General features: G+C 42.5%; 1 protein-coding gene across 5 annotated transcripts; it reads left to right on the top strand.

Annotated features, from left to right (window-relative positions):
• The first annotated feature begins 12,011 nt into the window (after nucleotides 1-12,011).
• Nucleotides 12,012-67,782, top strand: TFAP2D (transcription factor AP-2 delta). Of its 5 annotated transcripts, none has more exons than XM_074947449.1 (8): nucleotides 12,012-12,263; nucleotides 13,098-13,595; nucleotides 16,854-16,914; nucleotides 28,285-28,450; nucleotides 30,372-30,490; nucleotides 40,540-40,681; nucleotides 50,216-50,329; nucleotides 65,425-67,782. In XM_074947449.1, the coding sequence occupies exons 1-8, from the start codon at nucleotides 12,225-12,227 to the stop codon at nucleotides 65,642-65,644; spliced, it is 1,359 nt and encodes a 452-aa protein (XP_074803550.1). In that variant the 5' UTR covers nucleotides 12,012-12,224; the 3' UTR covers nucleotides 65,645-67,782. The 5 variants fall into 5 exon arrangements, with proteins under 5 accessions (XP_074803550.1, XP_074803553.1, XP_074803552.1 ...); XM_074947452.1 differs by lacking the exon at nucleotides 12,012-12,263 and adding an exon at nucleotides 12,542-12,677; XM_074947451.1 differs by lacking the exon at nucleotides 12,012-12,263 and adding an exon at nucleotides 12,609-12,750.
• The last annotated feature ends 4,307 nt before the right edge of the window (nucleotides 67,783-72,089 follow it).

The raw sequence follows: 72,089 nt of genomic DNA, 5'->3' as shown, positions 1-72,089 counted from the left end.
CCTCCATGGATCAGTACATATAATGCACACTGACCCCTCCCAATTGCCCTTCATTTCAGCCAACTCAGCAAAGTACACCTTGCTTCTAGAGTGCAAATAGTCCCATTGAATTTGAAGGGACTCCTTACATACCTTGTTGAACCAGGGTCTCTCAAAGATATTTAGGAGCCTGACTCATATGAAAATCAATGAGAGTTATGAACCTAACTACTTCTGAGTACATGGGCCTCAGTGCCTTGCCAGATCAAGCCTATATGGTGCTTTTCTTCTATGCATTGCTAAGTGTTTCACAGAGGAGATGCAGATGTGTTATATGGGGAAACTGAGTCAGAGAGAAAAGTTACTTGCCTCCGATCACATAGCAGAGATGGGAACAGAACCCAGCTCTCCCAATTCAGTGCCTAATCCACAGATCCACACTGCCTTCCTGGGAAATGAGCTACTTACAACATCATCATCAGAAGCATCAATAAGCACCAGGCTGCAAAAGGGAACACCAGACTCCCATTCATGCTTCTTTTTTTGTTTTACCTTAAAAGGCCCTTTGATATATTTTTTATACCATCAGACAGCAACCAGCTCAGTTTTTTTAACCTCCTCCCTCTGGGCACGTGGGATATTAATATGAGCCCTGGAACAAGCAGCAGAGGAAATAAAACATCTAGGTAAATACTGCAGATGAGATTAAAACTCTTAGCTTTCTGATGTAACCCTGTGACATAGAGTTTCTAGCGAATTAAACCAAATGTACAAGTATTTAATGACTAATCCTTTTAAGTATTCTAATGCCCAAATGAAGATTTCTTGGGGGGGAGAGGGAAAGCAGATGTGGTTTCCGTTAGAGCCTGCCTGCAGGCGGAGGATTGAGCAGATTGGCTTTTCCTTTTCTTTTTTAAATTAATTAATATTTCCCCTCTTTTGTTTTTTTGGCGGGCAGACACCACGTGGCCGACTGGTTCTGAATGGACAGCTCCTTTCGACAAGAGGCTCTACTTGCCTACTACAAGCCAGCATCCAGCTCTGCTGCTCGAGAAATCAACCTGCTGATCCTTCAGGAGGGGGAAAGGGTGGGGGAGACCCGTCCCAATAGCAGCCTGCAAGAAAGGAGAGGAATGCCAGACAAGCGTTCTTCCTCCCTTGGGTTACTACAAACAAACAACCTAGTTGAGGGGTTCTTTCTAGACAGTAAAAGAAGAGAAACTTTTCGTTTTAGGAACCCACCCTGCAGGACAGCAGGTATCAAGCTGATGATTAAAAAAAAAACCTACCTACCTACCTAATCTGGTTTCTTTTTATGTTACCCATCTTTCTAACTTCGAGGAATAATATTTTCCCCTCTTTTAATAGCAAGGCTTACGGCTTGCAATGGATGAAATTCAATTTTCCTATTTAATCTTTAAGGATCAGGTTTGGTTCCAAATTTAGGGTCAAATTCCAGGTGAGGGTCATATCATAGAATATTAGGGTTGGAAGTAGGGTGACCAGATGTCCCGATTTTATAGGGACAGTTCGAATTTTGGGGTCTTTTTCTTACATGGGCTCCTATTAGCCCCCACCCCCATCCTGATTTTTCACATTTGCTGTCTGGTCACCCTAGTTAGAAGAGACCTCAGGAGGTCATCTAGTCCAACCCCCTGCTCAAAGCAGGACCAATCCCCAACTAAATCATCCCAGCCCACTAATGTCCAGCTAATGTTGATATGTCCAATATAGAGAAATATATCTTCTTTGTGTGCACTTGTGTTGCACAGTGATATCAACAGGCACTGCACTGTACACACACCGTGCATAGATATAATGTATACATTACACACTTGCACAAATTCAGAGAGTTGATATACATCACGACATACATGCAGATCCCATTGGCCTTATTGGGAATTACAAGTGCAAATTAAGATCTATTTCTCTATATTCAAAATATGGGACCAGGTACTCAGCAGGTGTAAATTGACTTCAGAAATTATACTCCATAAAAATTAACTGCACACCTAACACAATCCTAACTCAGTTTCACCCAAAACCTAATGATCTTTCTGTGTATAGTGTATGTGTGGCACACATATCTATAACACACTATAACACTATAATTTGTGTACATAAATACACTATATTATAAATGTTATAACTATAGCCATCACATATAAACACGCTGTAAAATTACATAGTTGTCTTTAATACTCTGCTAACTAGACCTAATTTTCACTCTGTATGTTGCTGTATGGTATTAAAACCATGGACTTGCACTTTTTGTTCTATGTAAGAAAATAAATGTTAAGCACGTGCTTAAATTCTGGTCTGAGCAACTTGTATGTTCAAGCCCACTGCCATTAAACAGGTGAAGACATTCTATGTCAATTTCCATCATTTAATTTTGTAATGTAGAATTGTTGACGGTCAATATTTCACTTTCCTGGCCCGGAATAGTCAGCTTGAAATGTTCAGTTTCTATGAATGGATAAAGGTTACCACTGAAAATCTTAAATGGGGCTACAAATGTGTTGGTTATGTTCTCCATAGTTGCTATGAAAAGAAAATAATATTTTTCAAATTTTCTTAATATTTAGTGACTTTCAGCTTTCAGTCTATGAAACCAACATTTCTAAAAGACATACAATGGAAAATAGATTTTGTTTAAAAAGTAAGAATATTACTTTCCTACTGTCTCCTTCATTTTTGTATTTTAAGCACAGTAGAAACTCAAAGACTTGTTCAAGATCTGATCCAAAGCCCATTAACATCACTGGAAAGAAGCCGATTACCTTAAAATGGCCATTGGAGCAAGGCCCTTCATTCAAGTCAACCTAGGGCCTCACCCTTTCCCCTGAACTAAAATCATCAGTCCCATGGAGGTCAGCAAGACAACTGTCTTAAGTATGGATTACCAGCATGAGTAGAAGTTGCAGAATGGATCTCATAGTTAGCACTGTCAACACGTTCATTATAAATCTAGCTATTGTCAGGAGGTTATGAATAGCTCCTCCTCCAACCAAAAAGATCACTCCAGAAATTTCCAACTTTTCAGGCAAGATACCATTGCTGAAAACATTTTTTTCCCTTTTGCCAAATAAATGTTAATGGCCAATTTTTAAGTAAGAGAAAATGGAAAAAAATTGAATTTATGCATGAGCCATTATGATCAATCGGGAAATTAAAATATGTTTTAAAGACATAAATATATATTCCCCGATGGACTCAACTGTCTCTGAAGTAGCAGGCTTCAGTTTTGGGGACCCAGCATGTGCATTTTAATAGCAAATACCTGAATATGGAATCAACCTGAAGAAAAATGTAGAATGGTTCCCCTGCAACTATCCTGGATTCTTGGGTCAATAAAATCCCATATTCAAATACATGAATAAATAAATATATAAATAAATAACTTAACCTAAATACTGATTTATACAAGCTATTCAGAGCAATCCCGGGCTCCTGAGGAAAGAATGTCTTAAAAATAATAATAATATTACACCTAAGTGTAAAGAGTGTTAGGGCTATAAATGAAGATGCGGGGGGGGGGGGGGCAGATTTAAAATGAATATCCATAAATCGATGCATTATACACACGGAGAAAAGCCATCAAGCCACGCCTCATGAGCAAGGACAGGGATGTCAGCCTTACCTTTGAATTTACTCTTTTAAGTTTGTGTCACAACCTTAAGGTTATTTAAACATACCGTAGTGCTCTGTGTTTAATTAGGTAAGGAAACGTGCTCGCTATTACTGCCAGCGCATAAATATATGAGTACAGTAGATTATGCTCAATAATCCAAAGAACCTGGCACTGTATTATTTATTGGAATGTCTGCATTAATTATGGATGATTCTAATATAAGGTACATCTTTAATACATCACAGTCTACAGATGTTTTCATTCTCCACTACCAGAGAGAAGTTTAATGATAAGATTCTGCTTCAAATATTGAAATGCATCCTGAAAATAATGTGGATAGTGTCATCTTGGTTTAAATTAGCTCGTCAGTTTCTCTGATTAGGGGCATTTCCAAGGGCCTCTTTGACTTGATGGGGTGAACTATACAGAGTGCATGGTTCAAAACTGTCCTGAAACCGGGATTGGCTTGAGGGTTGTTTTAATTGGGTTCAATGGTTAATTTTTAAGGTTTGTGCTTTATCATCACTGCTTGCTTCTAGATACCACAGGTATCATGGTTTATGTACCCACTGAGAAATGGTGAACTCCAAGCGCCTGATCCAAAGTTCCTTGATGCTAATGGGAATCTTTCTATTGACTTTAATGGGCTTTGGATCAACATCCAGAATTATTCTTGCTTTTATTGCATTTGTTGCAGAGGTGGACTTTGGGATATTCGTGCTAGAGCTAGTGAGAAAAATGTTGATGACTTTATTTCTATTGAAGAAATGCTATTTTTAAAAAAACCACCACCACCACCATAATGTTAGAGAAATGTATCAGTTTCAGTGTGAAGACTTCGGTTCAGGATGGAATAAGAGAGAATAACTGGTTAATTAGAGCACTCACCTGGAATTTGGAAGTCCAAGGTACAAGGCTGCTACTGAACGATGCAGAACAAGGATTTGAACCCCGGTCTCCCTATACCAGCTGAGGGTGCTAACCATTGGTAAATCTGGGGACTCGTCTTCATGGTGTGTTTATCCCACAAGCCCATTGGAAAGCTCTCATTTGTTTGTGCCACATCAGAATGAAAATAAACCTGGAAACCTCAATTTTTTTCAGAAACAAAATTGTTGTTCTCCACCCAGTCCTAATTCCTACTACTAATGTACTCCCTTATTAATTACAGGGGAGTGGACTGGCAGTAGAAATTATATACAGAAGGAGCAATAGGGTGTGGGGTGAGGATAAATGCAAACATCATTTGTACAGATACAAATACAAAGGACACACCTGGAGAAAGCTTAGTTTGCTAATTGGACATAAACATGAGATATCTGTGACCACCTCCCTTCTTCAAACATAAAAGAACTTGAAAGACATCAATGGTTAATTAGCAAAACAAGATATGACTGGAGATCTAGTGATATGAAGATAGACACTGATCCCGCACACACGCATAATTATAGCCTAGTTGGGTTTGTAATTAGAACATAACTTTACTTCCCAGCAGAACAAATTAGATAGCCGGCAACTGGGGGTGACATTTAAGGTGACAAAGCAATAGCTAAACAGGAGTAGGGTTGAAAAGATCCAAAATAAATTAGCGTGGTCCTATGAGCCCTCTGTTACACTCAGCAGCAAATAGACTGTGAGTAAAGAAAAGTTGATTTGGATGGACAAAAAGTATTCAAGGGTAAGAAAGGTGAAATAAGTGAAGGAAAGAGACCAGGTAAAGAAAGAAGAGGTCTGGGAAGATTATCTAATGAAGGGAAGAAAGTGTAAGAAATGTGAGAACCACCAAGATGAGGAATGAAAGGAGGATTGCACAGGAGATTAGAATAAATAAAGTAATAAGACTTTCTTCAGGTACAGAAAAAAACAACGAGGAGTCCTTGTGACACCTTAGAGACTAACAAATTTATTTGGGCATAAGCTTTCCTGGGCTACAACCCACTTCATCAGATTCATGGAATGAAAAATACAGTAAGCAGTGTGTGTGTGTGTGTGTGTGTGTGTGTGTGTGTGTGTGTGTGTGTGTGTGTATGTGTATATATATATATATATATTATACACACACAGAGAGACAGAGAGAGAGAGAGAGCACATGAAAAGATGGGAGTTGCCTTACCAAGTGGGGAGGGGGTCAGTGCTAACGAGGCCAACTCAGTTAAAGTGGAAGGGGCCTATTCTCAAGAGTTGACAAGAAGGGGTGAATATCAAGAGAGGCAAATTACTTTTGTAGTGCTAAGGAAGCCAGTGAAATCAAGGTGGACATCACCCATTTCCAACAGTTGAAAAGAAGGTGTGAGTATTAGCAGAGGGAGAATTACTTTTTGTAGTGATCCATGGAAAATAAAAACGGCCTCTAAGAGATCGCAAACGTTACGGACAGAAGAGGTAGCTCTGGCTGTTTAGATAGGGAGAATCCTTCACACAGGTGGATGGAGGCCAGATGCCACCACTAGTGACCATGTTCCTTCTAAGGGATGCAGTAGAAATACTGAAGGAAATTAAGATCGCTCAACAAAAGAAAAGGGTGGAACTACAAATGTCCCAAGGAGGATAGTAGAGTCCGCCTGATGAATGGAGCTAGCTAAAGAATAGAGAAAGAGCTAGTATAACTATTTAAAATGTCTTCGGAAAGGTAGAACCAATACATAGATTTGAGAGAAGCGCAGTTACACCTCTAAGAAGGAATATATAAAATACTCAGGAAACTACAGATTTGTGGCACCGAGGAAGTAGCAAAATGGTGTTGATGAGGCAATGGGGTCATCGTTATTCTTGATCATCCTTTAAGAAAGATTCCTATGCAACCCTTCACACTAGGTTCTGCAGTCTCTCCTCAGCCCTCAGGCAAAGCTCCCATTGAAGACATTGGGAAGTTCACTTGAGCAAGGACAGAAGGGATTTGACACACGGTAGTTAAGTACTGAAGAGAGCAAAATGTTTGCAAGAATAGGAAGCTGGTTTGGAGAGACAAAGATTGTGGGGAGCGAACAGCAAGGCGCCCAGAAGAACCAAATTAGGGCCAGCCCGGTCTAGTGCATGATGTGGAATAAGCGACATCAGTTAAGAAGAGAAAATTAGCTAATGACACAAGTCAAAGGAATGGCAGCCAGGGGGAAGGAGGACAACACCAGAGTCTGTGCAAACATTAAGGTCGCCATAGTAAATAAAGAACAGAAAGAGAAGGCTGGAACAAAGAGGTCGTCCAGTGGGTGACGCCGGGCATAATGAAAGAGAGAGGTTCCTTTCTTTGTGCTTTCAAACAGAATCTGTTCTGAGGGAGGAGTCTTGATTTCAAACCCAGGGGAGTAATTTGCCACCTGTCCTGGACAGTTTAAGAGCGGGGTGTATGCAAGGAATGTTTGAAAACCTTGATGATTGGATAGCAGGTCGAGCCGCCAAGCTCAGGAGTCCATTCTAAAATGTTGCACTGGATGGTGCAGGCTGCATTCAGTCCCATCCTTCTTTTTGCACGAAAGCATTGATCAAGTCCACATTTAAACCGTGCTCTGCTAGATGTTTAATGATGGCAGGCACCCGTCTTTGAAGAGCTGCCCTTGAGTCGGAGTCGAAATCTCAGCGAGAAGAATTTTCGCTGTTATCAAAGAAACTACTTGGAGACACTAGTTATACCCTTTAATTTCAGACTAATATATTCACAGAGTTTTAATGGCTTGCAGATGCATTTTTCTCTGCCCCCTTATGTTGCCTCTCCGCTGCTGTGTTGAAGCAGAATACAGATGCACACAGGTGAAGGAGTGTTGTGGCGGGAAAAGTTGTTTGTTAGTGTTAAAAAGGAAAGAGGGGGAGGGTATCCATGACAAATTTCAATCTACTAGGGCGGAAAATTCTTCCGGAAATGCTAACTTGGCCACAGCAACCCAAAACTTCGCAAAAGGATATTTACCTTGTTTCCTCGAGCAATGTTAGGTGAAATCGGGGGGTTACGGTTTATTCACACACACACACACACACACACAGAGAATAATAATAAGAAACAAGGATGTCGTATGGATTAGGGTCTTAAAATAAGGATCTTTAATAGTAAAAAATCGAATATTCAAAAGTAACAAAGTAATACCATTTTCAGCATATTTACAAGGTTTATCTACCTCTCTATCGTCTTGTTGTGTGGATAGATAGATCTACCCTTCAGCGTTTTACCTAAGGTAGGGTGTTCTGAATTTATCCCAAAAGACATATAATGGAATACAGCAGCATCTAACCTTCTGATATTGACCACCTGGATGTCTTTTGATAAGCCATATGCATGCAGGGACCAACCCTGAAGTCTCTTCTTCAAGAAGTCTAGTCAATGGAAGTTTTGCCGGGGTACGGCCTGCAGAGTGGAGCTCGTAGTCTGGATTTACCCTTCTGCGTCCAGTTTTCACGCTGTAAGGAGTCAAAATTATTGGCAACAGCCTTGCGGCCGATAAGAGAAAGCATCACAAGCAATCGGACTCCCGAAAGCAGGGGGTTACGAGGTTGAAAGAAGGGTGGACAAAGAAATGTCTTATTCGAAGGGATGCCTTTTCTTTTAAGGCAAAAGGAGGTTCATAGACTCATAGAATATTCGGGTTGGAAGGGACCTCAGGAGGTTATCTAGTCCAACCCCCTGCTCAAAGGAGGGCCAATCCCCAATTTTTGCCCCAGATCCCACAATGGCCTCCTCAAGGATTGAACTCACAACCCCGGCTTTAGCACGTCAATGCTCAAACCACTGAGCTATCCTTCCCCCAGAGGTTCCCCGAAGCTCACACCCTTCCAACTTTAGAAAAGCACAAAAAGCCACAGGGAAAGGCAAACATACACTTTCGTAAACAGCCTTTGCCGGCCAATGAAGGAGAGAGACAATTCTTCTGGAAGCGCGTGGCTACAACGCTCACAAAAGGCCTTAAAGTGAATCCCTGCTGTCGAGCCTTTCATCACATTGTTCATTCAAGCTCCCTTTGAAAAGAGAATTGGTCCTAGGACTTTGGCAAGACTCCCATTCAAGTCTCTTGGAGGTTTGCGCCAGTAAAGACTCTTAAGAGCAGGCTCGTGATTAGTAATAAAAAGCAACACTCGTTTGTGCAGGTAGCCTGCCTCGGAACCAGGGACTCTAGACAGGGCCACGGGGGAGGGAAGGGAAAGGCAAAGGGAAATGTAACTCCCGGCTAGTCTCCAACTACGTGAGAACACGTTTAGGTCAAACACCAAGTCACTCGGCTCGACAGTTCCGGGCAGTCGATAGGGCACAACCGCCAGACATCCGGGCCAAGTTTTCTGTCACTCCAGCAGCTGCGGCTTTCTACAGTTCAGGGAGCTACCCGATGAAGTCAGGTGAGCGCACCCGCAAGGAGCGATTTTCCAGAAGTCCAGTCTGTCTTGCCCAGAGTTCCTGTCGACATTCACCACCCCTCATGGCAGACGAGGTTCTCCTCAGAGAAGAAACCCTTGCAAGCCCGTCAACGGGAGATCACGCTCTATTAAATCATTTACCCAGTTAATTCAATTAAGCCTCACGTTAAAGTCTGTTGTAGTCATTAGCTTATGGCGATGATAGGAAAACAGAAAGATACCAATTAACTTTCCTGAAAGAATTCCTTTTGGAGTAATTAATAAGTGATCTGCAGCTCGCTTCAGCCTCTTAATTGGGTTTGGGGGGAGGTTAAAAACAAACCGTGTGACGTGCCTTAGAACAGCATAGGGGACATAATGAAACATAACAGATGGAATTGACCAGTACGTGCATATGGCCCGTTGATTTCTTAATCTTTTCCTCCAGACAGGAACATTTTGTTGTTGTTTGGTTAACTGATCAAAACTCCCCAGTTAGGTTCGTCTTTCGGTTTATTTGCGACGGTTGCATCTTTGTGCGTGGTGGGGGAAGGGAGCAGTTACTCTCTTTGTTAAGTGGGTACTGAAGGAATCAGTCCTTGTTCACTAAACTTGCGTCCCACTTAACTCATTATGATGTGCGCCTAAAATGTAAGAGTTACCTCCTGTTTGGGTGCAGAAAGTAATTGCAGCCAATGAGACTAGCAAAACTCAAACTAAAATAACTCCCCCTTCCCATATGGAAGTTTTCCAAATAAATAAATAGAAGGCTAATATGTTCTGTGGAGAAACAGCTCATGAAAAACATTGATCTGAGGAATGGATTTACTCACAGATGATAATAGGAGAGAAAATACTGTATAATCCTATCAGAAAATTAACTCACATCCGCGCTTTTCGTAACTCATTGTCCCCACGCACAGCCTAGTCTATCGCGCTTTCAGTTATGCCTTGTTTTTAATTTGTTGTAGTTCTTTGTCGTTCAGCCCTTTTCATATGAATGACGACGAAAGAGAAACAATAATCAAAACAAACGTATGCGACAAAAAATAACATCCTTAGGCATTAATGATGAGATAAACAATCGTTTTCAGAACAATCTTTATCTTTAAAGGGTGTTGAGAGATTGTTTTCTAACTGAGTGCTATAGAAGAAGAAGAAGAAGAAGACACAAAGTCATGCATATGTCAGAAGTATTAATTCACGGGGTCTTAACTTTTTTAGGTATATGCCCTATTGTTTGTGTGTTTACTGTACACACACACATATTTCATTCATTGGGAGTGGGCCAATAATTTAAAGGAGTCTAGCTTGTTTATTTACTCCACATTATTTCACCATCTTTTCTACCAGACTCTTGAGAAGTCCAGCTCTTGCTAGCATTTGGAATCGTTCCTGGAATATCAGACATGGGGAAAGAAAGGGGATCTTTGATATCTCAGTAATTACGTTAGAATAATCAGTGTCGAAATTTCCTATTAAAAAGAAAAAAAGTAAATAAAATGTCCTTCCTTCCTCTTATCCTCCTCCTTCTCCATTAAGGAGAATGGGGGAGAAAAGGGGGGGGGCAACTCTGCCAAGATGAACCCTCTCATAATATGTAGGAGTGCTAAAAAGTGTTTGCTGCTGACCCCTGTGCACGCCTGGATAATCGCACTTTTCCATCTCAGACAATGCATTTCAATTCTAGTCGTGTGCCTTTGTCCATTTGTATAAAGAAAAGAGGGCTGAATGACAGGTCCTGTTAGCCTGCATGAACAGATACCAGTAAACCCTCCCCAAAACTAGACCTTAAAAAAAAAAAGCCACATGCCTATTTGCCTGCGGCTTATTATTAAGACACCTTTGCAGCTAAAACACTTAAAAGCAAACCAAATTAAATGGCAATTAAAAGCGAGTTATACCCTCTTTTAACTCCAGGCTTCTAATTTGTGGAAACTAGCCATCAGCAGACACACATCGGCAGGAAATGCCATTTGGCTAAGAATCTTTCTCGGAACATTTACTTCCCAGTACTGTGCTCGATTTAGAACGTTCGTTTATATTTTGCAAAATATAAACCATTTATATTTTGATACTTCCCGTTCTAAATAGAACGTTTCTTTCTTTCTTTCTTTCTTTCTTTCTTTCTTTCTTTCTTTCTTTCTTTCTTTCTTTCTTTCTCCAAGTGTGTTTAAGACCCAACCTACCACTACTGTCAATAAATAAATATATAAATACATTTGTAAAACCTTCATATGTGCAATACGGTGCTATCCAACCTCAATTAATTTTCCAAGAATAAAATGTGTCAGCACGTCTTTAAAAAATTAAAATTAATTTAAATGGAAAAAAGTCCACCTTCCTCTCACACAGTCCCATCTTTTCCCATATATATAATTCACTGCAATTATACTTTATGGTCTCAGGCTAGCTATTTATTTGAAAAGCTAGTAAAAAAAAAAACCCCTAAGATTGTCTGCTAGGTAGCCTTTATTAAAAGAAAAGAAAAGAAAAGAAAAGAAAAGAAAAGAAAAGAAAAGAAAAGAAAAGAAAAGTTGGGATGTGGGGTGGACTTGAATTCGATGTAAACGTAAGGAAAAAAAAATCAAGCCCAGCAACGTTGTTTTAATTTAGAAAAATACAGCTAAAGACACACACCACAAATGTGCAATCTTTTCTTTGGGTCTATATTTAAAAGCAGTAGAACCAGCAGGAAGGATCACACTTACCTATTTAAAATGACGATTTAATTAATATAGATTACTATATCTATTAGATCTATAGCCTCCCGATAAAATGTGTTCAAAATGCCCCCTTCGATCAGATTAGCTCCCATATTAGCCTGTGTGAGAAAAAAGCATTCTAAAGAGTGGAGGAAAAACTGTATAAAAATGTTGAAAGAACCTACAGTTCCTTATTAGGCGAAGATACAATATTTATTCCTTGTCTCCTGGGATGAAGCTCCTCTATCTATTGTCCTCCCAGTTCTCAGTGCTGATGCTTAATTTTCAAAACTTCTATATTACCAAGGGACCTACGACATCAGCCAAAGAAATACCCAGCAAGTACAAAATCTGATCCAGGGAGCTGCTTTTGTGCAGAGGGAAAATTTTGTTCCTACAGGTTTTTAAGGTGGTGCATGGAAAAGGAAAGCGATCTGATCTATGCAGATACATTGCAAATTCTCTCGTAGATACAGATTTTTTAAAAAAACGGGTGGGGATACAAGGAGTTTGGATGTTTTAAATTTATTTTGTTTTGATTTGATTTTTTTGAGAGGGAATTTTATCCTGAGCCTTTTTTCGGAGAACCCAAAATGTCAACTACGTTTCCAGGACTAGTCCACGAAGCAGAGGTATTGTGTGTGTGTGTGTGTGCGCGTGTTCGTGTGTGTGTGTGCATGGGTGTGAGCGTGTGTGCCTCTGTGGTTGTTTCCATTTTTTTTAATCCGTATTGGACCGTTACATTTAATGATAATCCGGCTTCAGAGATAATTTAAAGAAGTATAGGGAGAAAATTCGTTATGACATCTGTCACCAGCCAGAGCAACTCATTACCACGTTAAAACAGTCCCAGCACGAAAACAGAATAAGACCCCTAAAAATATAATGAAGTTGGGGGGGAAATAATCAAATCGAGAGAAACGGGAAGATGTGGCAAGGCTGGAACATCGCCTTCCTCTAGGAACATTTGAGGGGGACAATGTGACGGGATTCCTTAGAAACCAGGGTCCCAAACACAAGAAGGCGGCAGCTATCTATCGAGATATGTAATGCTCTATAACACAATGGCGAGCTTTTCCCCCCCGCTTCTGGGTGTTCCCGTGGAGTTAAAGCGCTTCGGTGTGATGACTTTTTGTTTCACTCCCAGATAGCAGAGACCGTGATCAGTATTTTTGGTTGTCGTTCCTTTTCTTTTTCTTTTCTTTTCTTGTTGTTGTTGTATTTCTGTGCGGTGGATTCGTTTTGCTCGGCTGTACTCAGGCAGGTTTGGGTGTTTATTTATTATTTTGAACAGACCTGCATGACACCCGCCCAAGGTGTTGGGGAAGCGACCTTGGGGCGGCTTGGAGTTGGGCACCTTGAATGGGGGGAAGCGATGCAGGGTAGGGTGCTTGGCAGAGTGGCCCACGGTGTTTTAAATGACAAACCTCCCGTTTTGGGGTCTCCTTTTCCCTTCTTCCTTTCAGATACGTCATGACGGATCAAACAGCTATCGTTTGATGCAGCTTGGATGTCTGGAGTCTGTGGCCAACTCAACTGTCGCCTATTCGTCCTCTTCGCCTCTAACTTACTCCACCACCGGCACTGAGTTTGCTTCCCCGTATTTCTCCACTAATCACCAGTACACACCACTTCATCACCAGTCCTTCCACTACGAGTTCCAGCACGGCCACCCGGCAGTCAACCCTGACGCTTACTCCTTGAATTCCCTCCACCACTCTCAGCAATATTACCAGCAGATCCACCATGGGGAACCCACCGATTTTATTAACCTGCACAACGCCCGGGCTCTCAAATCCTCTTGCTTGGACGAGCAGAGGAGAGAGCTGGGGTGTTTAGATGCTTACCGGCGCCACGACCTGTCTCTTATGAGCCATGGGTCCCAATATGGGATGCATCCCGATCAAAGACTCCTGCCAGGACCAAGCCTCGGGCTTGCAGCCTCGGGGACAGACGATTTGCAGGTAAATAGCATGCAGTATACTTTCGATGATACATCCTCATAGCTTCTTCTCTTCAGCATCGCTCTCACACGATCACATACATAGGGTGGAGTCATAAGAACCATTACTAGGGTCCAAAACTAAAAGCATGTAGTCCCCTTGCCGGACAAAATAACCTCGCATCTGGATTAACATTTTAGGTGGTGGATGACTTGAAACAGGTCAGTTAATCAGGAGATCTCTCTCTCTCTCTCTCTCTCTGTGTATCCCCTCCAAACCAAAGGCACTCCAAATGGCTACAAAATAATCCATCTAAATCCGCTTTTCTCCCTTTCCTCACTTGTGTGGCAAATCTGTATATTTAAATAACACGCGGACACATATAAAAATCCAAATAGACACAGGGAGGAGGAAGGAGAAACGACAGGAAAAAATATCTCTGCTATAAAATACTTTTAAAAAAAAAAAATTCTCATGCCCTGCAGATATCCCTTAGTTTAGCTGCGATAGATGAAATGTTAAAGCAAAAGTAAATGATAAAAGAAATGTTTGACAGTAAAATAATGAAGGTCTTGAGATATATAGATATGGATGCAGATCTATCTATCTATCTATCTATCTATCTATCTATCTATCTATCTATCTATCTATCTATCTATCTAATCTCCTGTTTGTCAACTCACCATATATCTCTACCTATGTAGATAACCTAGTTTATATTCAATTATGAATCCGTTACCACCAACTGAGAATTCATATCCAGCAGTCTCTCTGTCCCAAGTTAAAATGTATTTTTAAAACTGTCATTTATAACAATACACATTTTTTTAAAAGTCAAATACAAATACTTTCCCTTACAACAAGCTAAGGAGCCGGGTTCACTCCAGAGGTAGCCAGGCTGAGACGGATTTAACCGTATTTACTGTACTTACTTCCCCTCAGTCCTTGCTTCCATTCCCACAAAGCTCGCTATGTTGTCCTTTCCCCCATACATAGAGGTCAGCTGCTCTAAAAAACCCAGAAGTTTGGAGAACTAAAAAGAGCCCCATTAGAAAGATTTTTCTCCCTACTTACCCCGGAGCAAGGGATTATTTAGGGAGGGAATAGCACCAACCAAAGAATATTATCTGTTCGGTCCCTTTGGAGGAGAAATTCTATAAATCTTGATTTTTCGACATTTAAATTCACTAAATAATTGTATATTCTCTGGGCATTTTTTTTTTATATTTTCCATAAGGCACCCCTTATGTCCACCCCCCCCACACACACACACACCCACCCAAATCTGCCATTCACTTCTTAGCCCAACTAAAACCTATTTACTCCTTTTTATAACCACGTCTGCTGCTGATCTTTTTGTATCTGTACAAATTTTTTCCCTTTGCCAGGCACAAAGCCTGGTATCTTTCAAAAGAGGGGATTAAGAACGTTTGCAAGGCAGCGGACAATGCCTAAATCCTGTGCAAAAGAGCACCATAGTTTATCCAATTTTCGACTTAGTGCCATTCAACGGGTCATTTATGCAATGTCATCCGACCAAACTACACGTTTCCCTTGCATATCATAATAATATAGAAACAATAAACGTTGGTTAAGCTGTCAGATCCACGTTCATTTTTGTTAAAAAAAATAGAATTAAATAGCTTTGAAAAAATAGGGGGACAGGTTCATCATTTGATCAAAATTCATTAAAAAAATAACCCTGATTCCCCCCCCCCCTTTGCATCTTGGCACTCTCCCTTTCACTTATTTTTCACCCCCTCTCTGTCCAGACAGAACAAGGAAATATATGAAGGTCTAGAAAAGACTCATCGTGGAGAAATTCAATGTATGTATTTAGTTGCTTCAAAACACACTTTCAGGCTTGTTAATTTCACCTTGCGTTCAGTGGGAGGTGTTTTGGTGGTAAACTGAAGTGGAGCGGGCAGGCGAACTATAGACCCAAACTGTGGTCTCACCACTCTCCCCTTCTCCTCCGTCTTTCTTTTTGAGACGTTCATCAGCATAGACCTCATTTCCAATGCAACAAATGTAAATATACTTTCCCCTGCACAGAATGTTAAGTGAAAGTCCAATCGTTTAGAGGGCGGTTTAAGTCAGCCGAACAGATGCAAACAGTCTTGGGGCTGGAGTGGCATCTTTCAGTCCCCTAAAAAGATTTTCCATGGACAACAAAGGAACCTGTCACACCTTTTCCCGTCACCGCTTTAATTTATGCTCAGTCGCCAAGTTTTTTTTCATATTGATTTCATAATCACTTTAAAGCAGAACACTTAAAATAAGAAAGAGCCTTGAAAAGGAGGGTCTTACAGGCCGGCGCCAATATGGTGAAACTGGGGGAGAGCGCCAGGACTGTGAAGGTTGTTTTGTAAAGTAGGGTTTTTATTATGCACCGACTCTCCCTCCGCATTTACTTGACTGTTCACGGGCTGTTGAGTAGGTTAACACCCTTAAAGGACTCTTTCATGTCGAATATCTCGTTTGTTTGTAAAGGAAAATGCGTCTTTACCACATTTCCACTATGTTCCCCCCCAGCCCCCGTATATAAAAGAAAACCGGTTAAACCTTTCATGATCCTTATCAAAAAATATGTATAAAAGAAGAATTGGATCTAAAAATAAAAGAGTAAGAGTTAGAGTAAGTATAAGTAAGAGATGTGTAGAAATACAAACCTCTTCGTATATATGCCAAGACACACATACACACACAAACATATATTCTCTTGAGCATAGTGCATGAGTGGCTATGTTATATATATACGGTGTGTATATGTGTGTACACTCACTCACACACACAAACATACACACACATAGATAGATAGATAGATAGATATCTCGTAGAATTATTGACAGCTGCATTGTTACTTAGATTTTATTTGTTTAGATCAACAGATATTTGGGAGAATTTCTTTGTGTATACACTGTCTATACACACACACACTGTATGCATGTACACACAGAGAAAGAGTATTTGTATACATACACATAAACTTCTCAAATCTAATCTATCTATCTAGGCAAAAATGATATCTAAATAGAAATGAACCCGACACTTATTCTGTGAAAAATACATTTCCTAGGATAGTGGAAGATTAAGTAATTAGACTGAGATATTGTATGGAGTTGTCAGGTAATTTGAATCCCCTTTTAGAAATGTGTTGCTGAAATATTGTCTTTACTGTCGTTATTGACCGAGCTCTGTATTAAAAAAAAAAAAAAAGCTGCTTGATTTAAAGAGTTTTGGTATCTGACTGATTTTGTTTATTTTTCATAATTTAAGGGGTCGGTGGAGGCCCAATGTGGGCTAGTACTGAACAGCCAAGGTGGGGTGATAAGGAGAGGTAAGCAGGTTAAAAAAATATTTTCCTATATTTTACTTCTTTAAAAAAACACACACCTGTCTCTCTCTCTATCTGTTGTTGTGTAGCATATTACAGATATATCGAAAAACTGTTGATAATTTCAATGGAAAGAGAAGCACATTAAAACTAATGTAGTGTCTTGATGGCTCAGTAACTTACAAATACCCCACTTCGTGGCAGCTAGACGAAATGAAAGGTGAATCGAGGTTTCTGTTTGTGTCATTATTTCACCCTTTCTCGGGTAGATTTCTCGTTTTGATTTAAAAATATTCGTGCTCAATAGCGCTTGTCTGTTGCATTTGCAGTCTGATCTCTTATGCAAAGGGCGAGAGGTTTGGCAATATGAGCGTACTAAATAACTCACTGTTACAGACTGGTAGATAAACCGGTGATTGACAAAGTAGTTAACTGTCTGGGTAAAGCCGCCCTGGATTCCATCTGCTCCTGAAAAGATCTGAAGTCTAAGTTAGCAGGAAGATTCTGTTCTCCGTCCGGAATACCTTGCTCATGACTATTTGTGAGAGAAAAAAATCTGTTTTGTCTAGAGGCCCATATATTCAACGCCAATATAGAGACATACTGTATCCCAAAATAATGCTTATCATAAATATATGTATTCAGAATAAAACGAATATAAGGGATTTGTCAAAGATCCATTCTACGTCTTGGAAAATAATATTTCCCTTAATTATTCACTTTCCCGTTTAATAAAGTCCCGTCTTATTCATTATACTATGTGGTGCAGTGTTATTTAAGTAGAATAAACCCGATTTTATTATTCAGATCCCGGGACAAACTGTAGGTTTAAATAAAAAAATAAAATATACCGGGAACGAATTGCCATTGAAATTGCATTGAAAAAAAATTTCTAGTATTAAGCATAGATTACGATCCCGACACAAATGGTGAGCCATTCCGAATTTTTTCGTCTGGTTTTAAAATCCGATGTACCGATTGAAATCCCCAGTTCTGTGGCAAGGGCATTGTAAATCTTGACCCAGTGGACGTGGGATGGGAGAATTAGCCTAAAATAAAAGGCTAATTCTTTTATTTAACAGGCTAATTTCTTTTTATGGGTGGGGTGGATAACAACTTATATTTTAAGCAAGTGATTTGCTTAAAAATATATATTTTTGCACTAGTATAAAGTTCAGCAACGAAACCCGACAACACAAACACGCCGGGGCCTGTTAGTGGCAACGTGGCAGCTGAAAGAACAAAAAGCCAGGTGAGAGGCCACTATTCAAAGCAATCTGGCCGGTAGATGGAAGGTAGGGCGGTCATTCAGAAGGCCGGGGCCGCTACATCTGGTGCTGAAAGAACAGCTCCGCTAATTACAAGCTTTCCCGGCCCTCCTGAGGGCTACCTCTTCCTTCCAACCCGGGGTGCTCTTTGGAGTCTGTCCTGTATGACACTGTACATTTCCCCTCTTTTAAAATGTAGTCCCCGCCAAAAGGCTCGGAGACAAAGTTAGGTTGAATTCTTATTTCACAAAGGAATGAACCAAAGCAGGAAAAAAAAAAACACCCCAGACACAAAGTGGGGGGGAACAGGGAAGTTGTGGGTAACATTCCTCCGACATTTCTATCTGCAGTGGTACCGGAGAATGACGGTGGGTTGAAATTTCAGGGCGTTGCGGGGATTGTTTGTACATGGATGTGTGTTAGCAGTTCCTATCTGTTGCAATCTGTCCATTAAAAGGGTGTAACCGCGCCTGTGTGTTTCCCCTTGATTCTTTCTCCTTGGAATTCAGTCGATATTAATTATATCTTAGAAAGTGTTTTCGTTTCTGAACCAAAATATGACCTCTAGGAAGCTGAATCCTCATCAAAGAGAGACGGGGAGTGAATGAATTCTCATAAATTGGGGTTTATGTCTGTACTACTTGACTGGATTCTAATCTTCCTTGTGAAAGAAGATCTGGATATCCTGCTCGCATCCAGTTTATTCAATTTCTCCAGCTGTGCTAAGGAGCTTCCAATTACTGTACCTGTGTGGCTGATTGTAGTCAAGGGTCTTTTTTTTTTTTTTTTTTTTTTAAGCGATCAAGTTGCTCAAGGATTTAAAGATTGATAGTAAAGGAAATCCAGCATGGAAATGTAAGGTTTTTTCCTCCACTGATCTAATGCCGAAGTGCAGCCGAATAAGAGCTCTCTCTTGGAGAAGTCGGTGGAGATATCAAAGACAACTCTATCGGTTTCAGATGTATATTAAAAATACATAATAAATATTTTGTCCGACTTAAAAAAAAAAGATAGGTGTTAGTAACAATCAAAACATCCTACGCCGAAACGCGGTCCAGTATCCCATATAAATAAATCAGACTTCTTTTCTAGCGATACATCAATACGAATATATTAATTCTGGGCTTCTCTAATATTTTAAACATCTAGTGTCAGATTTTTTTTCTCGTTAATACATACATATATTTTTTAAAAGGAGGTTGGCTGGGGGTTTTTTGACTGAAAGAAAGAAAGAAAGAAAGAAAGAAAGAAAGAAAGAAAGAAAGAAAGATTTTAAAACATAACTCCTCATGTAATTTCCCCTTGAATAGAAGTCATTCTTTTGTTCTGGGGAGGGGGGGAGTGTCTTAAAGGCCATGTGGTCTTCTTTATCAACCCGAATAATAATTATAATAAATACAAATAACTCAAAAAACCGCATCCACAAACCCGTCTCAGCCTCCGAACACAGGTCTGACATTACACATCCTGGCTGGCTGCGACATGGTTTAGTGCCATGATTTTGAGTTTTCCTTTAATGAGGCTCGGAAAGTAAAAGACTTTTTGCAGGACTTAGGTGGTGGCGAGATAATTACCAGCTAGATAAAATATTTGCCACCGATTCTGAGGCAGAGATCCCCATACTATCACTTTCATTTAATGGTGTGCAGGATATAGCCCGGAGCTCCACTACTCCGACCATCAGAACCAATAATCTTTACTTTCCCTACTGCGCGTGTATCGATAGCTTCTCTAGCCTCAGGCTGCTGCTTTGATATGTTAATATTTCGGAGTACCAAATTCTGCAGAGATCATATTAATGTTGTACATACAGAGTGGAGATTTGCCTTAAAGTTGAATATTCAGATCCCCTGTTTCAAAAGAAATCACTTGAAGAAACGAAGCTTCTATTTACAGGAGTCGTCTGTGGTTTTGGATCATTAAAACAAAACAAAACAATCCCCCCCCACTTTCCCAGTAAATGTCTCAGGCTTTTATTATGATCGACTCCTTCCCTTTTAGGTTGCAATTTTAAAGCCAAGAGCCGTTTGATGGGGGGGGGGGGGGGGAGAGTGGCTTGTTTGCTAACCACCCCATTCCCAAAGCCCCCCTTGCATAAGAAGCATACACCGCTTGGGTGTCCTCACCTCCGAATATTTGGATTTAAAAAGACAACACGGTGACTTTCGGCCTCAGTCGTTTTATGAAATCGAGATGGCAAACTCCAAAAAAAAAAAAACAAAAAAAAAAAACAAAAAAAAAAAACCCAACCCTCTCGTTTCGCTTTGTGATCATCCATCGTTCCTGCCCCAGGCTAATTTCAAGAAGCTTAAATACCGCTATCGCCTCTGGGCCATGACGAGAGAGGGGCCAGGCTATCGGCAATAGCTGTTTTTCGATTGCCCTTGGCAACATAAAATACAAACTACTTTGAATCAAAACATTTTTGGGGAATTAATATGATCTGAACTCTGCACGTTTTCAGAGATCTGGAGTTTGTCAGATCGCTTAGAGGTGACTGACATGCGAATGCTCAGGCATTAATGCCGAGCCAGGAACACTGTCAGATCTTATTTGATTAAAAACACAAATTCTTAAAAGCTCAAGCATCAGTCACCCAAAAGTCTGCCAATAAAATCACGGGAAAGACGCTTCCCCTTCTCTCTTCTGCCTTTTATGTGTTTACTTATGGCGCTGCCTGCAGTGTGAAAGGGATTCGATGTGGCTTGATCGTTTTCTCTGATCTTCAATTTTAATTTGAGACGCTTAAGGGAAAAACTGCAGCCTTCTGTCGCACTCTTTAAGGGCGAGAGTTTAAGCCCTTAAAGGCAATGTTAACACAGAACAAACAACAAAATAAAGCGCCCCAATACGTTTCCCTTTATGATACCTCGGGTAATACATGGAAGGGGAGCTAGGCTGGATCTTGGTGTAAAAGGTGTTTTCCAGATACTATCTGGGCTGGGATGATTTAATTGGGGATTGGTCCTGCTTTGAGCAGGGGGTTGGACTAGATGACCTCCTGAGGTCTCTTCCAACCCTCATCTTCTATGATTCTATGATTTCTGTAATCTACGCAATAGTGGTACTGAAAATTGGGGAGATACAGGAATGGTAATCTCTTTTGTTGCTTTTATTTCATTTAAGTTGTAAACACCTGTTTGGCAGGAAAGTTAACAGGGAATTTATTTTGCTTGCTTGCTAAATATTCTCTATGTCAGAATAGATTATCCTATTCTCCCCCCCTCCCCCATTGGACATATCTATTCCTATATTTCTCCAGTACTAAGAAGTACTATTCTGTATCCAAAATAAAATATATATGTAGGAAACCGAAAAAGCAGAATTCAGTTTGACATAACAAAGGATAAATGCAGCGTTCTACAACGATATTGTGAAACTTTACACTAAAAGGAAACTTATTTTCCCAGGTAATTAAGGACAAAGGATAAGATATGGGTCTATAGGCGTAGCCTGTACTGTTGGCTAATATAGCACATAACGGCAATTTAATCTTTCAATTAATTGCATTTTCCTCCTTTTGTTGTTCTCAGGCCCCACCTCCTTTCCACCACCAGCTCCTAGCTGTTGAAGAACCTTACAATAGTCTTGATAATCCGGTAATACCTATAATTGTGTCCCGAGTCCTAATGCACTGTAATTAACACGGCTGTCTCTTTTCAAGGCCAAGTTTGAATGGCATTAAACCCTAATAACTTGTCTAATTAATCGGTTTCGCGGTCCCAGCCCAGATAATCTCAAACCGACAACAACAAAACCGGGGCGAGGAGTTAGGCTAGAAGGCAGGGTCTGGACTCCGCGCTGCGTTAGGCGTTGGTGTTTATTAGGGGTCCAGTAAACCCCCCCATTCCTGCAGCTCGCTGCTCTCCACACGGGAACGGCGAGCGCCTGGTGAGGTTGGGAGGGGGTCGATTTTGTTTGCCTGCAAAATCGTCCCCCGTGGCGTCAAGCAAGTGCCACCCCTGGCCGCTGATGTTTGCAAGATCAGGCGCCCTGCGAAACTTGGGGAAGGAAACCAAGGCCCCGTTTCCATCAGAGCTGCATGGAAATGTGGCTTCTTTTTGGCCGTGTCCCTGCTCAGCTGCCGAGTTTCGATGGGGGCAGCGAAGGAGTTATTGGTGGGCGGGGGGGGGGGTGCTCTGTGCTGACCTTCTGCTGTTTTCTCCACCTTCTGCTCCATGTCAAGGCTGGGGGCTTTTGTGCTTCGTAACGCGAGGCAACAGCTCCAGCCCGGCCTGCCTGTGGATGGCTGAAACACGCGGTCGCTTCACACACACACACACACACACACACACACACACACACACCGGCGCACAATGCAAGTAACACAAACAGAACTTCCATAGCATACACACACACACATACTCACGCACACACCGGCGCACAATGCAAGTAACACAAACAGAACTTCCATAGCACACACACACACACATACTCACGCACACACCGGCGCACAATGCAAGCAACACAAACTGAACTCCCACAGCGTAGCCTGGGACAGGGCGCAAACCACAATGCACACGTCGCCCAGCGCACAGAACACCACACGCACCCGAGCGACACCACAAGCAGATCTGCGCACAAGGGCAGAACGCACACATCGGTGCAACACACCAGCAGCACACAAAGCAAGCAGCCCCACACACAACCTCAGCAGAAGAGGGTCGCACATCCCGCGCCACGCACACACACACAGCGAGAACAGCACACACACATACAATCTGTCAAATACAACGCCTCCCACCCACACGCACACACACACACACACCAACAGAGAGAGCACACCGACTAGCACAACGCCCAGCAGCACTCAGTCTAAACGAGACGCACAGCGTGCAGAAGACAACACAAGGCAAGACAAAAGTACATAGTACAACACAGGGAACACAAAACACACCACACAGCGTGCCAAAGTCTCATCAGCGCAACATTAGAACACAAAACACACCACACAGCGTACCGAAGTCTGATTACCAGACACACACACACACATACACACCGGGAGAGCACACACAGCACAACACAAAACACAATATAGCGTGCCAAAATCACATTATTCAGCACATACACAAAACACAGCAAGCCAAATTAAAAAACCAAAAAAAAACCACCAAAAAAACCCTGCCTACATTTCCCCAAATCTCTGGCAGGATGAAGAGTTGGAACATCTGCTAAAAGACTGTTAACTGGGAATTTCTGCTTTTAAAAAAACTTAATGTCTTAGGAGTTCTTTTAGACAGCTCTTCTCCCTTATGACACATTTGACAGTTAGGGAGACAGGTGAAATTACCAAATCAAACTCTAACAATGCTTAGGCGTTATTTATGTGAAAGAGAAATAGACTGATTTATTTCTTTTATCTCTGAACATTTTGCATTTGAGCCCATACCATTAAAATGAGATTTATGTTCTCATTATAAAGCACAAATCCCTTCAGTATAATTGCCTGATGTTGGCATTATGATTGATCAAGCGCTCATCCTCCTTCCATTGAGTGTCTTCCCTTTGTGCATGTCTGTAGAAATCTTTACAGTTGTGTTCCTGGAAGCCAGTGAGGGGGGGACAAACAACAACAAAACTAACAAAAGCACACCTGTCCCTTTGTTTATTTTGTTTTCCATCCATTATAGGGGTATTCCTACTTCATCTGAATTAACTTCTTAGCTCAAGATTTTCAAACATGGGTGTCCAAAGTTAGGTTCTTAATGACCTATTTCAAAAGTATTGACAACTCAGCAGCTCCCACTGAACTCAGCCATATTACTCGTGATTTTACAGTTACACAGGTGCTTAAATTCTTTTCTGGGTCAGGACCTAAAGCTGGGCGAAAACCTCAAAAAAAAATCCCCTGATTATTTACCAGTATATATATAAAATAAAATCACTTCTGTTGCATTCATGCCCCTTTTGTGTTTAGATAACATGAATATTCTGTAAATGAGTTTATTGCACAAATGTACATGGAAACAGTACATGTTAAGTGACTATGAGAGATAGTCACACAGTCTGAACTCATATATGTAAGAAACCTGATTACAAAGGTTATATGCATTCAATCTGTCCAGTCACAAATAACCAACACAGCTGGAATTTGGAACATTTACAATGAACTGCTCACAAATAAACTACAGAGCAGCAGATTAATTGCTGAATAATTTGATGAATAATTCTGAGAAAATTCTGAATTGCCCACAATGACTCATAAACAGAAAAAGAGGTGAAATGTGGCAAATAAATCACTCATTAGTAGCTATTTTGACAGCTCTTCTATTACTTAACAAAACATAAGGATTTCCATTTCTCCATTTTGTAATAAACTGCAAATTTGCCAGATTTTCAGAGCATGGTAAAAAAAAAAAAAACATCTTGAAAGGTGTCATGAATTGTAACCCAGACATTCATTTTAAAGGTACTTGTAGACATAAATAATAGAATAATAAAAGAGCAGAACCTAATGTTAATTGTTTATATAAGATAAATCCCAGATATATCTCCTTAAAAAACCATTTCTTCAATGATGACTCTCGTGGATTATGTTGATTCTTATAGACAAGCCCTTTATATACACATGCTATTTGCTACAGGCCAGAAAAATATGAAACCACAATGCAGTGACAGCAATAGAAATATATGTCTCACCTTTCTGACAAAGCAATAGCATTGTTTTCTATTAAAACACAAAGAATTAATTCAGAACATTTTAACTAATGGGGGGAGAGGGGGAGGAAGGCATCTCAGAACACAGAACTATTGATAAATGGACACACGTGCCCTATTCAACAAAGCACATAATCACGTGCCTAACTTTAAGTATGCCAGTGAAATCTAAAGATAAGCATGTGTTTAAATGAATCAGGATCTAAATGATTTTCCACCACACTACATTATCATGTACATCTTCTATTAATATGAAAGGGAAAAAATTAAAACCAAAATCTACAAACCTGTCTTTGCACCTTAATTTACTGACATTTTCATTGTGTTGACAGGACTGACATGTTTCTAGTAAGTTAGTGGAGTCCACTGCTGTTCCCACTATTATTATTTGATGCATTAATCATTATTGGTGGCCAGTGTTTTGCACTGAAATAGTTCATTTGGTGCAAAGAGGAGCAGAAAGTACAAATACTCTTCCAAAGCTGGCAATTACTTCCTTGTAATGCTAATTTGTTGGCTATTTAGCACAACTCTTGATAGTTCCATTTCAAGAGGCGATGGTCAGATCGGGGTGAGGGAACAAAGTCAAAGCAGAGTCCAGCACAAAGGAACCAGTTTTGCTCCTATTTACGTCTATGGGAAGGAGATTTTTCCTCTTTACCTTCAGTGGGAATAGGATTGGGCCTCAAAATATCACAGAAAAAATTTAAAAAACCCTTTCCCTATTAAAGCACCCAATCCTTCTAGGAGCTTCTCAACAGCACGCTCATCTCCCAGTGAAGTTCATGGTAGCTTAGGGCACTCTGTACCTTGAAGGATTGGGCCCAGAATCTTCTGTTCTTCAGTTGGGTCTTTTGTTCCTCAAATTATAGATATCTTTTTTTCCCGTTTCCTCTGTACAGTTATACTTGTTGAAATAGTAATGACGATGACAAATAAGAAGACAAAGTTATGTGATAAAGAAATATGGTAACTTAATAATCACATTTATCGATGCATTCCACAGTCGTAGCTTATGCGCCATATATGATCCTACAAACGCTTCCCCATCTCGATAATGCTTTGTCCTGAGAGTGGCCCCATTGCAGTCAAAAGGTCTCTTTGCATAAGTAAGGAATGGTTTGCAGGATGAGTTATATAACGAATGGGCCCAGTCCTACAAAAACTTATTTGTCAGTACCTTGCTCACAGGGGTAGTTCTGTTGGCACCCTTTCAATGGCACCACTCACAAAGGACTATGTTCTGAAACCTTTACTCTCTAAGTATCCTAGTAGACCTCACTGGGACTACTCATGTGAATAATTGCTCACCAGTGTGTGTAAGTGGCTCACAATCTGCCACTTTACTCATGTTGAGTACTGACTTTTTATGGGTAAGGTACTACTCAGCATGAGTACTAGTGGCAGCATCTGGTCCCTAACAACTACTGAAGGGAGTGATAACTACTCATGCGAGCCAGGGTTTTCAGGATCAGACCTAAAACTCATGAGAGGTTTAGAATTTTTTGCCCTGTCCTCTGTTATTTCAGCTGTTGCCCACTGCCTGCAGTTGGCTATCAGCTAGGACAATTCCTTTGCTGTTCTGTACCAATAACTATGTTTCTAAAGGTGAGTAATGATTGGCCTTAGTTGCTGTCATTGCTATTTCATAGGAAATAATGCACAAACAGGCCTTTCACTCAACTTCTCAACTTTATCTCTTCATTTTAATATATTAACTAAAAAAGAATTGGAAGCTAAAAATACATGCATGCAGCAGGAAGCACAACCTATGATCTTTCACTGTTGTTTGTACTTGTCCTTCCCTTCCTATTCCTTCCTCCTCTCCCTTTGTTTACTGCCACTCCTTGGTCTCTTCCGTTGGGTGTAGGGTCCAGTCCCACAGTCCTCATTCCCATTAGTCCCCAATGGGAGTATTCATGTGAGTAAGGACTTCAAAGAAGATTGCCTGCTCCTTCAGGCCTATTTTTGGAACAATCTTTGTCAGTAAAACTCCCCTCTCCTCCGTGGTGCAGTATTAATGAATAATTAATATAGTGCAATAATTATATGCAACAGATTTTACGATGTTCTAATTTGCATCTGGTTTTCAGCATTTTTTTTAATGAATTTACCTTTTTTGATTTTTGTTTTGAAGAAAAGAAGACTTTTTCTTTTTCCCATACATGTTCCCCCTCTGTATTGTTATTAATGGGATTGCTTTGCATGGTAACTGTGTTTTTAAACAGTTAAGTTGTAAGGTATTTACAACAACAGATTAATGGCAAGGTTTTCAATAAGCTCAGGTTAGGGAAGGAAAACAAAAGTGGGACCAAAATATATTCATATTAAATGAATAATGATTTATTCAGTGTAAACTGCTTGTGCACATATGGGTTTAATTTAAGAGAGAGAGAAATATTAACATTTCATTAATTTCAGTACAGTCTCATTATTTGTAAAATATACACAGACGAGCTTTATCCTTATGGTGGAAAGTTCCATTGTGCCTGAGAAACAGAATTGTTGACCACATTCTTCATCTCCAAGCTTTCGTTGGTCTTGTAGATAACCTGGACCCAGGCCAAACAGATGTTAATTGCAAGGAATAAATAGGTCCAGAACTCATCTGGGGATAAATCAGTGTAGCTTCCTTGTCTCCAGTCAAGCTCTGGTGACACACAGCTGAAGAGTGTGCCTAATGGAAGGCAGAGTGTTTGAGGGTTCTGAGACCTCTGGAACCATTCAGATAAAAAACCATAACTGTAACATGACCATTTCTCCTAGACTATATAGGATACCAGTGTTCCTGTTCACTCTATTGTAAATGTTAAGATGCAGTTTTTTATCAGTGAGGGTAATTTACCATCGGAATAGATCACCAAGGGTAAATTCTCTATCACTTGAGGAGTTTCTAAATCATGACTAGCTGCCTAAAGCAGATGCTTTAGTTCAGCCATAAGTTGTTGTCATGGTACATGCAGGAATCACTGGCTGACATCATAGGTGCTGGAACTAGGAGTGTGGGGGGTGCTGTAGCACCCCCTGACTTGAAGTGGTTTCCATTATATACAGGGTTTACAGTTTGTTTCAATGGCTCTCAGCACCCCCACTATAAAAATTGTTCCAGCACCCCTTGCTGACATTACACGGCCAGTCTTGCGCAGATCAGACTGGATAATCATAATGGGGTCTTCTGGCTTTAAAGTTTATGATTTTTTTAAAAAATTGGTTCATTTCCCCTGCCTATTAGATTTCAATCTAGTAAGTCTTCTTAAAACTGTAGAGTGAGAAGAAAGAAAGAAAGAAAGAAAGAAAGAAAGAAAGAAAGAAAGAAGGAAAGAAAGAAAGAAAGAAAGAAAGAAAAGTGCACAATTGTGCCTGTATTTGTCAAAGCAAAGAAAACCATCTCAGAGACCATACTTTGATTCCGCCTTCTAACCTAAGGCATGTGTCTTTTGTTTTGTAGGTGGTACCTGTGTTGTTAACCCCACAGATCTTTTTTGCTCTGTACCCGGGCGCTTGTCTCTACTCAGTTCCACTTCTAAATATAAAGTGACCATTGCGGAGGTAAAGAGGCGCCTCTCTCCACCTGAATGCCTCAATGCTTCGCTCTTGGGAGGCATTTTGAGAAGGTAAGTTGAGCTCAGGTGTAGAAGAGTCAAGGTAGCACTGTCATTCTTTTCCTTACAGACTTTTGTCTAGATCATCATAGGTAGAGTAGATCAGAAAATGAGGGTGGGGGGTGGCAGGTTCTGAGGAAACTTTCAGTGAAAACAAAGAAAAATATTCTTTTCATCAACATTTTCTGCAGAAAAAGATGGCCTTTTCATTAAAAAAAAAATTAAAAATCAGCTTTTCACTGGCAAGACCAAATGTTCCATGGAAAGCAGACCCTTTGTGTGGAAAAAATTATTTAGTCTAAAAACTAATTTCCTGTTGAAAAAGAATTTCAATGGGAAATTTTCAGCAAGCCCTAGTCACAGCCCTTACTTAGCTGCATGAGGGAATACGAGGGAGTCAGATTTTGACTCCAGCCAGGATGGAGTGAGCAGGCCCTACTTGTTCAGTTCTCCCCACTCTAGGACAAAGGGGCAGAGAGAAGAAAGCCAGTGGGCAGGGTCTTGTCTCCCCTCTGCCCCACTCACCAGCCAGAAGAGCTGCCTAGGTTTGCAACAAGCAGTAAGCTGATCTACTAAAAAGAGTGAAGTAACTTATTACATCTCACACAACCAGGGGGAAATGGGAGTGGATTGTGACTCAAAGGGGTGTGTGTAAGGGGTATGTCAATACTCCATAGTGAGCCTGGGGGGTGACTCAGGTTTGAGACCAACCACCCTTCTGCCCACACACAAATCTGTCTGATTCAGCACCTGGCTTCTAGGTCTCTGCTGTGGGGGGTAAGTCTAAGCCCTGTCCTTTTGCAGTGTGGGCACAGGTCAAGCCACAGACCCAAGCAAGAAAGTTTGTGTACTGAAGCATGGACATGTTACTACAGCTGTGGGTCCAGCAGGTGTAAGCCCAGGTTTACAATGCAGTGTGGATGCTCAAGTGCAGACATGGAACACTGAGTCCTGGGTCCCACAGATCCAGGTGTACGATGCAGTGTAGACATACTCAACGTCTCTTGAGCAGAGCTGGGTGACTAACAGGTTTTTGGATTTGTTGGAGATTTTAAAAAGTAAAAAAAATATATATCATTTTAGGTTAGACCAAAGCCATTTTTTTTTAAATTTTGAGAGAAGCAAAAAGGCAAAAAGAATATTAGTTTCAGGCCAAACAAAATGTTTCATTTTGACAAAAAATGAATGTTTTGTTTCAATGTTGACCATTTTAAAATATTTTTGAAATGTTTCAAAATAGCATTCAATAACATTTTAAAACAAAAATGTGATTTTGGACAGAAAAATTGAAACATGTCATGTAGAAAACATCAAAAAACACTGTGTCTATTTAACTGGATTTCTTTTGGAGGTGAGGATATTTCAAAAAGAACAATGTGTTGGAATCAACATGAATTCACAAAACATTTTGGTGTCACCCAATCTGCATTTTGCACCGGAAAAACTTTCAGCTGACAAATTTTGTCCAGCTCCGTTCACAAGGCTACTTGGCACAGTTTATATGAAAGCCTTTGTTCAGGACTGTGCTGAAACTAAGTAATTTAAAGATAGATTCTGATCACCGTACCCATGCTGAATATCACCTTACCCAAGTGGTACTTCAATGAGACCACTTGTAGAGTAAGTCACTACTCGGTGTGAGTAAGGGAATAAGGATCTGGCCCTGACAGATTTTTCATTGACATCAGCAGTGGTGGGATAGACCCTAGATTAGCAAAAAGGGTGAATGGAAATTTTAGATTGGCATGTAAGAAACAAACAAGTAAAATTAATACACAGATATTCTTCAGGAACTATTTTGGAGAAGTTGCATGGCCTGTGTTATACAGGAGGTTAGAATGGATGATCACAATGGGATTTTTTGGCATTGTAGTCTCTGAATCTGTGAATAAAATCAGGGTGGGATTTTTTTAATCCCATTCTCTCATGGCAGAGCAAAATCCAAGAATGGGGGGCGCTGTTTGCGAGAAAAATTGGACAGACTGGGACTGAATTTGCCTGCAGGAAGAAGGAAAGCAGCAAATGTCACCCTTCTGACTTCCTTGGTTGAAGGTAGGCTTTGTAATATTGTAATATAATAATACTGTCATGTAATAATGTGTTTGCAGTGTTGTAGCCATGTTGGCCTCAGAATATTAAGGAGACAAGGTGGGTGAGGTAATATCTTTTATTAGACCAGCTTCTGTTGGTGAAAGACAAGTTCTGAACTCTGAGTAAGCTTGAAATCTTGTCCCTTTCACCAACAGAAGTTGGTCCAACAAAATATATTACATCGCCCATCTTTGTCTATGTAATAATTTGCATCAATACGCAATTTCCATCCCTAGATTTAAATATCTTCAGCCCATTTTGTACAAAGAGGCACTGTGACTTGCCTAAGTTCATGAGGGAATCACTGGCAGAGACAGGAGTTAAAATTCAGATCTCCCATCTCCCGGTCCAATAGCTTATTCATTAGACCATGCTTCCCTTCACATTTATAGGATACTTTCTGACCAGGGAATCTCACCCATTAACCAAAGAAGTGTCACCGTGCTGTTGTGAGGTTGTCAAGGTTCCTTCCCCTCTCTGAACTCTAGGGTACAGATGTGGGGACCTGCATGAAAACCTCCTAAGCTTACTTTCACCAGCTTAGGTTAAAACTTCCCCAAGGTACAAATTAATTTTACCCTTGGACTTCCACTGCCACCACCAAACTTTATCTGGGTTCCTGAAAAAACGTAGTTTGGACACGTCTTTCCCCCCAAAATCCTCCTAACCCTTGCACCCCACTTCCTGGGGAAGGTTTGGTAAAAATCCTCACCAATTTGCATAGGTGACAACAGACCCAAACCCTTGAATCTTAGAACAATGAAAAAGCATTCAGTTTTCTTACAAGAAGACTTTTAATAGAAGTAAAAAGAAATCACCTCTGTAAAATCAGGATGGTAGATACCTTACAGGGTAATTAGATTCAAACATAGAGAATCCCGCTAGGCAAAACCTTAAGTTACAAAAAAGACACACAGACAGGAATATTCATTCTATTCAGCACAGCTATGTTCTCAGCCATTTAAAGAAATCATAATCTAATGCATCTCTAGCTAGATTACTTACTAAATTCTAAGACTCCATTCCTGTTCTATCTCCGGCAAAAGCATCACCCAGACAGACACAGACTCTTTGTTTTTCTCCCTCCTCCCAGCTTTTGAAAGTATCTTGTCTCCTCATTGGTCATTTTGGTCAGGTGCCCGCGAGGTTACCTTTAGCTTCTTAACCCTTTACAGGTGAGAAGATTTTTCCTCTGGCCAGGAGGGATTTTAAAGGGGTTTACCCTTCCCTTTATATTTATGACAGAGGTAGATGAGGATTCTATACCCATTCTACAGATGGGACTACTTCTCTGGTAAATGTGTCCTTTTTTGTGTGTCTCTTCATGAATTGCCTAGAGCTGGTTCAAAATATTGAAAATCCCCCCCCCCAAAAGGGGACACATTTTTCAACAAAGAATTTTTGTGAGAAAAATTCCTTTTTCAAACCTAGAATTGCCCATGAGCTGCTTAAGATTTCCCAGGATTTATCTGCAGTTTGAAAGGCATTCAACAAGCATTCCCTGCTGATAATTGCTGGCCTGTAGCTTGGTCATGAGCAGCTCTGTGCCCCGGAGAGGTGAGGAACACCTCCTCCTAGGTGCAGAGAGCTCTCAGCTCCCATTGACGTACTGGGAGCTCAGCACCTGGCAGGATAATACCCTACATGTCCCTTCAGATGTAAACAGGGCAGCTCAGGTTTGAAAAGGGGACAATGGAATGGTCAGCACGAGTGTGGGAGTGGAGAACACGCAGCACCTGGCAGGAAGGACCTAGCTCCTCGTGTGATCAAGCCCACTAAGCACATATGACTAGATTGCGGTTTAGGCCTTGTCTACATTGCAGATTTGCCCAGATCACAGCTGGTTGTAATCAGGATAGACCCCTACTATAGACAATGCCTTAGAATATAAACCTGCACATGGGGAGTAAGAACCATCCCACCCTTACACTCCTTTATGAGCTACCCAGACCATAGGTACTGGCACACAGGAGTAAGGCAGAGCTACGTGACCACTTACTCGGTAGGTGGGCAGGGGCTGGGCAAAGAGGTAGAGGGTGTTGGCAGAGCCTTGGTTACATCCTACTCCTACCCCAATTTGCTTGCCAGCACAGCTGGTCATGCGATGGTGGGAAGCAGTAATTTACTTCTGGGCTAAGTCAGTAGCAAATTACTTCCCTCCTGCAGTAAGGGGGAAAACAGGGAAGGGGTTGCAACTTGCAAGAGTCAGTGTGAGCTTCCCATTGCCCCTTACTCAGGGCTAGTGACAAAGCCACTATCAAGCCCGGGGTGTTGGTTCTGTTCTCTGACTGCTGGAAGAGTGTGAGCCTCTAAGAATCAGGTTTCCAGAATTAGCACTCATGTTTGTGTTGCAAACTTCACTGTTGGCCAATGCCTGCTTAAAATTAGCTGTTTGCCTGAGCATTCCTGCTGTTCGACTGGTTTGCTGGGATACTGATAGAAAGTGAACGCCAAAGGGGTGGGAACAAAGCCAAAGTGAATCCAAGTTTCTGTCTGAACAAATGTTCCTGGCAAATATGTTGAGGTATTCGCCTGGCTCTGGTGGCACATAAGTCACACTCACCTTGCATGCCCCCTGAATGCCACATTAGCACCAATTGCACTTCTTTGCCTTTTACAACCAAAGTGAAACCTGTTTATGCTACTGGTGAAGCTGTCCCCAAGACCTCCAGGGAAACAGAACATGCTTACACCAGGAACTGGGAAGGATTATACTGGCCACATTTGACAGACAAGTTACAAATCTGGGTGCCTTGTTAAACTCCCACATGATCATATAGATTACACAGCCATCACCCATGCCCTTGTCATATCTATCATACTTATACACCCATTTCTGTAGCATCTCAGAAGCTTTGATGCATTTGCCTTCCCGACACCTCTGAGAGGTAGGGAAGTGCTATTTCCCCTAATTTACAGATGAGGAACAAAACCATAGAGACTTGCCCGAGGTCACACAGGAAATCAGTAGCAAAACAAGGAATTAAACCTGGATCTCCAGCTACCCCCTTACCCCTGGGCCATCCTTCCTTTCTTTAGTATTAAGTTATTACAATGTGCGTTATATGGGGCCACAACTTAAGTCAACTTGGAAACTGGTGCAGAAGGCAGCAGCCTGGTTGGTAAGCCATGCACCACACAGTGAATGTTCTACACCAGTGCTCCAAGATCTGCATTGGCTGCCTGGTAGTTTCCAGGTGGAGTTTAAGATGCTGACTGTGACCTATAAAGCCCTAAATATCTTGAGATCAGCCTACTTAAGAGGCTGCCTTTCTCATGCTGCTATAGAGGAGTTGGGATTCCCTCCAAAACCTTTTCCATTTGGCTTATGCAGAACATCTTGCCCAGTTCTGAGAGACCACTTCATCCAGTTCTCTGGGATCCAAAGCACTCAGTTCAACTCCTGATTTCATCACTTGGGTACCTTTATTTGGAATAGAGCAAAATGACACTGAGTTGATCAGACTCAATCGTAGAAGGTGGGTACAGGGTGTACCACATATCCAAAGTTACACAAACAACCTCTTCCTTTATATACATTTACACATCATATTACATTTGCTGTACATTAAATCACACATTTTTGGAGCGGCTTGGTTACTCTGCAAGAATCAATCTCTGTACAGCATGCTCTGTACGTGTGCTGTTTACGTGGAACCTGATCTTTACATTCCATGTTTATCTTGTCCGTAGTCCCTGACATCAGGGTGTTGCTGATTATCTTAGCTAGCTAGCACAGACACCCAGACTCCAGCATACTGTTTGTCAAGCCCCTATTTACAACGTAACCTTCTTTCGCCTTCCCAATTATGCCCACTAAAAAATGAGGCAAGTTACTTATGTCAAACGAAGGCTACAAGAGGAGAGAAGAGTTGCTTGAGGAAGAGCTCTCTGGGTACATAACAGAAGGAGCCACCAGCCAGGAATTGTCCATGAAGTCCTTAGAAATTCACTATTCCCCTTCCCTGGGTGTGAACTTGACAGAATATGTTGATCTTTGGGGCCCCTCACACAGCTCATCTAATTGCAGAAGTTCTGTGCATTTCACGAGCGAGGATGTGGTTTTTGTGGAAGCTGAAGTAGGGAAATGTTGTTTTTTGTGGCCTCTTTTGTGCAGAGGAGGGTGGCTGGTTTGCTCCAGCTGGTTGCATTTTCATCGGATTGTATTTCTGCTTCTATGTCAAGGGCACTTAGCGCCAGGGCTAGGAGTTCTTTTCATGTGGCCTTGCTGAAATTGAAACAAATAAACCAAGTTGGTTGAATGTAATGGATTTCAGGAGAGTAAAATCCACACCTAGGTCTACCACAGCAAAGGCACAATCTCCCACCGACTTAGGACATCATTATAGTGCAGCCCGCATCAGAATGCAGCTCTTTGTCCCTTCCAGGGCCTGGTTTAGATAAGTGGTTTATGAGTCTGCAACAGTACCGAGCTAGTCCTTTAGCTCACAGAGTAGCAGGTTATCCTCTTACAGCCAACGTTCCTGGGGTCGAGCCCTGGGGTGGGCTGAAGGAAGCATGCAGGAGTGCAGAGATCACATTTTCTTGGAGGGGCTCCCCCACAGAAGGGAAAAAGCCAGCCATACTGTGATTTGAGGGAGGGATAGCTCAGTGGTTTGAGCATTGGCCTGCTAAACCCAGAGTTGAGAGTTCAATCCTTGAGGGGGGCCATTTAGGGATCTGGGGCAAAAATTGGGGATTGGTCCTGCTTTGAGCAGGGGGTTGGACTAGATGACCTCCTGAGGTCCCTTCCAACCCTGAGATTCTATGATTCACAAGGTGAAAAATCCAAGAGTGACTATCAAACAATTGGAACTTTAAACAAAGCAAAATATGACTTTAAAATCCAAGGCTTAAAAAAAGACCACCCAGGATTTTTTCTGCCAAACCCCACGAAGACAGCAGTTTTATTGTACTGTACACATATCTTTTCAATGATCAGCTCTTCAGTATCCCTTTCCAAGCGCTGCACTTCCTGGTAAATAGATCAGCAGGGAAAACGGCTCTTTTGTCTGCACTGATATAAAACATCATATTCTTTCTTATCCCTTTCTTTAGCCTTTGTTTTCACATCTCTCCCTCCTCCCTTCCCATCTGGTGAGTGGAAAGACAACATCCACCCCCACCTCTATTCCTTGCATAGGAGTTCTGTTGGATAGTAGCATCAGATGGAGGTAAAGCCAAGGAGGAGAGGAGACTCAGATCCAGAGCTTTCCCCTCCTGGGACACTGCCTCTTCCTTCGCTCTGGATAGGAGCATCCCTCAGTCTTGGCTAGGCCCAGGAGAGCTTCACGCTGCTCCTCGCACCTGCCATCAGAAGCCTGTCAAGGTACACAGCCTGGTCCCTCCAGTGGGGCTTTCCAGAGTTGTTTGCGTCAGCTCAACCTCAGCAACTGTCCCTTTCAATCATGCAAATCTTCCCGGTCAATTGTCAAGCGCTATAGGAACGTGTTGCCGTTCAGTGCCGGCTATAGCTGTAAACAAGGCAGTGGCCCAGATTTAAAGGGAAATAACGAATGGTCTCTGACGCCGTCTTTTGTCTCTGACTCAGGAAAATGCTCTGGTTATTAGCAATGAAGTCATTTTTTGTGTTTAAACAGGGCAATTGATTGGAAAATGCAGGGTTTTTAATGGGAAGCTAGCATCCATCTGGAGTGACTAGTACTCCACTGAAATAAGCAATAGCAAGCCAGGAAAGGAAGAAACCAAGGTGACATCACCAAGATCATAAGCAGATGTAAAAAGAGACCTGATACAGCTCAACTTCCATTTATTTTCCAATCCATATTTTTTTGTGAGAATTTTGATGGGAAAAAAGGGAAACATTTTAAGTGAAATTTCATGCAGTGTGTTTCTTATTTTTCGATGCTCTGTACAGTTAAGAACTCCCTCAAGCACTAATCAAAATAATGTGCAACACTGGCATGTATATAAAAACATAATAAAAGCTGCATCTAAATAAACAGCATGCTGGTATTGGGACAAAGCCTCAGGTTTGCTCAACAATGAGGGTGTATGAAGAATCATATCCTATAGGCGACAATATTTAGAACTTGAAATTTTAACATAGAAAGCTCTTTTCACATGCCATGTCTCAGTAAAGCACTATATAAAATTGACATCAGTTTTCTCTTTCCAGCAAATACATAATTTTAAAGTTATGTGTATGTGTGAATATATATGCACACAACACATGCAGACATATATACACATACCTTTTGATAGATAGATAGATAGATAGATAGATAGATAGATAGATAGATAGATAGATGTCATTACACCTAATTGGTACTGAAGTAGCACCCAAACAGAGCCGGAGTCCCAACTCAAGATATAAAATTCAAAACTATAATCACCTTGGTATAAGTGTCAACACAGCTATGTACTCAGCAGTGGTCCAATATACATACAATCAGTTGGTGAACAGTATTTGCAATTGTAATCACATTTGCTTTCCATTCGCCTGCATGTATTTGAAAATGTTATCCAAATGCTAACATTATTATTCTGGGCCCTGTAACATGGCTGGCCGCTTCCCATGTACCCTCCATACGTGGCAGGTACTCCACACAAACAAAGGTTTCTCTTCCTTCTCCCAGGCCTTGCTGCCTGGAGCCTTTCTTGCTTTGGGAGGCCACTCCCAGGACTTTCCTGGCTGGAGTCTCAGAGTATGTCTACACTGCAATGTAAGCCGAGGGTTAATGGGACTCGAGTCAGTTGATCCATTCTAGGGAACCCTGGGCTTGAGCATCTACATTGTATTTTACCCCTAGGTTAAAAATTTTCTGAGCCATGCTCGAACCTAGGGTTCTGGCGTCCTCAGTTCAGTGTGCAGACATGAGTCAAGGTAACCTATCCCAGAGTCCCTTCAGTGGCCACCCTAAAATACAGCTGCTCTAGCCCTAGGACTGTGGTGCATTGTGGAAAAACTTTACTGCCCATTCTGCACATTACCAGGAAACAGCTCACTTTGCAAAAGGTTTGATCGGTTCGCTCTCCATTGCAAACCCAGGAGGCTCTCTGACTGATAGTGTGTTTGAAAATCGGTGATCAGAACTGAATGGGTTAGTGCTGACCTGAGCTACTGCCGTTTGCCAAGTGTGGGGGCAGGGGAGCTTCTGTTTTCAATAGAGTGGACTGCAGATTGTTGGGATAGAGAGTGTGATGCGTTCCCCCTGGGGTGCCACTTGGAACTGGGATACCACTAAGCCAGCCTGTCCCACCAGCCTGGGTTCCCCTTACTCTGTAGTGCTGTGACTGGCTCTCAAGTCCCTTTCCAGCACACTCACAGGTAGAGACACACGCAGCTGCAGCTATAGTCACATAGATGCTGAGATCAACTCTGCATGGGAGAGCTCAGCTAAGGCATTGCCCAGCACTCAAATGCACACCCCCTCTGAAGAGTAAACCCAGAATTGTATCGTCTTGCGCTGCACAGAGAACGGTACAGCGTAAGCTAATTGAAATTCACCCTCTCCCTCAGTGTGGAGAGAGAGATGAACAGGTTTTTGCCCCCCACCCCAGTTATGAATTACACAAACTGGGCTTTGGAATAAACAAAGAGCAGGTTTATTAACTACAAAAGGTAGATTTTATGTGATGATAAGGAATAGCAAACAGAATAAAGCAGATTACCTTAGTAAATAACGCCCCCGCCCCACAAACTGAGCTTAACACACTAGACAGGTAGGATACAAATTAGCAAATTCTCACCCTGAGTGATAAACAGTCTGGCAGATTCTTAAGACACAAGTTGTCTTGGCTTTCCCAGGTTTTCATACACAGGCTAAAGACCCTTCTAGCCAGGGATCATCACTTCCCCTTCTCACAGTTCAGTCTTTGTTCCTTAGATGTTTCCAGGTGTGTTGTTGTAGGGAGAGTGAGGACCCCCCATAATGTCATTTTCCCCCTTTTATATCTTCTCTCCACTTGCTGGAAAGCTCTTTTGCTGTGACCTGGGTCAAACAGTTCCCATTGTATAGTGCTTTCTCTGAGAGGTTTCTACTGTACACAGTTCCTGGGGTAATCCTTGTGCTTGTGTGCATTTCCTTAGTAAGCCATTAACATCATTTGGCCTTTTTACTGTCATACCTGAAAGGCTGCTTGTGGGTGTTTTCAACCTCAGGACATGCTTCAGCTACACAGACATTACCAAACTTCATAACTTTGCATATGATGATAGCACATACAATCTAATGAGATATTACCGTCTAGCAGATCAAGACTTTTAGAATGACACCTCACAAGGCAACTTTGTACAAGGCATATCCTAATTACATGACAGTGGTGAATGTTGGGGTGTCAGAGTGTCACAGAGAGGACTAAGGAAGTTGTGCCATGGAATTGTGGGATACTTCTGGATGACTCCCAGGGCCTGAGTCAAGCAGTGCTGCAGCTACACTGCAAAGCAATAGGGCTCAGACCCTGGGTCCTGGCTTGACTTGGGTTTGGACTCAGGACACTGAGTCCAAGCCCTAGGTTAGTGCAATTGTACTTGTAGATGCAAGGGAGTATTAGCCTTGAACCCCGGCTCAAACATGGGCTTACATTGCAGTGTAGACCTACCAACAGTCCTAACTCCCAGGACTCTCTGCTACAGCCAGATCATCCCTAGAAGTCTTTAATCCCTGAGCATTCCCCACTTCACTGCAGCCTCCTGCTGCTCTTTATAGGGCAGTCACCCTGATCTCTCCCAGATGTGGCTCAGTATGTAATCAGCCCTTCAGCTTTAAAGGGGCAAGATCAGGGGTCTGTTATGCTAGGTGCTGTATAAATAGTAGAAACAGTTTCCTTTTTCCAACTCAGCAGTATGTTTAGCTTGCTGGGGCATTTCCTTTGTTCAGTTCAGGAGTATACCCTTGCATTCCGGATCCAGAATAAATGCTTTTAACATACGAGGCAAAATATGTTTTTGAGCAGTGGTTCTCAACCAGGGACACGCGTACCCCTAGGGGTATGCAGAGTTCTTCCATGGGGTGCATCAACTCATCTAGATATTGGCTTAGTTTTACAGCAGCTACATAAAAAGCACTAGCGAAGTCAGTACAAACTAAAATTTCATACAGACAAACTGAAAAAATACGCGATTTTTCAGTACTAGTGTGCTGCGACACTTTTGTATTTTTATGTCTGATTTTGTAAGTGAGGTATGCAAGATAAATCAGACTCCCGAAAGGGGTACAGTAGTCTGGAAAGGCTGAGGACCACTGGTTTTGAGCATCCATAAACAGATTGTGCTTGCAAAAGTCGATGTCGACTTATGTCACATAATGAGTGTCACGTGTTCAGTGCATGCATTTAATTGGTTCAGACATGCCGTTAGGTGTATGACAATCTGATTTAGGCAGACAGTGGGGGGTTTGCGTGTGGAAATTGAAGCTGTTCCTGTGGCAGAAAAAAACTTAAGGGAGATGACAACAGCATCACCCTCTAAATGGAAAGAGGTATTAGTGTAATTGACACCTCCCTCCGGCAGGTTCAGGGAATCTGGCCCCACCTCTTGGTATTTGCTGATCCCTGGGCTCCTCACTTAAGATGGGTTTCACTGGAAATTAAACTGGGGAAACCCACCCATTCAATAAACATACAAAGGAAAATTCAAAGATATGCCGCTGCAGTGAAATCCACTACCCACCTGCACAAAGCCTCAGTAATCAGACTCCAGGGAATGGGGGAAGGACCCAGCAGTTGTGATGAGATGGATGAAATCCATCTTCTCACCAGCAGGACTTCACTGCAGCCTTTTCAGAGCTGCTATTCCAACTGAAAGGCTGGAAGAGTGGCCACCGTGACCCTCCATCCCCTACACAGTGCCCCATATCTGGGCTATAAATAATAGCAGGGCCAAGAGGCCAGAATCTGATCTCAGTTACACTGGAGTAACTGAGATCAAGGATGTTTTCACACTGCAGTAACCTGTTGTTCTTACTTTGTTTTTTAAATATATAGCTGAAATAATTATTTAAAAAAAAGTTTCGTATAAACTGATTGACCCATTTGTCTGCCTCCAGGGGAAGCCTTACATTTGGCCAGGGATTTTGGCTACACTTGCGAAACAGAGTTCCCAGCCAAGGCAGTAGGAGAACATCTTGCCAGGCAGCATATGGAACAGAAAGAACAGACAGCGAGGAAAAAGATGATCCTAGCGACAAAGTAAGCAAGAAAAATCATTCAACACAAGAAATGTGTCCAGATGCTTTTCATTTGGATCATGGGAGGTTTATTATTATTTGTATTACAACAGCCCCCAGAGGCAGCAAGCAAGATCAAGGCCCCTTTGTTCTAAGTACTGTCAAAACACAGGAAGAGACAGCGTTTAACCAAAGAGTTTACCATGGGACTGCTCTCAGTGCAGGGAGTTAAGCATGTGCATAAGTCTTTGCAGGATTGGAGCATAAATAGGGAGGGAGCATTATTTAAATGCAGGCTCTTTGGGGCAGAGGCCACCTCTGTGTCCTGTGTTTGTACAGTGTCCAGCACAATCCTGCTCCATGACTAGGGCTCCAATCTGCTACCACAATACAACTAATAACTCATAATTATTCCCAATGTACAGAGGGGGAATTAAGGCGGGGGGGGCAGATCCTCAGCTGGTGCAACTGTTGCAGCTCCACTAAAGTCCAGGGAGCTATGACAATTTACACCAACTGAGGATCTCCACCAGAGAGATTAAGGCCCAGATTTTTAAAACAATTTAAGCCTTGCTGCGCTCAGCATCGCAATGCCTAACTGAGCTGGGAGCCTAACTGATTTTCAAAAGGGATTTAGGTGCTGAGGAGTCTAGATCTCGACTGTTGATGGGATTTACACTCCTAAGTTCCTAAATCCCTTTTGGAAATGAGATTTAGGCTCCAAAATACATTAGGCCTTGTGATGCCGAGCACAGCCATGCCTATAAAGATCGGGGCCTTGGTGACTTGCCCAATATCACACTGGAAGTCTGTAGCAGAACCAGGAACTGAAGCCAGCCCTCCTAAATTCCCAATTCACAAGATCACCCTGCCTCATTAGCGGCTAAAATAAATGGGAACAAACCATGCCAGAATATAACTCATGAAATAAAGATAATTTGCTGGGAAGAAGGTATGCAGACCCGGTGGACCTTATGGTCAATACACATGAACAGTTACAGTTTTTCATTGTTGGACCACAAGTATCTTTGGCTATTCAGAGCAGACTTTTGCTGTCATCGCATCGTTTATATGTCCAACGCTCTACGTGAATCAGAGCCAAGACTTCGTTGAGTTCTAAGTGGCAAAGCACACCAAGGGCTAGGCAATCTAGTGCTCTGCATGTGGAATTCCTACTGAGGCAAAAGAGAGTTCCATGCCCAGACTGAGACCAATGTGTGACTCAGGATATGCGTGTGCACCCCTGGCTTTATGTCAAGCTTTATTCATTCATGGCCCTGCAGCCCTTTGACAACCTTGGGTACAATGAAAGATGGGAGTGCAAAGTATTGTTATTATTATACTTATGTGCTGCCCCCAAATACATCAGCTGTCTGATGCATTTCACAAATGTAGGAATAAGTAAATAACCCAGAAGTTGCTAAACCACCACTTGGCTCATTGGGAGTTGCGTAGCTATGCTTCTGTTGAGTGTTTAGGGCTTGATTGTGCCTCCAGGCATAGCCCTGAGCAAAGGGGTGGTATATGTAAGCTGCACCCCCCCAGAACTACTCCAGGAGGCATGGTGAGTCAGCAACACCCCTCCGAGGCACAAATTCTTCTATTCTCTCTCCTTCCCCTCGGGAGATAGTAAATTGCCTCTGGCTTATACAACCAACAAATTACCATCCTCCCCAGGCTGGTTCAGCTCTACTGGCTGGCCCATCGGGGGACACGCCAGCCCATTCCCCTGCCACTTTCTCCATTTACTAGCCACCTGCTCGCAGAGAGGGTGAGGAGTAGTGGGCACACAGAGTCCATTTACCTCTGCATATCCGGACCCACAATCCAGCCAGTCCATCCGGAGGCCTCATAAAGAGGTTATCTGATCCACCGCACACCCCAGCACAGATACGTAGTCCACATCATAACCTACCCCCCATTCTGTATACATGATACATTGATATGGACAAGATAAATAAAGAGGGAAGTAAACGGCAGTTTGAACGGGAAGTGCTCCCTGATCCTTAATGCAACCATTGCCGCCATGACTCTATCATATTTTCAGAGTCATAGAAATGCCATATTTCCCTTCCACCAGCTAAAAGTACTTGCTATTTGGTCAGTTAACCATACCTTTAAAGGTAAAGATATCATTTATCATACCGTATGTAGGGTGACGTAGTGTAACGGACTGGCTGGTGTGTATGTAACAAATGCCCTCTACTGGATGGAATTTGGACTATACCACACAGAATCATAGGCCCTAAGATATTGTGATCCAGATACTAGAAAAAAGGGCATCATACAAATGTCTATAATAAATAATACATCCATAATTATGCTTCTAAAGAACATTCTCCATTAGCTCAAGTTTCAGAGCTGCTATTTATGGTGTAGGAGGATCTGAGCTTTAGCTTAGCAGTGGACAAGAAGTTCATAGCTGCCATGGTGTACACCATAGTGACAACTATGAAGCTCTCCATAGTTATGCTCTCTGAAATTAAACTGAAATTCCTGGGCACCATAGACACTCAAGGATATGCTGTGTCTAATCTTACCTTCTGTGCCACTGACAGTTCCACTGTCCTCCACTGATTACAGTTGCTGGCTAGTTGTGGTACATCTTCCTACATGATGCCCAGGGCATTCAATATCCTCTATCTCTGTCTTCTGCCAGCTCGTCCTTGGCCTTCCTCATTTTCTCCTGGGGTGTACCCCATTCAGTGCTCACACAGCATTTCTCCCATCTTCCATACAGTGGACTGGACATGTCTCAGCCACCTAAGCCTTCTTTCTTTGATTATATTGTCTAACAAACCCTGCGCTGTAAGCTACCTTACTCTCGCGTTGTTATTTTATCTTCCCATTAAATATGTAGTTGTTTAAGGAAGTAAATGAACTGGTGGGTCGGTTGCCGGGCACTGCCCTCTACTGGATACAATCAGAACTGCTTAACTGTGTATTATTGATCGAGCTGATGAGATTTTCTGAATTTCGAGTGCTTGATAAAATATGAAAAATGTTGACAAAAGTTCCCCAACGAAAATGTTCTGGTTTTTCAGTCAGCCGGTGGAAATTTCTTAACCACTGAAAAATGTCATGGAAATGTCAACATTTTTTGAAATTTTGAAAAATCAGCAAAAATGTTTTTTTCTCCTTGTTTGATTGTTTATTTTACCACCTCTAGAATTATTAACATTCTGTTGAATATTATGCTTCATCTCAAGGAGTAGGGGACTTTGATTACAGAGCAGTAAGGTTTGAGTTCTAGCCTTACTGACTCTGTGAAGTTTCAAATATTTATTATTTATATTCCAGTAATGCCCAGGATGATCAATTATGGACCAGAACCACTGTTCCCTCTAAGCTGTGCATGTGTGCGCGTGCACACAGATCCTAAACCGCGTGCATATGGTGAAACACCGGGCGCACAAACAATGAAATACTACATCGGAGCCAGGCCGAAATATCGTTTACGGGCGACTTTTGACATTGTTCGCCCACCATCTAACAACACAGCCAGATTCTATTAGCTGGCAACGGGGGGAAAGGGATAATGTATAATGTATAAGCATTTTACTCGCGTGGGCGCATTTGCCTCATGACGCACAAATTTGAACTCTGCTTCAAAAATTTTCACAGAAGAAATTTTTTGTGCACACGGCCTGTCAAAAATTAGAGGGAACATCAGAACTAAATTGTACTAGGCACTGCACACACAGAACAAAAAAAGTCTGTGAACCAAGGAGTTTATAATCTAATAAGCTGTGATGCACTGTATAGGGACAATCATGAAGTTGCAGCTGACCACAGATGTGTTACAGGATCAAAGGCTGTAGAACGCCTGCATGCAATAGTCCAAAACTCATACCACTGGCTTAAAGTGGAGAGAAACAGGATACCACTTTGATTGTCATTCACTGTAGATATAATCAAATGCTGAAAATCCATAAACACACCAGAGGCAGATAGCCCTTGATAAACTCTTTCAATTCCCCAAGGAGCCATAAAAAACAATTACTCTGTCAGACCCACAAAGTCCACATGGCAACTTCAATTATGTACACGAGTCTAGCACAGAGCCACGTCACATGCATGCACTGTTTCAAAGCGCCTCTTTCTCAAAAGAGCAATCGAGCCCTCAGACAAGCCAGATGCACTGCAGGAATATCTACCTGTAAAAAACCTAACAAACCTCTGGCACAAAAGAGGTGATGTCCTGCTATGCCATCAGCTCTATAACTTCCACTCCATTGCATCACCATCATTCAGCTAAGGACACAAAATACAGCTATGGAACTAACGTACTATGGCAATCCATACATTAGCGTCACTTTCATTGACACAGATCGATCGATAGGTAGTTAACATTTGAGTGAGTTATTCTAAGCCAGCAATGGTTGCTTGCTTGCTTTCTCCACTATTTGTTTAAGCATCAGAGAAAGTAATTAGAGATTACTAAGGGTATATTTCAGAGTAGCAGCCGTGTTAGTCTGTATTCGCAAAAAGAAAAGGCGTACTTGTGGCACCTTAGAGACTAACAAATTTATTTGAGCATAAGCTTTCATGAGCTACAGCTCACTTCATCAGATGCATTCAGTGGAAAATACAGTGGGGAGAATTATATACATAGAAAACATGAAACAATGGGTGTTACCATACAGACTGTAACCAGAGTGATCACTAAAGGTGAGCTATTACCAGCAGGGGCCGGGGGGGGAACCTTTTGTAGTGATAATCAAGGTGGGCCATTTCCATCAGTTGACAAGAACGTCTGAGGAACGGGGTGAGGAGGTGGGATAAACATGGGGAAATAGTTTTACTTTGGGTAATGACCCATCCACTCCCAGTCTCTATTCAAGCCTAAGTTAATTGTATCCAGTTTGCAAATTAATTCCAATTCAGCAGTCTCTCGTTGGAGTCTGTTTTTGAAGTTTTTTGTTGAAGAATTGCCACTTTTAGGTCTGTAATCGAGTGACCAGAGAGATTGAAGTGTTCTCCAACTGGATTTTGAATGTTATAATTCTTGACGTCTGATTTGTGTCCATTTATTCTTTTACGTAGAGACTGTCCAGTTTGACCAATGTACATGGCAGAGGGGCATTGTTCATCACCTGAATTTAGGCCCTGTATTGAGAGAAAAATTGAGAAAACAGTGATCTGCTCACAGTTGCAGATATTCCAGGTGTAGCAAAAGAGGCTACATTCATCGAATGAAATGGTTTCCTGTGAATTCTTGACTGAGCTCTAATTTACATTAACGTACACACAAAGTGAGTCAAACTTTAGGTTGTCATTCAGGTCAGTCAGGTCTGAAATTTGGGTGTGAGTTCTGGTTGGTTCTAATATCACACAGACTGGTTTGCCCATCCTTGGCAGCCAAGGAAGTAATGTTTCATGTATGACTTGAGCAGATCTGTGGTAGAGCCACTGAGGAGTGTACATTCAGCTGGGTAGACACCCAGTCTCCCATTCGCAGACGTTCATTGCGTTTGCAAACTTTGAATAGCGGGTTGGACATCTGACCACTTGCCCCATCTGATTTTCACCCAAAATTCAGCCGCAGGTGTAAAAGGGTGGATGTGTGTTTTGTGGGTGCAATGGAAAAAAAGGAGCAAATTTTGTGGCTGCAACTTGCGCCCAGCACAGGAAATAACCCTTCTGGATATGAGTACTTGTGGCACCTTAGAGACTAACAAATTTATTAGAGCATAAGCTTTCGTGGGCTACAGCCCACTTCATCGGATGCATAGAATGGAACATATAGTAAAATATATGTATATATACACATACAGATAAGTTGGAAGTTACCATACAAACTGTGAAAGGCAAATTAGTTAAGAAGAGCTATTATCAGCAGGAGAAAAAAACTTTTGTAGTGATAATCAAGATGGCCCATTTAGACAGTTGACAAAAAGGTGTGAGGATACTTAACATGGGGAAATAGATTTAATATGTGCAATGACCCAGCCACTCCCAGTCTCTATTCAAACCCAAGTTAATGGTATCTAGTTTGTATATTAAGTCCAGCTAAAACCTCTTCAGTGCATCATCAAAGATTTACAACCTATCCTGAAAAATGATCCCTCACTCTCACAGATCTTGGGAGACAGGCCAGTCCTCGCTTCCAGACAGCCCCCCAACCTTAAGCAAATACTCACCAGCAACCACACAACAAAAACACTAACCCAGGAACCTATCCTTGCAACAAAGCCCAATGCCAACTCTGTCCACATATTTATTCAAGTGACACCATCATAGGACCTAATCACATTAGCCACGCCATCAGGGACTCATTCACCTGCACATCTACCAATGTGATATATGCCATCATGTGCCAGCAATGCCCCTCTGCCGTGTACATTGGCCAAACCGGACAGTCTCTATGCAAAAGAATAAATGGACACAAATCAGACATCAGGAATCATAACATTCAAAAATCGGTAGGAGAATACTTCATCCTCTCTGGCCACTCAGTAAGATTTAAGGGTGGCAATTTTGCAACAGAAAAGCTTCAAAAACAGACTCGAAGGAGAAACTGCTGAGCTTGAATTAATTTGCAAACTAGATACCATTAACCTGGGTTTGAATAGAGACTGGGGGTGGCTGGGTCATTACACATATTGAATCCATTTCCTTAAGTTAAGTATCCTCATACCTTCTTGTCAACTGTCTAAATGGGCCATCTTGATCATCACTACAAAAGGTTTTTTTCTCCTGCTGATAATAGCTCATCTTAACTAATTAGCCTGTCACAGTTTGTATGGTAACTTCCAACTTATATATATATATATATATATATATATATATTTTACTATATGTTCCATTCTATGCATCTGATGAAGTGAGCTGTAGCCCACGAAAGCTTATGCTCTAATAAATTTGTTAGTCTCTAAGGTGCCACAAGTCCTCCTGTTCTTTTTGCGGATATAGGCTAACACGGCTGCTATTCGGAAATCTTCTGGATATGTACCTCCCCCCTCCAAGTTGTTAACAGTCGTCATTTGGCCATGATTGGAGTAAAGCGTCCCTCACATCCCTGCTTGGTGCTGCTCAGACTGTGACTGTGGCCATGATGAGGAGATCTGGGGCAACTTGCCTGATACAGCTGGTGGCAAGCAAGAGAGGAAGGAGAGGGGAGGCAGTGGGTAGAGTATCGGCTAGGAATATAGCCCAGTGGGTGGCAAAGGGGCAAGCCGTGGGAGGACCCTGACCCCACCCACTCGCTCCCTGGCCTAAGTAGATGACTGGATGCAGAGCGAGGTGTACGCTGCTCATGGAAAGGAGTAGTAACTTGCTTTCCCCTAGAGAATGAGAAGTACTGTGCCTCTTGGAGTCACAATTCACCCTCTGGTCTGCTCTTGGGACAGCGTGCCCATGTGCCAACCCTTAGTCAGGGCTGCCTGCAGAATCACAGGCTGTCCCAGAGCGAGTCACTATGGAGCCCCACCGAGTCGACTTCTTTGACTGGGAAGCCACTTTAAAGTAGGTTACTGCTCTCTGTCAGTTTTCATGTATAATGTAAAGCTGCTTTTCTCCCCCTTCAATCCGCAGTCCTATTTAATGACTTCCGACATGTCAGGAGGGAAGAGAGAGGAACTGAGCACTTGGCTCAGTTCTGACACTTGCCGTAGTCAAATCCTAACAACTTTTAAGCTGAACGTTTCCAACAGGTAGAACCTGGAGGTAGAACTGACAGGCATCCTAGGTGTGTTAGATCATGTATAAGCCAAAGCACTTGACTGATTTCTGTTGTTAAAAGAGTCTTTCTTCCCCCTCTAAGGGACTGATTCATTAAAACTGTATACTCCAGATGCAGACACTTCTCTGTAATTTTACCAGAAAAAGTGCTGAATACCTCTCTTTAGATAAAGGTCTGCACTGATGCAAACCTTTCAACAAGTCAGCTCGCAGAGCCATATTCACTGCCCCCATTTACAAGAGGCAGGCTGAGTAAACCCAGACTAGCACAGAGGTCACTAGTCTGTTATAGTTTATGGGGTTCCACCTTTAGTGTAAGGGGGTTGTGGTATTGAAGATCCCAAGTTCAAACCCACTTGATGACTCCTAAGGGAATCACTTACAAAAATGGCATCTAAAAGGACTCAAACTTCAGTAGGCCTCAGATTCGTAGGATGAGATGATTTTATTGTACATTTGCACGCTTCCCTCCAGTGGCTGTTCTGCAAGAGGATAGCAGCCCACTATTGCTGCCAACTAATGGAGTTACTCCTTTAGCCCAAGAATAGAGATGTTAGAGCTGGTTTGAACATTTTTGTCTCAATGTTTGTGGAGACCTATTGGTTTTGAATAAGTTTTTATCAGGCATGGGAGGCAACAGAGAAAGAAAGGGGCAACTTTCTTATACTTTATAGCCTAATGGTGCGGGCCTTTGGGTGGGATATGGGAGACACTGCTTCAAATACTGCTCTGCCTAAGTCAGAGTGATGTTGGGTGAAAGACTCTCCTCTGAATGAGGCCTAATTACCGTGGATGGACACAGAGCTCAGATTTCAGCCTGAAGGGAACATTTTGACACACTTCCATTTCAGTGAAAACATTCAAAAGTTTTTGATGTGGAACAAAACCAGATTTCAAAAGTTGCTGCAAAATGGAATTACTGTCCTCCTGTCAGCCATAGAGAGAGGGCTGTGATGGGTTGTAATAGGTCCTGGGTTCAGACCCAGTAGATGACCCACAGGTAGTCATAACATGGACATAATGAACAGCAGCGGGGGCAAATAGCTCTGGGAACATTTTGCTCCACCGTTCCCACTGCCGCATTTGGCTGCAGAGCTGAGGTTAGCAGGACCCAGGACAAGACCCAGGGTTAAGAGGACCCAGGACAGGACCCAGGACAGGGGGCTAGGCGAAGCACTTTATGTGCAGTTAGCCAGTTTGCACGTGCAGATATCCTCTTGCCTACCTATACAGTGTCTGTACAAATTTTGCAGAGAAGTTTAGGGTATGTCTAGCATGTTAACAGGCTTTCAGACATACCCTGCCAGTAGTGTAGACAAAATGTAACCCTTTAAAAGTGTGGTAGCTGGCCCAGCTAACACATCTTTAAAGGTGTTAAAACTGTTCCATTCGAGGTGCAAAAATCATGTGTAAAAACAGGTCAGGAAACCTATTTTCCAACATAACCTATTTCTTTAGTCTACACAGGGTCCTACAGAGAGGCTTGTGAAGAATCTGCTGACAATAGAATCTCAGGGTTGGAAGGGACCTCAGGAGGTCATCTAGTCCAGCCCCCTGCTCAAAGCAGAACCAATCCCCAATTTTTGCCCCAGATCCCTAAATGGCCTCCTCAAGGATTGAGCTCACAACCCTGGCCTTAGCAGGCCAATGCTCAAACCACTGAGCTATCCCTCCCCCACAATGTCTGTCTACTGATGCTTTTGGTCATTTTTTTCTGTCATATATCATTGCATTCTAAACCATTTTTGTGCTAGGGCTGGTCTGAAAGATGCTACACCCAATAAAGTTGAATTGTCATGATGTCTGGTGTGGGTATCAGCCTCACAATGGAGATTGCATGGATCCCTTTTAAATGATTCCCCTTTTCTTTTAGACAAATATGTAAAGAATTCCAGGACCTATTGAGTCAAGACAGATCGCCCCTCGGATCCTCAAGACCAACTCCAATATTAGACCTCGACATCCAGAGACATTTAACACACTTCAGGTATGACCTTTGAAGTCGTTTTGTGGTGCAACTTCCCACAGAAAGACAAAGGCTGAGGTTAACTGAATAGGAGAGATCTTGGAGAGGTGGATGGGAAGTCTTTTAAACTGGATTTCTTCCACAGCAGGGGTGGCCAACCTGTGGCTCCAGAGCCACATGTGGCTCTTCAGAAGTTAATATGCGGCTCCTTGCATAGGTGCTGACTCTGGGACTGGAGCTACAGGTGCCAACTTTTCAGTGTGCCAGGGGTGCTCACTGCTTAACTCCTGGCTCTGCCCCAGGTCCTGACCCCACTCCACCCCCTCCCCCATGGCTCCTGCCCCTTCCCCCAAGCCTGCCATGCCCTCGCTCCTCCCTCTTCCTCCCCAGAACCTCCTGCACACTGTGAAACAGCCGATTATGGTAGGCAGGAGGCACGGTAAGGGAGGGGGAGGCACTGATCAGTGGGGCTGCCGGTGGGCGGGAGGCACTGGAGGCGGGAGGGGGGAGCTGATGTGGGGCTGCTGATGTATTACTGTGGCTCTTTGGCAATGTTCATTGGTAAATTCTGGCTCCTTCTCAGGCTCAGGTTGGCCACCCCTGGTCTACAGGAACTGATAGATATTGTGTTTCTGCTCTGAAGGACAAAATCCCAAAGCTGGATCTCATAAAGACTGTGCATTCAAATAAGGTGGCACCTGTTCTCTTATCTCCCCACAGTTCGGACTACAAGGGTGTGAACAGCAGGGAGATGAGCTGTAACTCCTCCACGTGGATGCTGCAGGGGTGAATTAAAAAGCTCCTAGTTTGCATTAACATAGTCCCCTTCAAACAGGGCTACTTTAATGTGAAGTAGGAGCCTTTCACTTTGCACCCACAGTGTCCACATGGGGGCGTTACAATGCAGCACGTTGGTACACACCACTATTCACACCCCTGTAACCCAAACTGTGGGGCAGTGGACACATCCCCTAAGAGCCACAAGAGGGGAAACATACAGAGCACCAAGGGGCCTTAACTGAGATTAGAGCCACACTGTACAAACACATAGTGAGAGGAAGTCCCTGCCCCAAATTGCCTATGCTATAAATAGACCAAAGGTGGAAGCAACAGCGCCAGACCAGTGGCCCCCTCACTTCGACAAAGGTTCTTGCCCCCCTTGGCTGGAGGAAAGGAAGTGTTATCCTGCCCTTTCCACTTGAGGTGCAGTGAGATTCAGGGCCAGATTTTCAAAGGTATTTAGTCACCTAAAGATGCAGCTAGACATCTAGTGGGATATTCCAAAGCACCCAGGTGCCAAATTCCTTCTGACTGAAACAGGAGCTTTTGAAAATCTCAGTAGATGCCTCTCTGCATCTTTATGCACCTTTAAAAATCAGGCCGTAAGTGACTTGGCTAAGGTCTATGGCAGAGCTGGGGGTGGAAGCCGGAGCTCCCAATTCCTGGTCTAATATCTTGATTACAAAATCGTCCTTCCTCTCTTCACACATAAACTAACATGAGCTTCAGGTGGGGTCTATGTCAGCCAGACAGCCCTTCAGTGTTTTCGCACAAGACAGGGATAGTAGCAGTAGACGCTTTATATCATCCTGTTGCTACACCTCAGCCCTGACCCAGAGATTGGGAGAGGATAATCAAGTCTTCATGGCTCAGGAGTCCCTGGCCTTTCTGCCAAGACTGTCAACAAAGCTTCTGGTTACTGCCAGTGGAGGAAATGGTTTCTGTGCGGTGGATATTTAACCACTGAATAACTTGATTGGAACTATCAATTTATTTCACATAAGCCACTGAACAGCCATCAAATGGTACCTGCTAAGAGCTAGCATAAGAGAACATAAGAACATAAGGATGGCCATACTGGGTCAGACCAGGTCCATCAAGCCCAGTATCCTGTCTTCTGACAGTGGCCAATGCCAGGTGCCCCAGAGGGAATGAACAGAACAGGTAACCATCAAGTAATCCATCCCCTGTTGCCCATTCCCAGTTTCTGGCAAACAGAGGCTAGGGACACCACAAGAGCTGCATGTAAACTGCTCCCACAAGTAGCCATTTGGAGTGCATCATGCCAACAAATTGTATTTGGTGCTACAAAACCCAGGAACAATGTTACATGCTCTCTAGCACCGTCTACTGGCACGTTATCTATTAACTAACTACACATACCACTCTCTCTTACGGCATACTCCTATAAGAGTAATGGCTTTCAGTCCTTATCATCCTGGACCGAGTTCCCATTAATAGTCCTCTGAGCCATGCAGTATTAAGTGTCTCCCGGGGCTTGTTTCCCCTTTACTCACACCCAGATGCACACACACATAGAGCTCCCATCAATCATAAGCTGATATAAATGGGACAATCCTGTTGAGGGAATGGATAAACCACATTATATGCACACAAAGCAAATATGACACAGTTCAGCTAATCACTGTATGTTTTGCACAGTACATTAAATGGGATTTAAAAGGGACACAGAGGGAATGGACCTAATACTGAAGTCAAGATTCCCATCCTTCCCTTTGCTGCCCTGCTACACTGGGACTTCAATCCCAACTGCCAGAATACCCTTAGGATGCTTAACTTTATCTTCAATGGGACTACTCAGTGCTTAAATTTGGACACAAGGTTGAGTACCTTGCTGAATTGGAGCCTAAAGGCAGAACTTCCTTCACCGGTCACTTGATTGGCTTTGGCCCCGATGGGGTTTACATCAGTCAATAAGCGAGGTCAAGAGGGTAAAAAATCTAGGACAATAAAATAAGAAACAGGCTTCAGCCAGACATTCCTCAGTTTAGAGAAGTGGCAGTTGTAATCTGAACCTGAGTCAGAATTTCAGATCTGTCCCCTAACTCTATAACGGGACAAACCAATTTCTGGATCCAAACACCCTGAAACGTTGGGATGGGCTTGGACCCATCTTTAAATGAAATGTTGTCCAGACTTTGATCCCAGACATTTCAGACATGGTTAAGGCTACGATTATGTCATGGAGGTCACGGAATCTGTGACTTCCTTTGACCTCCATGACATCTTCTGTGCTGCGGCTGGAGCTCCCAGCCGTTCCCCCCCACCCCCCAACTCCCAGCCCCCTGCATCTCCCAACTGTGGCAGGCGGACCCTGCAGCTGCCCAGCCATGGCGGGGGGACTCCCTGGAGCTCCCAGCCATGGCGGGGGGACTCCCTGGAGGTCTCACTCACTGTAGGTGGCGGGAAACCCCCAGAGCTGCTCAGCTGCCACCTGTGGGGGACCCTGGAGCTCCCACTCACTACAGCAGCGAGGGACCCCGGAGCTCCAGCACCGGTGTGTGCTGAGCTGAACCCGCCTCCCCATTTTGTCAGGGATATTTTTAGTGGAAGTCAGGGACAGGTCTCGGCTTCTGTGAATTTTTATTTATTGCCCATGACCTGTCCGTGACTTTTATTAAAAATATCTGCAACAAAATCTTAGCCTGAGACATGGCTGCTAACATTCCAGGGTGCTGTTGTGCCCTCTAGTGGTCACACAGAGAAGTAGCTGTTCATCACTATCCTCGTGATAGGAAGGGACTTGATCACGACAAGCAGAAAGGCCTGTGTGTGCTTGACTCCCAACACAGATACGTCAGCTGGTCAGCATCCTCTACACTGATAAGAGAAGAAACCATCTATCCGTGTGGGAGACTCACTCCCTAATTATAGACTCTATAGGCCAGATTTACAAAAGAGCATGTTGGATGATGAGATCTTTTGAAAATCTGGTCCTATTTGTTCAACATATTGTTAAAAAAGAATATATCCTTCTTACCTTTGACACTATTAATCACTCCTCCATTATGTGGTGTACAATGACACAAACTCAGGCTGTGAGCTTTTGTGCAGTTCACAAACTGCTTGATGAAGTGATCGCCCTATTCATTCAGGCAAGTTCTCCACTGATGTAAGTAGGTACGACTTGAGTAAAGTCAAAGATATTGCAATCATTTAGGGCAGGGATTAAATTGGCCTATACACTGTCATAATGCCCAGGGCTTTGATGCTCATGAAATGTATTCATTATTCATTCTTATTATATACATCAACATTGCAAAATTGTTTTTTTTAAATAAATTGGTAGCCCTTTTTGATTGCAAAGATAATCATTAGTGGCATTATTTGTAACCTGAGTGCCAATTGGGTGCTCAGTGCTCACCAAATACAATATTTCCCAGATGAGACAATAAAACTGAGGTAATGACCACTGGCGGCCATCAAATATTCCGTGACATTTTTTAACAAGAGTACAAACCTGCTGTCCCATCTATATTCCAATATAATAATCTTTTTCGGAATACATTTTACCTCCTGTACTATGAAGAAGTTTATAATGTTGCATAGCTTTCTATCCTGTGACAAAACCACTAGATACTTATTGGGGGTTACAAACTTCAGACTTGCACTAGTTGCTCTGAAAGCCCACAAACATTTTGGCAAACACTGCAAGAATATCAGGCTTTTGCCTGGAATCTCTCTCTCTCACTCTAATCTGAGCTGATAATGACTTTAGGTGGAAAACATACAAAACTGATGTAGTTTCACTCAGGTTTAGTATAGCCATAGTGGACTGGAAACTTCTGTTTACTCTCTCTCATAAGGCAAGAACAAGCGAATGTGGAATGAAATTGGAAGGCGGCAAATTCAAAACTGATAAGAAGAAAAGCATTGTGAGAAAAGAGTCTAACAGGATTGAAAAAAAGACTGCACATTTACATGGACAACATAAATGTCCAGAGCTAGAATAGTAAATTTTAGGACATAAACAAGAGCATTGGAAGGGATATAAACTCTCATGCCTAGAGAAGAATCTAGCCTTTATTTATTGGGTACGATGAGGAATTTTTCTCTAGGAACAAGCTTATCCCATAACTGCCAACTGCAGAGTTTCTTGCATCTGGTACTAGCCAGCATCAGTGACAGATACTGGACAGATGGAGCACGGGTCTGACACAGTGTGGTAATTCCTGTGTTCCAGTGTTTTAATTCTTCAACCTCAGATCAGGCCGTGACGTCTCATGTTGAGACCCCCGTTAATCAAGATATTCAAGCCTGTGTTTAAGGACAGGAATAGTCCCATTGAAGGAATAAGACTTTCTAGGTTTGCTCAAATGCAAAACTCAAAGCTCATGCAAGCTGAAAGCAAGGAAAAGCTTCAAAGAACCACCCTGTGAGCCTGAAAACTGCTGAGTTTCACACAGCTCTAGTAGACAGGCATAAACCATAGGCTCATCTACATTACTGATACAACCACGTTTGTGCAGCTAGCTTCTGACATGCCTATCTGACCTGAATACAGAAAACGCAGTTTCAGCAGCTCTACACTGCAGGCGTACAGTGTGTTAACTATGTTCGACCATCCACTGTTACCATGCAGCCATGTTTATATCAGTGCACTCTGGGAAAATCTGAACAATTATCCTATACTGCTTGAGTCTGGACAAAGGATTTGGGGTGTTTTTCAAAATTCCCTTGTCAATGCCTTCTGAGACGGCTTCCTGCAGGGAGAATTAGGAAACAGGAAAGTGCTAAACTTGGTTAAAAAAGCATAGTTAGGTTTTCCAATCTATACTACAAAAGGATCATGCTAGATCTGAGTTAAAGGATGCCAATAACATGAGTTACCTAACAGGCAGCAAACGCTGGTACATGTTGCAGAGCCATGGGTTAGGAAATGTGTTTCCGTGTCGTGTATGGATATGAACTAGGTTTGGAGTTAATCATTCCATAACCTGGCTACAAACATGATGAAAGACTTTAGTACAGACAGGACTTATGGGAGAGCTTTTGCACAGCTCGAGGCAAAATGCATCACTTAGTTCAGGAAGCGAGCATGCGAATCCTGGGAAAACTCAATGCCATCCAAAGGCTGGGAGCATTTGTGAAACCACATTGATGCCTGCCTCTCAGTGGCTTTTTGTTTGCTTCTAGTGACCAGCCCACATACAGATAGGGTGACCAGACGAAACTGACAAAATATCGGGACACATGGGGGAGGCAAAAAAAAAGGCGGCCGGAGTGGAGTTGCTGAAGCAAAAAAAAAAAAAAAAAAAAATGCAGCCGGAACGGCCAAAGCCACAATATTGGGACAAATGGCTTCCCGACCATGCATCAGTCGGGATGCGGGACAAAGAACTAAAAATACGGACAGTCCCAATTTTATCGGGCCGTCTGGTCACCCTACATACAGAAGTGTATGAGTCTGCTACTACCTTTGTTTTTTAGTTCAAGTAGTGGGGGCTCATGCATCATGATCCAGAGGGCCCAAGTTCAAGACCTGTAGTAGTGAAAACACAGTTATGAGGTCCTAATTACCCTTGCACAGGGTTTTGTCATCAAACCTGCCATAGGTGCTCTCTAGTGGTCAAACACAACTCTATGAATTTTAAATAGAAAAGAAAAATCTCTCCAAGCACAAAATTATATTTGCAAAGAAAGTACCCAAAGGGCTTCTGTAGCCTGAAAGGGCAGTGTCCATCATCCCACACTGCCTTTCGCATTCTGGCTATTCCCAAAGCACTAATAAGTCATGGAAGCAAAGTAAAATGAAATGTTTTATTAGGGGATTTAAGAAAACTCCACGCTAACATCAGCATTACAAACTTTACATGCTTCGGATTTTAAATTTAGGCCCTAGATATCATAATGGTAGCTGCTTTCAAAATAATGTTGGCATGTGAAAAAGAAAGAAAGAAAGAAAGAAAGAAAGAAAGAAAGAAAGAAAGAAAGACATTGCCAGGAAAAGTATTGTACAGTACATTTTTTAAATGGCTTTTACTAATAACAATTTAGGCCAAGATTTTCAAAGTGACTAATGACTTAGGGTACCTCAGGTTTTGGGTGCCCAGTTTGAGATACTTTAGAGAGGCCTGATATTCAGAGGGTGTGTGCTCAGTATTTCTTTAATATTAAGCCCTTTCAAGGTGTCCCAAGTGAAGCACCTGAACCCTGAGGTCTCCCAAATCACTAGTCACTTTTGCAAATCTTGGTTTAGTTTCACCGCTGTAATGTGCCAGTATAGACAATGCACCGGCGCTGGGAGCGATGCCCCTCCTGGAGGTGGGTTTTTTAGAGCACTGGGAGCTGCGCCACGACCACACAAGCCACTTTAAAGCACTTTAACGTTGCCAGTGAAGACGTGCTCATAGTTACAGTGTGTTTAAACCGGTATAACTGAATCCACACTATGAGTATTGTACCACTTTAATTAAACTGATATTGTTAAAGAGGGACAACTTTTGTTTGTAGACAAGGCCTAAGCAGAGACCCCATCAGTGCGACCTGTGCTCCTAAATTATTTAGGTACTTTTAAAATTCTACTCTTACCTTGTATTATTACTCTGAAAAATGGTACCGTAAAAATGACATCTCAGTGTTGCCAGCCCTCACAGTTTTATTCCTGGGCCCACAATATTTGGCATTTTACTTAAAGTTCCAGCTTCTGGAGCCAGGTGATGTGAAAATTGGCATGGTGGCATTAGAAATATTATTTTCATGCAAGTGACACTTGTGCCAGTGGGGGAAACTGGCAAAAGAAGCAAGAAGAAAACCTTTGGAAATCTTAAGTCAACGGAGAAATAAAATAACAGCTTGAAAACATACAGTAAAAATAATCAGCATAATTGTGAATGAAACTGTTTTCTCCCTAACACTCTGGATGACACAAAGCAACTTTCAACAGACATTTTTTCAGCAGGCGTTTTTATGGCTTGATAATCGCTGTGATTGAGGCTGTCAGTTTCCGGTGGCTGTTTGGCATGATATTGACATGATGACAAGGAAAGTGGCATGCTAGAAACCAGTAGGGTGACCAGACAGCAAATGTGAAAAATCGGGACAGGGGGTGAGGGGTAATAGGAGCCTATATAAGAAAAAGACCCCAAAATCGGGACAGTCCCTATAAAATCAGGACATCTGGTCACCCTAGAAACCAGAGGCGCAGAAATCAGGAGCAGGACTGCTGTAACTTCCTTCTTTTTCAAAGTTAAAAAAAAAATCAGTGCAAATAGGTTTTGAAATTCAACACTTTTTTTTAAAAACTCCAGTATTACACCCAAACTCCAGAGCCTTACTGATGTTATCATTACACACCCATTTATACTGCATTTATACCACTCTCCCTTTGTCACATCACCACCGGAATGTGCAGCAGCTGCTGTCTTGATTCCATTCCTCTTGCTTATTGAAAGCTGCCTTCAGTGTAGATGCATGAACTGGAAGAAGCCAGGTGCATTAAGAAGTTTGTGGTCACATAGCTCTGGCGCCATCTAGAGCTTTCCACCTTCCTTGACCTCTTTCAGTCTGGCTTTAGGCCTGGTTTTTAGGCCTGAAATTGCATTGCTTTCCTTGGTGAGTGATCTGGTGACACTGTCCATACCGATCCTATCTTTTTTTCTTATTAACTGTCTTTGACACCATAGGTCACAAAGCGTAGACTGTACTACTGGCCCAGGCAGCAATGAACAATAGAGTTCCTTTGGCTCGGGTTTTTTCTCATCAGCTTGCCCAAAGTCTCGTTCATGTAGCTTTGTGCAGCTACCATTTTGTCAAAGGTTTTGCGGGGGCTGTATGCCAGTGTTGCCAGCTCTCATGATTTTACTGTGAGTCTTGTGATATTTGATGCTTTCCTTAAAGCCCTAATTCCAGGAGTCGGGTGATTCTCTCATTGATTTAAGAGAGTAAGCTTCTAGCCCTTGTGTTTGTGGAGAAAAGCTGAGCAATGTGACCCCTAAGGTTCAAAACCCAGAAGGCAAATCAAAAGAACCTAAAAATTATTATTTTTTAAAAGCTGACTATTTTAAATTAAATCTTGTGATTCTGGGGGCCTGACTCGTGACTTCTGAACGCTTGGGGCTGGCGATATGCTGATGGCATTCAGTTTGAACTCTCTTTTTCATCAGACCCCAACAGCGCAGTTCCTCTGCCCAAGGGAGAGGTGTGGATGGTTGTGAATTGCCTAAAGCTCATTCAGTTTATCACCTCTGTTTTGTCTGCCACACAAGCCGGAGGTGATGTTAATGCATAGGTGGAAAGAGAACTGGGAAGGCATTTGGTTTGTTTGAGCCCTACCTCTTTCAAAGCGGTCTTCAACCTACGAGTTCTTTGGGGCCTCTATTTGCACCTGGATTCTCTAGCAGCAACAGGTGTCAAGGACAATGCTTTTCACCCACAGCCAGAAGGTTGTGACTTTTTTTTTTTTCCAGATCCAGACTGCCACCTGGATATCCAGACTCTTACACTCTCTAGCCTGACCTGCTACCATATCATGTGCGCTTCTTGAGACTATCCTTGATGAACACCCAGGAACTTCAGCTAGCGCAGAACATAACAGCTCATGTGCCAAGCCGTGTATGCTGTACTATGGTGTATAGAGGGCACTAGCTTTATATTTGCTCTCTAGTGAAATTCTGAGTGTTGTCAGTCTTGTGACAAAACATTTTATGGTCTGGGGCTTGGCTGCCTTGGAGACAGTCTCTTTCCATATGGACTCTCCTGATAGGTGAAATCAGCCACAAGATTTGAGCTCTGTGGAGCAGGATGTTTTTGGTGGACATCCCTAGATTCTAGAACCCTTTTTTCTGTCCCATCAGAACCCATCTTTGCTCTCCATGGTATGGAAAAGCCCATCCCTTTATGATGGCATTTTCCTATCATGTGTTTGGCTATGAAGGGAGCTGACTGGGGTAGTGTCTTTGAGCCTGCAGGCTAGCTGTATAGTTTTATAGAGTTCTCTATCCCTGTAGTATCTGACACCTTTACTCAGACTCCACACATGTTCCAGGGGGCTTCCTTATGCCACTTAACCTGAGGGAAAGTATCGGAATCAAGCCCTTAGATCCTACAGGCAACCTGCAAATGAAATACAAAAGGACTCTTGAGGTCAATGGGAGCACTTGTGGAGTAAGGTACCACTTGGCATGAGTCAGGAAATCAGGCTCTGTTTTAGTTCTCTCTTCAGTTGCTGGGATCTCCTCTGGGAGCTGTGTGTGGTTGCTGCCAGTCAGATGCAGCGTGTTGTGAAATTTGGATAGTCACTTATGTTTTTTGGGGATGTTCACGTTCCCAGAAGCTTGGGAAGTGGGTGCCTGTTTCTGTTTTTGCTTTTTTAATTAGGGTATTAAAAATTGGTGCAGATGGCACCACCCATGAAGAGTGAGCATGTTTCTTTTGCGATGCAACAGTACGCCACCCGCCAGGGGTGAGCACGAATGCTTGAGGTAGCTGCCAAACTAGAGTCCAAGCCTTCAGGCACACTGTGATGTTTTAATTTTAAGTAAGGACATCGTTAAAACATGAGCTGCCATAATTGCATCATAACACTAGGCATGCCTGTAGGCAGGAATATATGCTGGGTGTACTAAAGCATAATGGTTATAACACATTGACCCTAAATAACTTCTTCCATGTGAAGATCTCAATGCATGGTACAAAACCCAGTTAATTTAGCCTTGCAATATTCCTGTGATATATTATTACCCCTATTTTGGAAAGGTGAAGTGACTTACTTAGAGGTCACACAAGGAGGAGGGCAGCAGACTTGTGAATACCTCAGACCAAGATTTCCAAACTCAACTGCTTGATTTTAGGCTCCTCAACCCATATTTAGGTACCTTAATAAAAGTGACTTGATTCAGAGATGTTGAGCCCCCTCACCAGATTGTTTTGATGCCCAGCACTCTGAGAACCAGGACCACTTTTATTTCGGTACCTAAATGTGGATGCTATGGACCTGCAGTTAAATACTTTGCCCTGAGTCTTCCGTCTCCCAGCCCTGTGCTTTCAACATAGGTCCATCCTTTCTCCTCTGACTGGAATCAACTTACTGCTGCTGGTAAAGGGAAATTATCCAAGCTTCCCAGCATTTTCAAAGGGTTAAAAAAAGTGGTGGGGCCAGGTGAATTACTGTGATAAAGAGTAAAGGACGTCTTCACTCAGCCTCGCTGTACCTCATCAGTAGAACGGGGACAGTAAATTATACACAGTGGGGCTGGTCAAAAAATTGTCTTCAAACCTGTTTCTTTTGGAGGAAGGGAGACTGGGTATTAGGGTGGTCGTGTGACCGGGGTGCATGATGGGAGATGTGATCCTGTGAGGGAGCCCAACCGATAGAGAAGAATGGGAACATGAGGCGCTTGATCTACAACTCCTGAGGTGGCATTTCAGAATCAAAATATTTCGGTTTTTGTTTTTCACTCAGAACATGATTTTTTCCACAGAAAAAGAAACCATTTTCCAGTCAGCTCTAGTTATGATGCTGACTTGTTTTGACACCAGGTAGACAGCTCTTTTTCCAGCCTGTCCATGGTTTGCAGACAGGTGGTGGTTTTTACAGTTCTGTTCATTATTTGAGATCTGCCCACTTGTATACACTGATGGGCTGCTGGTGAGCTGTGCCCTGGGCGTGTTCGATATAGTATTCCCTCTTTGCTCTTCATGATGTGACAGGCCATCTTAGTCACATGGTATTGTTTCTATTCTCTGACTGGATGACCGGAATGTTTAAAAACAGAGGGGGGAGGAGGGGGACTGGGCTTTAATAAATCACTTTCGCACAATCCTTAGCACAAACGCATATTCTTACATATTCATGGGCCTTTGGCTTTCCTATAATCATGTGGAAAACAAACAAAATGACAGTGCTTACTGGCAACTTTCAGAGGAACTTCACGTCTTTCGCTTGAATACAAGCTAACAAATATTTCTTGTGTATTCCAGTGTACACAACCCTGGCCATTCCAAAATCATAAACCAGGCCCTGAAAGATCAGGAAAGTGGCTTAAAAATAATGAGCTTAACCCCCCATTCCTGACATTTGGGGTTCCTTTTATTTGCCTGCTGGTATTGCAGCCTTTAGGGTTTGTATTTTGGAGCTTTTCTCCACAGTCATGAGGGCTTGAAACTTACACTATCAGAATGTAAATTGAGATCCTCTGTAATCACATGACTCCAGAAGCGTGGACTTTAAGGAAAACAGCAAATGTCGCATAAGATGGCAATATTGGTGTAAATATTAATCTTTTGTCCAGTGTGCCAGGCACTTTCAAAACATAAAAAAGGCACTGTCCCTGTCCTGAGAGGAAAAGACTCTACAGTATGAAAATAATTAGATTTGCCTCATTTACTGTAACTAAAATGAAGCCCAATGGGGCCTCCAGATATTATTATTCAGTAATTGTTAAGTAGTCATTGTTAATGTTTTTTCCCATCTGTAAAATGGGGGTAATGATGCTTACTACCTTTGAAAAGTGCTTTGGGACGTATGGTTGAAAAATGCTACACAGGCACTAGTTATTACTCTAGTATTGATGGGAACCCTCGGAAGACTGGGAGATTCAGATTCCAATGTCTAGGGACTTCTCCAAGGTGTCTGACTTACTGAACTCTCCACACTTCAGTCAGATATCTCAAAAGACCATGACTCTCCCTAAGATTTGTGGTACTTCCTGCTTCTAGGAGAGGCAGAAAGTCAAGCCTGTCTGAAGTGCCCTGTGTTTGGAACTTTTCCGCTGATCCCCACAAGGGTTGCCAACTTTCTGTTTGCAGAAAACCGAACATCCTTGCCCCGCCCCTTTCCCAAGGCCACGCCCCCACTCACTCCATCCCCCTCCCTCTGTTGCTCACTCTCCCCCACCCTTGTTCACTCGCACGGGGCTGGGGCAGAGGATTGGAGTGTGGGAGGGGGCTCTGGGCTGAGGCAGGGAGTTAGGGTATCAGAGGGGGTATGGGCTCTGAGGTGTGGGCTCTAGGGTGGGGTCAGAGATGAGGGGTTTGAGGTGCAGGAGAGAGCTCCAACCTGGGGCATGGGGTTGGGGTACAGGAGCGGGTGAGGGCTCCAGCTGGGGGTGCAGGCTCTGGGATGGGGCCAGAGATGAGGGGTTTGGGATGCTGGAGGGGGTACAGGCTAGGACAGGGGTTTGGGGTGCAGAATGGGGTATGGTCTCCGGGCTAGGGGGTGTGGGCTCTGGGGTGGGGACAGAAATGAGGGGTTCAGGGTGCGGGAGGGGGATCTGGGCTGGGGCAGGGGGTTCAGGTGCAAGGGGGAGTGCAGGATGCGGGCTTCAGCTGGCGTTTACCTCAGATGGCTCCCAGGAAGCTGCCAGCATCTCTCTGGCTCCTAAGCAGAGGCACGACCAAGTGACTCTGCATGCTGCCCGTGCCTTCATGCACCACCCCCTCAGGTCCCATTGGCCATGGTTCCTAGCCAAAGGGAGCTGCTGAGCTGGTGCTGGGGACCATCCCGCCGCCTAGGAGCCAGAGATAAATGCCAGCAGCTTCCCAGGAGCTGTGTAGGGAGCTGAGTAGGGAGCCGACCGCACTTTTAACAGCCTGGTCAGCACTGCTGACCAGAGCTGCGAGGGTCCCTTTTAGACTGGGCTTTCCAGTCCAAAACTGAACACCCGGCAACCCTAATCCCCACTCAGCTTCCTCCAACTTCTTGTCAACAAGCTCTCACTTATTTCTAAAATGTGTGGTCAGGCTGGGGAGCCAAAATGCTGAGACTTGTCCTTGCTCTGCAGAATACAGGAGGTGCTTCCTGACAGAACTGCAGGTGTTTTAGTGCATTAAACCACTCTTTCCAATCTCCACCACAGAGGGAATCCCCCATGATAGCCCATTGTTTTTTAACTGAAGGGGTTAATGGCTCTCTGGTGCTTGTCAGTGCCGTTCCTTAGCCAGCCAGAAGAGTCACCATTGAGCAGCAGGGAGCATTCACTTCCTGCAAGTGAAATTCACTGATCAGTGTGCGTGTGTGTCCACCCCTATGCCTGATCCACGGAGGATCTGAGTCTGTTACAGCCATGCTTACCAAGTGTGGGTCTTTAGCTCAAGCTATAAGCACTTACGCCTTTTGCTTGTGAGGTCACTGGTTCAATCCTCTTTATTGTCCAAAACAGCAGCTATCCCATACACTGCCTCTTCAGTATTTCCCCGGCAGCAGGATTTTGCCTATTGTTATATAACAAAAGATATAAAATAAATCATAGGAGAGTGCTGCACCGTTAATCTCAAAGCACTTTATCAACTATATCTGTGCAGCACCACTAAAATGTAGCCACTCTTGGGGTGCAGAGCAGGAGGAGCAGCAGGAAAAAGACTGTGTTATGATGTAACCCAGGCTTGGTGGGGTGCACTGTCCCCCTCTAGTAGCACAGAGACTATCTAGAGATTAATGTGTCTGCTACAGCCTTAGCTAAGAGGCATGTGGCTTTTAGCTCGTGCAGTAGGGCAGGGATCGGCAACTTTTGGCAGGCAGCCTGTCAGGGAAATCTGCTGGCAGGCCAGGACGGTTTGTTTACCTGCAGCGTCCGCAGGTTTGGCTGATGGCAGCTCCCACTGGCCGCGGTTTGCTATTCCAGGCCAGTGGGGGCTGCGGGAAGCAGCATGGGCCAAGGGACGTGCTGGCTGCCACTTCCCGTAGCTCCCATTGGCCTGGAATGGCAAACCGCGGCCAGTGGGAGCTGCCATCAGCCAAACCTGCAGATGCTGCAGGTAAACAAACCGTCCTGGCCTGCCAGCAGATTTCCCTGACAGGCTGCCTGCCAAAAGTTGCCAGTCCCTGCAGTAGAGACTCATACAATAAGCTTCAGATGTCCCAGGTTTGATCCCAATTACCGGGGTCTGTCAGCATTACAATAACACTAGGACAAACCTTTATCTTAACTAAAACTACCTTAGGATCTGTAATGCCTGTGCATAGCAATCAGGCCCTTGGATTTTAATGGTCTCATCTGGAACACTCAGCAAACTATATAGAATTTATTTAATCTACCACAGAAAGATGTTGTTAACCCTACTGTGATTAAAACCCAGCAATTCCAGTGAGCGTAGGGGACAGATTCTCAGCTAGCGCGAATTGGCATAGCCCCACTGAAGTCAATGGTGGTACATCCTCTGAGAAGCTGGCTCTAGGTGGTTCAAACCTGATCCTCCTACTGCAAAAACACCCCCTTTGAAGTTGCATCAAGTCTGGTTTTCTTTTATTTCTTTCCTCCAAAGGCAATAAATATTTGAGGGGAAAAGTCTTGAATTTCATTACAAGACAATCAGTGCCCAGTAAACTCTTCAATATTTCTTTTCTTTCTGTCTCCCTGTCTCTCTCCCATGTATAGTTTGATCACTCACGGCTTTGGAACTCCTGCAATATGTGCTGCCCTAAGCACTTTCCAAACTGTTCTCAGTGAAATGCTGAACTACTTGGAAAAACACACATCGCACAAAAACGGAGGAGCAGCAGAATCTGGCCAAGGACACGCCAACTTGGAGAAACCCCCCCTGAGGAAAACTTCAGAGGCTGCTGTGAAAGAGGGCAAAACAGAAAAGACGGACTAGCTACATCAAACAGAATCTATTTCCAGAGAGTCTTGCTGCTGATATTTTTCTTTTTTAAATATATATATCATTGCGGGTGATTGATCTCCAGTGGACCAAAAAACAAAACAAAACAAAAAACAAAAACAAAACAAAAAAAAGGGAGGGGAAAAAAGAAAAAGATAAAAAAAAACCTCTGAGAAAAGCAGTGTACAGTAAATTGTGTGATGAAATTGTAATTTTTTTTATTTATGTTGCTCTAAATTATTATTTTGTGCACGTAGTGTTTGATCGTTCCCAATGATACACGAACACTGTTTTTTATAAGCACTTCCGGACTCAGATGAGGTGGCACGCGTGATTTGTCTGGGGCTCACTTGAAGCACTTCCTTATCCGGCAGCAGAGTTAGGGATGGGGCAAGCACCAGAGTCGTGGGATAACACAGAGCTAGCATTATAACTTCGCCCATGTGACGGATAAAATGGAAAGAGTGCCTCCTTTGCCCCACCAAGCTGGCCCAATCAGCTGACCATCAGAAGACAGTATGGAAACTTGGAAAGGGGAAAGAGAAGAACCTTTATGTCCTGGGAAGAGTGGACCACTCAATAGTTGGGGTTCACAGCCCAGTGTGGGAATTTATGGTAAATCTGCATTGGAATTATGCCAAAGCATGCCAGAGAACTGTCCTGATTGTTCAAGAAGCAGCCCTGATGCCTCTCATGTGAAGGACATCACAGTCTAAAATGAAAGAGCCTTGATAATTTCAGCAAAAGCCCTAGTAACTGTAATCATTGGAGGTCAGATTAAATGATAGGCTTCTGTCCCTTATTCCTTATCGGCCCCTAGTATTGGCAGTTGAATTCCAAAACTGCAGTCAACTATATCTGGGTCTGTATTCAAATCGATTGATGCAGGTGGTTGGAGAGGTCTTTTGTTTTGCTTTGATTTTACGATGATTTTCTTTTCTTCTGTGGCTTGTTTCTGCAGCTTGATTGTCTTTAGCAATACATCTGAGACTCAGGAGGTTCCAAAAACACCCACTCACAGATCAGAGGCGGGGGGTGTGGGGGGGTTGTTTTGTTCTTTTAAATCCCATTTCAAATAAATGATGTCTAGGGATAGATTGGTCTTGTCCATGGCAGCCAGAGATTTAAAGGCCTTGCTTACGTATTTCTAAAGCCTCACTTTACCACCTGCCACACTCATCATCTAAAATGGAGCCAGCCATAGCATCCTCCAGGCTCAACTCACTTCAAGCCAAAAGTGTCTCCGGTCTGATTCTACTTTGTCTTGTCTTGGGTTAGTTCCATCCAGCCAATTCATGCCAGAGGAGTTTTATTTCATTAGCTTATCACTTCTTTTTTCCATCATATCTCTTTATTGGGGAAGGAAAAATACTGTTGCACTTGCAAGAGTGCCTTGGCTGTAAGTAGATAGGACAGCCAAGCTGGGATTACAAAAATTGGCCTTCAGGAAGAGTTGAAGTGTTGAAGGAAGTGAGTCAATTATGGCCCAGTCCTATTCCCACTGAAGCCAGTGGGAGTTATGCCATTAATTTCATTGGGAGCAGGATTCATAAATTTATTGAGAGCTGATTGAGTTTCAGGAAACCTACTAACTGTTAAAGAGTCACTACTGAGTCAAATTTAGCCCTTTGCAGAAACAAGGATTTTTTATATAAAATCTAAGACCTGTGCAAAAGTTTCCCTGAGATATTTTTTTTAAAATTCCTGTGGAAACAGTTGTAAAAGAAAAACATTTTCATGCAATGTTTGCAGCTCAGACATGGCAGGATTGTGTTAGAACATGAGAAACTTGAAAATGAAATTCACTAGCCACTGACTATAAGCAAAACAGAAACTCATTCATTGATTTTCATTCCCAAGCTGAGAGAAATACAAAAAATAATGAAATAAATAAGCAAAAATAAACAAAAAGCAAAACCTTAAGAGGTGTTAAGTGACTTGTGCCCAACCCAACTCCCCCAAACTATTGGGAGTTACAGGTGCTCAGTATTTCTCAGGATTTGGCCCCGGATTTTTTTTAAGATAACAGTATCCCCCTAATGTCAATTTCCTTTTTAAAAATATCTTCAGATTTACCACATTATGAAAGTGTAATGAAATTCAGCTGACAAATAAAAAGAGGCACATTCCCTAGCTCCAAAAAACTTGAATAAATCAATATTAGAACTCCTGGGGGTAGGGGTGGGAAACAAGGGGGAAAAATAACATTTTTGCAATTTTTTTCATCAAAGTTTGGAATTATGACCATTTTGGCTTGTTCTATAAAATGGTGTGTGTGGGGGAGGGAGACTACAAATACATTCTCAATTTTTTCCCCATTATTTTCCAATGACATTACAAATTTTGAAATACTTTCTACAAAGGCACCAAAGTATCTGTGGTCATGAATTCTGCCCAGACATTGCACTCAATTATAATATTGATCAAATATCTGAGCCAAGAAATAATGCTTACATGACCCTATTTCAAGAAACATGGTGTTCAATATACATTCTAATGTCTCTACAATCTTTACTCTTAAAATACTTACATTTTCTGTTGGAGCTATGGAGGACATTATTTGTATCTTGGGTTACTATTCTACCCACTTAACATTAATAGAAATTGTGTGCTGTTTAAGCCCCGGCATCCCACACTTATGCCCTATTGTCCACTAGAAGTTCTTAGAAAGGAATCACTTAAGGCCTGATCCAAAATGGTTTCAAGTCAATGAGATTCTTTTCATTCGTGGTCTTTCTTATAGCTCAGCTCATACTCCTATTTCTCTTCTTTGCTCCCCTGAAACCCTTTGAATGCAAAACACTTCAAAAGGCTGTTTGGGAACCTAATTGAAGCTCATGTACTCTCTGTGTTTGCTTGTTTGTTCTCAGTCTTTTCAATGGATTTATTTACTTTCTTTGGAGGGGAAAATATTTGTAAGTTCTGTTTAAATGGCTGGAATTTTCAAAGACATTGAGAGAATTAGATGCCAAAATACCTTTGGAATTCAATGGGATTTGAGCAACTAACTCCCTTAGGATCCTTGAAAATCCCAGGCTAAATTCTTATCCACCCTATCTACACATGCACACAAACATGTCCCCTCCTTTTCCTTTCTCAGGCCTTATCTATACAGAAAAGTTGCACCAATGTAATTGAACTGATTTAAAATCAGGCTAGTTACACCAGTGCAAACCCCTAATATAGATGCACTGAAATGGGTTTAAAACTTGCTTATGTCAGTTTAGCTTTTTGAGGGTTACCACTTAGGTTTCAAGTTTGCTACCAATGGAAAGCATGCCAATCCCATTCATGAATTAGATCAGCCTGAATGATGGGCAATGGCTTGAAGTTAGATTCAAAGAAGTACCCAGAATGGTGGGTGTTTATCCAAAGTATATGCAAATATATGTGTACATTTCTGATCTAGAAATTAGGCCTGGAACAAGCTCTCTGATGACATATCCACGAATTCCTCACTCTACTCACGTTAGAAACATCTTTCTCATGGCTGAAATCCAAGGCAAAAAAAATGAACCACAGTTTTTTTTTAACCCCCCGAACAGATTTGTGGCTCAAGTTTTGTGTGGATGTTTGGATCAGGTCTTATTTAATTGAACCAGGCAACCCAGCCTTTGACATTTCTGCAGCTCTGTTAGCACCTGCTCTCACTGACAACACTATTAAGAATGCTTTGCACTTATACGACATCTTCCATCCAAAGTGCTCTATAAAGCTTTATTAAGTAAGCCTCAGAAACCCCAAGAAGTGGTAAGTAAATGAGTATAACTCTCCTTTTGACACAGAGATTAAGGGCCAGATATTGCTACTCTTACTTTGGTTCAGTAGCAGCTTACTCTATGAGTAGTCCCATTGACTAATAGCGATGACCTTACTGACGGAATTAGGGTATTATTCATTGGGAGCAAGGGGATCCAAACCTGGCCCTAAATCACTTGCCCAAGGTCAGCCAGTAAATCAGTGGCAGAACTGAGATAAAACCCTGTAGTCCACACTTTCAGCCCTTGCTCTAAACACTAGACCTGAGTGATCTAATGTAGCACCCCATAATGTTATTAAGAGCTACAAATGCACATTAAGGAGAGAGTAACGTATGCCCTTTACACAGCAGGTAGAGAGAGAATTAGTGGAATTCCTACACACTTGTTGCAGTGAGTGAGCCCAGCAGATGAATGGTCATGACTCTACCAGTTAAAGTTCAAAGACTGCAGAGAGACTCGTTCTTGATGTTGGAATGCTAGCAAGCAGATTGCTGCAGCTTTAGTACCTACCTCCTTGCAGGTGTCACTCCATTGTTTTGATGGAGTGACACCAAGAATGAATTTGGCCCCTAGCTTTCCCCCCTTCTCCCCATAGGTGAACTCCAAATATCCATTAGGAAAAGACTTGCAGCTCTCCAAACCCGACAAGGCGTCCGTTCTTTGAAGATTCTCGTCCATTTTTTGCTAAAAGATATGGAAACCAGGCAATGTATAGTCCTCCCAAATCATAGGCTTTCGTGTAAATATTGTCCCTGCTTGTCTCTTCCTTTTGAAATTGACTCACTGACACAGCTGACACTTGACCAAGGAAATGGCATTTTTATTTCCTGATAGTTCGTTGTCTCTGAACGCTTTTTCTAATCACGTTAGACTTTTTTTGGTCTTACAAATCATCAATCCAAAAGGGCTGATGATTAATTCCCTGAGAATCTGACTTTCTTTTATCCTTCAGAGAGGCAACTCGGCTGCTCTAATTATTTACTTTAAAGGAAGAGAAAAAAACAGTATTAATAGACGATCCAACCTTACAACACAAAGGAAAATCAATGACAATAATTATACGGGACTGTAATTATAATCATATCCTCTCCTCTGCCCCCGTTACAGATTCTACAAGACTCAAAATATAGTTGATTGGGAGGGAGAAGAATATTATTTCAGTTTTCTTTGCCAAGTGAAGGTCACATTGAAAGAACCAACCTTTTTTATTGCTGTTATTTTTTAAAATTTTATTTAATTTGTATGATGAACTCCATTCTGTACAGCAGCTGTTGTGATTGTATTAAATGTGACTGTGCACTTGGTCACAAACAAGCAATGTCCTGTTTATTGTTTGGGGATTAGGTTTTAGTTTTCTCCTTCAATTTAATTTGATTTTATTTATAATTCAGTGGTAAAGAACATAATCTTTTATATTTCTATTTCCTATATGACCTATCCGTTTTACATGAGTCTCTTTAGATAACAACCACATTCAACAGAACATATCACGGCAATAAAATCTATGTTGATTTAACCTGATGTCTGGCGCTGGAAAATAATTTCTGTCTATGAAGAAAGATTAAAGATTTAACAGTAGGACCATGTGACAGCAACCAGCATTATTATATTATGCACTTATATTGTAGTAGTACCGAGAGGGTGCCCCAGCTAAGAATGAGACCCCATTGTGCTAGACACTGTACATACATACAGTAAAAGACAATACTTGCCTTGAAAAGCTGACAATCTAGATAGATGAAGCAGACAAAGTGCAGGTGAGAGAATGGAAGTATCATATGCCCATTTTACAGATGGAAAACTAAGGACCAGAGAGATTAAGAAATTTGCTCATGGTTATGTAAGAAATCTGTGATAATACCGAGAGCTGAACTTAGATCTCATGAGTCCAAAGCCAGTGCCTTAGGGCCATGACTATCCTTTGTCTATGGCAGAACCTCAGAAGGTCTGAAATTCAAATTCTGTTTTGGGTGGTAATCAAAAGGAAGGATTAGTAATGGGCACAAACTGCAAAACTCCAGTTCGGATTCAGGTCCAGGGTTCTGGGAAGCATTCAGATCCATCATTGACATTCTTCCCATTATAGAAATAAGGAGTAGCCACAAAAGTTTGTTTCTAGATTTAAATCCCAACTTCTTGGACGTTTTAGTTAAGCTTAACTCTAGCTCAAATGTTTATCTTAATTATTCAGAGCACTTCTGTCTGCAAAGTTTTGCTGGATATCTCACAAGGAAAGGCTTTCCATTGCCTGGACATAGTGTTTCTAGCCTGGTTGGGAACATGGTATGAACTATCTTTTCTGCAGTGTTTCAGTACTTCCAGCAGTGGCCATGTGGAGGTGCATCAAAATGAAAGACAATAAGGAAATTTCAAGTTTCAGAATTGTCAAAAGTTATGTCTTGAGGTCATGTCTTGCAGGTGCCTCACTTACCTCATATGTCATTCTCTGGGTGACAGCAATCCTGTGGTCTGATTCTGGGATATGGGGTACAGCTCTCCAGCTGTGTCTCTTAGCAAGTCCACCTCACTCCAGGGATATAAAGCGGTCCAAACAAAAAGGAAATACTTCTGCAGCCCTCAAGTGTTTGGGCCCCCTTCCTTGCGTAAGGGAGAGGGAAGCAGGCTTTCAGGCCTCCTCAGCTCCCACACTTTTGTGTAGCAGGGAAGGAGAGGCCCCA

Source organism: Natator depressus, chromosome 3 (genome assembly GCF_965152275.1).
Source record: "Natator depressus isolate rNatDep1 chromosome 3, rNatDep2.hap1, whole genome shotgun sequence".
Taxonomy (NCBI): Eukaryota; Metazoa; Chordata; order Testudines; family Cheloniidae; genus Natator; species Natator depressus.
Note: the sequence above shows the minus strand (reverse complement) of the source record. Positions and strands in the feature narration are given on the sequence as shown.

Coding starts and splice junctions, on each gene's coding strand:
- TFAP2D (XM_074947448.1), top strand. CDS start 13,050: ATGACAAACCTCCCGTTTTGGGGTCTCCTTTTCCCTTCTTCCTTTCAG. Junction 30,491..40,539: donor TCTGACTTCCTTGGTTGAAG/GTAGGCTTTGTA, acceptor GTCTGCCTCCAG/GGGAAGCCTTACATTTGGCC. Junction 40,682..50,215: donor AAGATGATCCTAGCGACAAA/GTAAGCAAGAAA, acceptor CTTTTCTTTTAG/ACAAATATGTAAAGAATTCC.